At 33.5% G+C, this 71,928-nt stretch overlaps 8 protein-coding genes, 1 long non-coding RNA gene and 2 pseudogenes across 10 annotated transcripts; 4 read left to right on the top strand and 7 right to left on the bottom strand.

Annotated features, from left to right (window-relative positions):
• Positions 1–12,449: 12,449 nt before the first annotated feature.
• LOC142531922 (fatty acid elongase 3-like) lies at positions 12,450–13,807 on the top strand. Its single transcript, XM_075638191.1, has one exon. The coding sequence runs from the start codon at positions 12,718–12,720 to the stop codon at positions 13,609–13,611; it is 894 nt and encodes a 297-aa protein (XP_075494306.1). The 5' UTR covers positions 12,450–12,717; the 3' UTR covers positions 13,612–13,807.
• Positions 13,808–19,050: 5,243 nt separating this feature from the next.
• On the bottom strand, positions 19,051–21,064 carry LOC142531883 (calcium uniporter protein 3, mitochondrial-like; annotated as a pseudogene).
• A 7,441-nt stretch (positions 21,065–28,505) lies between these two features.
• LOC142531387 (small polypeptide DEVIL 6-like) lies at positions 28,506–29,075 on the top strand. Its single transcript, XM_075637492.1, has one exon. The coding sequence runs from the start codon at positions 28,688–28,690 to the stop codon at positions 28,826–28,828; it is 141 nt and encodes a 46-aa protein (XP_075493607.1). The 5' UTR covers positions 28,506–28,687; the 3' UTR covers positions 28,829–29,075.
• Positions 29,076–37,062: 7,987 nt separating this feature from the next.
• On the bottom strand, positions 37,063–39,403 carry LOC142531654 (transmembrane ascorbate ferrireductase 2-like). Its single transcript, XM_075637873.1, has 4 exons — positions 39,011–39,403; positions 38,834–38,882; positions 37,642–37,841; positions 37,063–37,520 (listed from the first exon to the last, which is right to left on the bottom strand). Exons 1-4 carry the CDS (start codon positions 39,152–39,154, stop codon positions 37,215–37,217), a joined length of 699 nt encoding a protein of 232 aa, XP_075493988.1. The 5' UTR covers positions 39,155–39,403; the 3' UTR covers positions 37,063–37,214.
• Positions 37,894–38,827, bottom strand: LOC142531655 (uncharacterized). The gene is made up of 2 exons (XR_012816354.1): positions 38,302–38,827; positions 37,894–38,255 (listed from the first exon to the last, which is right to left on the bottom strand). It is a non-coding gene; the product is annotated as an uncharacterized LOC142531655 (long non-coding RNA).
• Positions 39,404–40,269: 866 nt separating the features above from the next.
• Positions 40,270–41,024, bottom strand: LOC142530660 (glutathione S-transferase T3-like). The gene is made up of 2 exons (XM_075636479.1): positions 40,681–41,024; positions 40,270–40,630 (listed from the first exon to the last, which is right to left on the bottom strand). The coding sequence occupies exons 1-2, from the start codon at positions 41,022–41,024 to the stop codon at positions 40,270–40,272; spliced, it is 705 nt and encodes a 234-aa protein (XP_075492594.1).
• A 1,003-nt stretch (positions 41,025–42,027) lies between these two features.
• On the bottom strand, positions 42,028–44,931 carry LOC142531371 (protein GAMETE EXPRESSED 3-like). Its single transcript, XM_075637475.1, is given in 10 exon segments — positions 42,028–42,375; positions 42,377–42,570; positions 42,684–42,826; positions 42,904–42,963; positions 43,051–43,083; positions 43,167–43,538; positions 43,611–43,857; positions 43,946–44,260; positions 44,356–44,543; positions 44,763–44,931. Coding segments are annotated over 10 exon segments (1,926 nt in total). The 5' UTR covers positions 44,869–44,931; the 3' UTR covers positions 42,028–42,107.
• Positions 44,932–45,901: 970 nt separating this feature from the next.
• On the bottom strand, positions 45,902–49,849 carry LOC142531537 (isoprenylcysteine alpha-carbonyl methylesterase ICME-like). The gene is made up of 11 exons (XM_075637706.1): positions 49,356–49,849; positions 49,084–49,160; positions 48,605–48,674; positions 48,440–48,520; positions 47,786–47,860; positions 47,556–47,657; positions 47,023–47,160; positions 46,865–46,930; positions 46,638–46,781; positions 46,428–46,518; positions 45,902–46,350 (listed from the first exon to the last, which is right to left on the bottom strand). Exons 1-11 carry the CDS (start codon positions 49,607–49,609, stop codon positions 46,189–46,191), a joined length of 1,260 nt encoding a protein of 419 aa, XP_075493821.1. The 5' UTR covers positions 49,610–49,849; the 3' UTR covers positions 45,902–46,188.
• Positions 49,850–50,913: 1,064 nt separating this feature from the next.
• LOC142531539 (uncharacterized) lies at positions 50,914–55,396 on the bottom strand (annotated as a pseudogene).
• A 4,461-nt stretch (positions 55,397–59,857) lies between these two features.
• Positions 59,858–63,724, top strand: LOC142531815 (uncharacterized). The gene is made up of 5 exons (XM_075638087.1): positions 59,858–60,011; positions 60,842–61,093; positions 61,286–61,468; positions 61,544–61,625; positions 62,758–63,724. Exons 1-5 carry the CDS (start codon positions 59,979–59,981, stop codon positions 62,928–62,930), a joined length of 723 nt encoding a protein of 240 aa, XP_075494202.1. The 5' UTR covers positions 59,858–59,978; the 3' UTR covers positions 62,931–63,724.
• Positions 63,725–68,378: 4,654 nt separating this feature from the next.
• Positions 68,379–70,266, top strand: LOC142531816 (uncharacterized). 2 transcript variants are annotated; one of them, XR_012816375.1, is made up of 5 exons: positions 68,379–68,609; positions 68,768–68,953; positions 69,245–69,506; positions 70,008–70,160; positions 70,238–70,266. XR_012816375.1 is itself a non-coding variant. In XM_075638088.1 (3 exons), the coding sequence occupies exons 1-3, from the start codon at positions 68,379–68,381 to the stop codon at positions 69,341–69,343; spliced, it is 516 nt and encodes a 171-aa protein (XP_075494203.1). In that variant the 3' UTR covers positions 69,344–69,569. The 2 variants fall into 2 exon arrangements, 1 of the variants encoding a protein (XP_075494203.1); XM_075638088.1 differs by lacking the exons at positions 70,008–70,160; positions 70,238–70,266 and having other exon boundaries at positions 69,245–69,569.
• The last annotated feature ends 1,662 nt before the right edge of the window (positions 70,267–71,928 follow it).

Raw genomic sequence — 71,928 nt, 5'->3', positions numbered from 1 at the left:
TAAGATATATGTTTCAAAAAATACGGCCCGTGAGACTATCTCACAAAAGTTTTTGCCTAAATCTATACTATTTATATTATTATATTATTAAGTGTGAGACCCTTAAAATAACTATTTTAGATGACATCAAAATATTTAATTTCATAATTACCCTTCTTACCCTACTAAAAACATCCTCAAGTCATTACATATTTTACATAGAAAAAAATTTAAACAAAATTTCTCTTTTAAATCGAAAAACTCTTCTAAATTGAAAATAATTTCGTGTTAATTGTTTAGTATTATTTGATCAAATTAAAAATAATAATAAAACATGTAACGTGTGTGCATCTTTTACTAGTATATATAATAATTATAATGGGCGAGAGAATTTTGCCTTTAACGTGTCACCACCATTGCTCTTGTTATTTGGATTTTTTGGTTGATTGGTTCATGAATTATTTTTCAAACAGTGTACATTTAGCGAAAACTATGCAATTAATCATTTCATTCCTTTTACCACTAATTCACTTTATGTTGTTTTGATCCTCGATGGGGAGAGAGTGGCCATGGGTTAGGAAGGTGGATAAATTGCATTATATATCATCGTTTGAAGATTTCCGAGTATTATATAATTGGGTTAACGAGCGAGTTCTGATTTTGGTGTGTAGCCCAATTGTTGCACTATCTCCCGTGCCAACGTGGGTGTAACACCGTCATGTATCGGAACACAAAAGTATCGTGTTTTTACTAAACAATAGTGAAGAATGGTTCAAAGAATTTGAAATCGAGGAAATACATATGTGGATGAATGACAATGCAATATTAATCATGCATGCCAATTTGGTTTTGACTTTTGAGGGTTACATTTCGCCAGTGGAGTCATTATGATTGTCGTATTGAAATAAAATCTAAAGTGGTAAAATTTTGTTTATATTAATAATTTTTCCATCCTCGCCGTATAAAAAATATATATCAAATCGCTAATAAACTATTGTTTTCTTGTTTTTTTTTAAGAGACGTCCCGAAGGAAATGCAACATACCGGTTTGTCATGAATTCCAAGTTGAGCCCAAGTGATGATAAATTCTTTGATAATTGGTAAGTGGTAATACTTTCTTTAAACGACGATCATATTATATAATATGTAAATTAAACGACGCCATTTGCTTTATTGATAATTGGTAAGTGGTAATACTTTCTTTAAAATATAAGTCAAAAACTTGTGTGAAACGGTCTCACGGGTAGTATTGATGAGACGTATCTCTTATTTGGATCATCCATAAAAAAAGTATTATTTTTTATGCTAAAGTATTCATATTTATAATTTTTGACTAATGTTTATCTTTTCAGTGCATATTGAATATTGATGAAATCACAGTGTCAAAATAAACGTTTTCAATGTGAAATATATAGTTATGTTTTCTGAGCTAAACATAATATAAAGTTAATTATATTTTATACGCTCGATGGACAAGAATCTTCAACTTGGAGCACGAAATCATTAAAGATCTTCGACCTGCTTAATTTAAAATTTGACAAAAACTTGCGTGAGAAGGTATTACGAATAGTATTTTGTGATATGGATATCTTATTTGGGTCATCCATGAAAAAATATTACTTTTTATACTAAGAATATTAATTTTTATTGTCAATATCGATAGGATTGACATGTCTCACAGATGATAAAGATTCGTGAGTACTATTAAAATTTTGTTTTTGGTGGGTGAACTTTTTATAATAAGAACATTTATATTTAATAAAATAATGAATTTTTTTAATATTTAAACTCGAATTCTAAACAATAAAATCACACCTTCAAATTGCTATTTATTGTTTTTTTAAGTGTATTTAAAACAGAGAGAAACCCACTTTTTTTAGCAAAATAATCATATACACGTGATAAAAATATTTGCGATAGACTGTGACGTCGATATCGGCCGACAAAATTCAATAATTATTTTGGAATGCAGCCAAAAAACGAATGAATGACGACATAAAAGAGAAATTCATATAATTGGAAATTAAAAAATAAACAAATGAAAGTCGTACGCCCAATCATAAGCCTCCACGTATGAAATTTTTCCAACTCCTTATCAATCACTATCAACCACGCCTCCAAATGTATATACAAAATTATGATCAAGAAAATCAATATCCCTATATATTTTTATAGAGAGTATTTCATCTATTTTATTTGAAATGCATTGTATTTCAAATAAAAAATTTTCTTCAAGATATGAAATAGCCATGTCATCAAACCAAGAGACTTTTGACTCATATACATGGTTCGTAATCGCAATCGCAGATATCGTCGCGGAAGTCACCGTTCCAGTTATCATGACATTTCACGGAACGGTCATGGCGCTGATATTTTTTAAAAATTAATATAAATTTAAAATTTTAAAAAATATGTAAATCAAAATATAAATATCATTTAAATAGATTATTTGATGAAAACAAGATAGTAAATATATTTTTAAAATTTTATTCACACCTTATTTAATCCCAAATCATATTTTTGTTATATATCGAAATTTTCACAACCTTCTCAAAATTGAAATATACTATTAAGAAAGTTTTGGGTTATAATCAATTAAACTTTTGAAAAAAAATTAATTGGAAGAAACAAGATATTGTACCTTATAAAATTCCGTCCCTTTCAATGCAAATATTAACTTTATAATCTCCAGAATTCTAGAAAATACCACGCAAGGATTTAGAATACTTATATTGACTTATACAAAATTAAAAAATTCAAACAAAACACCAAAAGCCCAAATATTTATCAAATTTCAAGAACTTCGAAATTAAAAATACAAAAATAATTCTGAGTACGGCATAATTTCTGCTACAAAATTGAGTATGGATATGTGTGTGATATATAAATCAAGAAAATCATAAATTTAAGCATTACACGGTGCTTTCAAATCATCAATACAATGTACATTATTTGAAAAGATATCTATGTAGGTTCACTAGGAGACGTTATTTGAAAAAATATTTTGTATCTAGATCAAGCAACTCGACCTAGAAGAGTGGGTCGAGCTCTTCCAGTTGTCAACGAGCTCTTCACAAGAGCTCTTGGGAAACAAAAAAAAAAAGAAAAAAAAAGAAAGAAAGCTCTTGGGTCGAGCTCTTCACAACTTTTGTGAGCTTGGGTCGAGCTCTTCACTTAAGTGAAGAGCTCGACCCACTCGACCCCGAGGATGGGTCGAGCTCGGGGTCGAGACTCGACTATCGTTCTTTTTTTTCTTTTTAAGGTTACGTTCCGTGTCGTTTCATCGAATCATGCCAGTTCCACCGAAAACACGACGTTTTCTATCTACGTAACGACGATCCAAAGCATCAATGTTCACACCCCGAAACTTCGTCAATGTATGCTTCGTTCCCGTTTCGGTCGTTCCGATACCGTTTCTACAAACCATGCTCATATATTGAGAGCCTAAAAACAAGACCAAAGAGGTGTGAAAATATCTGGAATATTCCCAGCAAATAACTCTGATTTTTCGAGTTAGGGATTACTAAAAGATACGAGTGAGAGGCAAAAAAAAAAAGAAAGTTAAATTTGTGTAATTCATCCATATGAGTACAAACAGTCAAGCTACTCGTGACCAAGCTCGAACCGAGTTCGAGAATGTGATGAATGTGGTTATTTGCCTGTAGAATTTGTTGGATTTAGATTTTGGGTAAATTCACATTCAGTACCCAAACCAAACATGAATTGTTTCCAACTCCCTGGTCAGAGAAAGTATCTTGAATAATGACACAAATACCCTTATTCTCTATTTGATTTTAATTGATCCCCGTGCTTTCTCAAAATAGTATCAGAGCCTAAGGTTAATTTATTTCAAACACATAATTTATTATTATGAAGAAACGAAATATTTGAGGAGGAGAATTTCGAAAAAATTATGAATCCAAGCTTAGGTTCGAGAAAAATAATTTACAAGGATTATTCCAATATTTTGGAATATACACAATATCATCTAACTATTGTTAGATATCAGAAGCAGAAAGGGAAACCTCAGCACCCTCAGGTAAACTTATGATTCAAGCAAACAAGTTTATGGAGATAGTACCAGATTCTTCTAAGCTCTCTTTAGATCTTAGGAAGATCCAGAAAATAGTACAAAACTATGGCAATAAGCTATACTTTGTACCCCAACAAGTTGAAAAAATCCTTGAAAACCAAGAAGAAATTCTTGGAATATTAAAGGATATTCAAACAAGAATTCAGAAACTAGAACAACAACCAAGTTCTAGTAACAGAACTTCAGGAGGATGGTTACTACCAACACTTGGTACTGAACCCTTGTTACATCAACAAGGGAAGGCCAAAGTGGTGTCAAAACCTTTGACTGAAAAAGAAAAGATGATTCAATCTACTTAAATCGGTCTCAGAGAAGAAACTAATCTGTTGACAACTTTAGAAAGGATTGGTCTGGAGGATCTACAAGAACTTGCAGAATCTTTCGCAAATCTCAAAGTTGTAGATCTGAAGATGTACACAGCAGGAGGTGAACCACCTGCTATAACTTGGTCATCTTCGCAAGAACCACCAAGGGAAAATGTGGGATCTCAGAATATAAACATGAGAGAATCTCAATCTGATTTTCATACTAGTGGAGAATCACACCCAGCAGGGACAAAGACAAGGAGAAGTCAAATTCCCTTGCACCAAACACCCTACGGAAAGACTGTTTTAGATCATATACATCATTATGGGGTTATGCTTAACCTTGTTGTATTAGATTTCAAAAACAGAGAAGATCTCATAGATGACTGGACATCTGCTATGAGAATCGCAGCAGGAACACTTGATCTCAACAAAGAAGGATTCATTAAACTTTTAGAAATGAGTCTTATGGGATCAGTAAAAATTTCTTGGGACATAACTTCAATAGAAATGAAAGAGTCAGTCCTAGCCGGAGAATCTCTGAGCGAGATAGCTGGAAAAATGGCTATCCTATTTAAAGCACAATTTAAAGGGGTAGATTATTTTAACAGTCAAGATACAGAGAAGAGGAAAAAATATACTCAAGCTCTGTATAGTCTTGAATTACATGACATATGTTTGGTAGATGAATACATTATGTTATTCACTAAATATAGATAGAATTCAGGGGTCGAAGAAGATATAGCGATGTAGCTATTCTTCGCAAAAATGCCAAGTCCCTGGAGAGAAATGCTCATAAGAGAATACGTAGCTGGAAACCCAGATACGTTGGCACGAAGAGCCTCTTTTCTTAAAGGAAAAATTGGCAGAATGGTGTCATATGACAGCATTACAAAAGAATTACAAAAGCTTAAGGGGTATCAACAAAAGAACTCATTTGTGTTGTAAGGAAAATGATCTTCCAACAATTATTGGAAATAAACAACAAAAACATAAGAGGAAAAGTTTTATGACTCATCCTTATGCTCGAAGTGGAAGAAGTTCTTGGAAACCAAGAACTGTTTGGTCTAAACAGAAAGCCAGATCTTACAAATCTGGACAAAGAAGTGGACCATCAAGAAGTAGGATATCATCCCAAGCATCGAGTACATCTCGAAGCATAGGAAGAACACCTACGAATAAAACTTTCAGAAGAGCTCATACTCGAGCCAATGAAAGTTTCAAAGATTGTAATTGCTAGACATGTGGAGCAAGAGGTCATATCTCGACCAACTGTCCAGAAAATGAAAAAAGAGGTATTAAACGCTTCGATCCTACCCTGGATATTGAAGAAGCAGTTTATTACCAAGATCTTATTCAGGTATACAGATTTGAGGACATTGCCTCATATGAAAGTATATATGAAGAAGAAGAAGTTTTAAGTTAACGAGAATCTGATGGAACAGAATCGGAATCTGACTGAGGACGAGGTGTTTCGACACGAAACCCATGAAGATTTGTCTAGGTTTTTCAGTCAGACAACAATATCTCATAATATGGTCCAAAGGATCATGAGAGAAAATCCTAGTCTACAGAGATATCAAGGATTCTCTGCAGGACATGAAGAAAAGTTCTTAGGAAGTCTTAGCCTAAGAAACAGAAAGCATTATTAATCTATAAAGTTTCTAGAAGGAAATGGCAATCCCAATGGAACTTACGAGAAATAGAATTGAGATGCAGTTAATTCCTTCCTAAAAAATTAAGGAGGAATTACAAAAACTCAAGATAGAAGTAGCACGGACTATGTCCTGGATTCATATTGGAGCAATCCAGATTATGATAAAAGCTACTTTCAAAGAAGGAATAGATTCACCCATCGATATTGCTATATACGATAAAAGAATGGGGAACCTTCAAGATTCAGTTCTGGGAACCATTTCAGGAAATCTCTGCGCAGGAAAAATTGTAGGGGTAATCTATCCAAGGATAGCATATAACCTGACAGATCGAGATTTTAGCCGAGCCTTGACATTGCACCAAAATTTCAAGGAGAAAAGGCTAATGAAAGAAGGTGATAGACCATATTCTATGATTTATCACATTTCGTATGCTCTATCTAATACACATCATTCCGAGTTGTTTATTAGAAATGAGTTCATTGAAATACCCTGAGATATTCGAAAAAGTTGCTCAGGCAATTTATCCAGAACGAATTGAATTTCCTCTAATACATGAAACAGATATCCAAATACAAGACAAGCCGATTCTACAAAGGAATCAAAGTCTTAGATTGGAATCAATAAGACTATCTTTTCAAGGAGATAGAATTATAAGTTACATGTAGGGGAAAATACATGTTCAAGAAACCCAACAGGAGCTAAAAAGTTTTTCTACAATAGAAAAACTTAGATGGCCAGAAGGGTGGAAGAAGTAAAAATAGTATTTGATATTACGAATCAAATGAATCAATTTTCTTATAATACAATATACTATTTGGAACAACCTATGATATGAACTTACCAAGGACTGATTAATATCGGAGAATTGGAAGTTCATATTCAAAGAAGTTCCAGGGAAAGAATCAGGTCGACTGATTCTTGGACTAGAGTTTCTCGAGGAACACAAACATTGGAAACGTCTAGAATATGGAATAAAGTTTATGGCAGATGACAAAATGTGGAAAATCCAATGGCCACAAGCTCATTCTCGATATACATTCCAGTAGGAATGCTATATGAACAATATAAGGCAGAATATTTTGCTGCTTATATTGATTTGTGTGATGAAATATGTACAGCAAAACGAGGAGTTTTTCCAAATAATTTGGAAGAAGAACTACCAAAGATTGCTGGAAGAGATTTTTCCAGAAGAATCTTAATCTTATGTAAAGGGATTAAGATGACTGAAATCATGATTGGCGGTGCGGGACAAATACCTTGGTACAAGGTAAAAACACCACCAATTTTTTTTCATGATACAGGAGCTGATATATTGTTAGGAAATAATTTCCTACAAATGTTCAAGTCCTATACTCAAGAAAATGAGACTAGACGATTAGTGTTCACAACACCCTGTGATCACAAAATCATAGTCCAGAGACTAAGAGAGGCATTTTACAGGAAATTGCCGATCCAGTTTCGCAGCAAGCGTGGTGATGAAGGAAAATTTCTAAACCCAAAAATGAAGGGTTCTAGACGGTTTGGAGAAACAATGCTCCAGTTAAGAGCAGCTAAAAAACTCCAACAAGAAGAAATAGAATACCTTAAGATACCTCTACATAAGAATGAAGTAGAGTTTGAATCTAAGGTATCATTGAAGATGTCAAGAAGAGGATCAAAGAAAATTACAATGAAGATATCTTGGTATGGTGGGACAGAAATCAACTCAAAGTTTGCCTTAAAATTAAGGAAGACAAAGAGTATGAATTTGTCCGTTGCAGGCCTATCCCAATGAATATCATTGATCAAAGGGATATGCAGATTATAATCAAGGAACATTTGGACCTTGGACTAATCAAAGCAGGAATGTCACCATATAAAAGTCCAGGCTTTCTGGTAAGAAATCATAGGTGAGATAAAACGAGAAAAACACATATTGGTTATTAATTATCAAGAAATTAATAAAATTCTGGAGTTTGATGGGCATTTTATACCTAGTAGAGAACACTTGATTAGTTGCATACGCAACGCCAAGAAATTATCTAAGTTTGATTGTAAGTCCGGATTTTATCAAATTCGGATGCATGAAGAAAACAAGAAATTCACAGCTTTCTCCACACCTAAGGACATTATTTGGGAGGTATTACCAATGAGATTGGCTAATTCACCTCAGATATTTCAAAGGAAAATGGATAATCTTTTTAAAGATTATTTTAAATTTATGTTTGTTTATATTGACGATGTTTTAATAGCATCTAAAAATATGGATGAACATGTTAAACACTTGGAGATTTTCTCTAATGTTTGCAAAAAAGAAGGACTGGTTTTATATGAAAAGAAAGCAAGTCTTTGTCACAAGAAAGATCGAATTTCTGGGAATATAAATCGATGAGTCTGGAATAATTTTGCAAGATCATATTGTAGAAAAAGTGCAAAATTTTCCAAACGAGTTAAAAGAAAAGAAACAACTTCAAAGTTTTTTAGGAGTTGTTAATTTTGCTGGGATGTTAATTAAAAACCTAGCAAAACATAGAAAGGTATTTAGTCCATTATTGAAAAAAGATTCCAGATTTATATGGATAAAAAAACACACAGAAGAACTTGTCCAGTTGAAGGAGATTTGTAAAAATCTTCCGAAAATGGCTATTCCTCAAGAAGAAGATGATCTGGTATTAGATACAGATGCCAGTGATCATTGATGGGCAACAGTTCTTACCAAGCTCGCAACCGACGGAAAACAACCATACCGATACTGTAGTGGTTTATTCTCAGATGCAGAAGCCATTAGATGACATATTAACGAGAAGGAATTTTATGCAGTAAAAAGGGCTTTTGAAAAATGACCATTATTTTTACATTGCAAAGAAATTCACTTTGAAAGTTGATAATACACAGGTAAAAGCTTTCTTAAGGAATAGAATTGAGTCTAAACCTTATAAGGCCAGATTATTTAGATGGCAAGCTCTATGTCAGAATTACATTTTTGACATTGTGATAATTAAATCTCATGAAAACATTCTTGCAGATTTTTTAACAAGAGATAGACAACATTGACATTGATGCAATTATCAAGATGCAGAAGCATTTAAGGGAGCACCTTGAAATGCTTCAAACCTAATTTAACAAGTTAGCATTGAACGCAGAAATTGCGGGAAGGCTTCAACAATCGGATAAGAGAATTGTCTCTGACCGGATTACAGGATGTTTACATGCATATACTCAGTTATGGTCTGTGACACAAAGGACCTATCCTCCAAGGTATCGAGAAGCCATTGATTTTCCGAATGTAGAGTTTTCGAGTACAAGACTCTATACCTGGAGCAGGGGATTCAAGTACCCCTAGCACAAGTGTTAAGACGGGATCATCTTCTGATGAGTCGTCCAAAACAAAAATTGAAACTCCAGATTTTAATCTCGAGTCTTCAAGTCAACCCTTCACCTCGGGGATTGAAGAGGGAGAGATCAACCTTAGACCCAATACTGACAGGGGCAAAGCTAAGGTTGGATACTAATGAAACTGCAATTTCTCCATTTAAGGTTTACCAACAGACTTGGGAGAAATTAAACAAAAGAATTGGCATCAACCCAGCTATGATTCGAGTTGATATTGCAGGAAAATATCATAGGGTATGGATGAAACAAAATTCATATCCCAAGGAAGTTAAAGCCTGGTATGAATTTGGGGGTCTTGCCTCAGTTTATACTACCTTACCTAGCTTTTCGGAGATTTCAGCCTTACCAAAGTGAATACAAGAAGCGGTACATGAAACTGGGACAAACAATGATCATTTGTCCAGAGGAGATATTTTGGAGCTGTATTTTTTCAGTGCAGCACCAGAATCAGCAGGGAAAGGCTCACACGAAGCATTTCATTTTATCAAGCTAAGGAGGTCAGACCTGAATGTTCAGAAGTTCATCAAGAATCCTCCTACAAATGAAACACCCATAGTCTCTTCATTCAATGAAGATGACATATCTACCTGGAGAGCATGGGGAGTTTGGGTATGTCTAACAGAGATGGACAAAGTCAAGTATCCATTTAAATTCTATCAGAATTCTGTAAATTGATCTTTCCTGTTAAATACGATGACATGAAAACAACAAGCTTTGCAGAAGACCTGTTCGAAAAGAAAAGAAATCTTTTGTGAAACAGCAAGCTGCCGGCAAGTAAAGAAACTCCCCGAAAATTCTTTAATATGGCACATGTAGGAAGATGGTTGGAGAACATCTGTCCAGAATGCCAGAACCAGAAGGAATCGGAGTTTGGTAAAGGGTTCAAAACGAGATCTGATCGGAAACACTTTACCGAAACAAGTACAAGTGGGGAAGGACCACAATCACGTTTTCCTCAGGGACACAGAAAGCCAAAGATTCCCCGAAAAAGCTAAAAGTGGACATGTGACCAACCCACTATAAAAAGAAGGACCACCATGTGAGTGGAATGCAAGGACCACCAATAATCGGTGGAAAAAGGACAAAGGACCATTGGATTCCCTATCTTTAAAAATAAAAAAAATTCAATAATAAACAAGAAAACTGGACCCAATCATATCTATAAATAAAATCAAATGGGAACCAGTAAATCACACCAGAACAAAACTCAAAGATGTATTTTACATATTTGAAAGTTTTGAAAAGAAGAATCAAGAAAAACAGAGATCAGCTGGAAGTTCTTAGATGGTTAATTCAACATTTTAAAGAAAAAGAAAACGAGATTTCAGCAGATATCTTACAAGCTCATCTCTACTGGATATGCGGAGAGATAAAAGAAGAAGAGAAGTTGATTTCTAGATTAATAATCTAGAAAAAGACATTTCAAGAAAGTGGAGGGACCATCTCAAAGGACCACTCAACCACTAAAAGGTCCCGAGGCAAGCTGTAAAAGCTTATCAAGATTTGGAATCCGAGTTTCAAATCCGAAGAAGCCTTCTATAAATAAGGAAGGAAGAATGAAGATGGGATCATCGATCATTTCCTCATCTTCTTCTACAAATAAATTGTAATATTTTCTTTCAAGTTTATGTGTTTTTCAAGTTCGGCTACTATAAGTAGCTAAACAAGTTTCTCCTCCTCTACAGGAGGTTTCAATGTAATAATAAATGTGTGTGTTTGAATAAAGAAAATCATTGCTCTAGCCCCTCTCATATATTATTTTCAAAATTTTATCTTTTATTGTACACCCTAAGGTAGGGAACGAATTAGGGTTTGTGCCAAGTGCTGGTGAAGGAATCTGCGTCAGTAACCATCGGTTGCGATCGCGTGGTTGGACTTTGAGGAGCAGTCTGCAAAATACGGTGGATATAACCCGGTGGTACTTCGGTCAAAGAGGTAAAAGATTTAATTTACTTTACGGAAGCATGATGAGCCTTTTATTACAAAAGAAAATCAATTATTAAATTATAAGGTTGAGGGGTATTTTGGGTAATTAGGGAGTGGAAAGAAAGTTATAGAGATTCGAGTACTGAATCGAAAGTCTCCCTTAGATTTTTCATTTCTGTATACTTGGCTGACTATGTTTATAAATGTGTCAAGGATAAGTTGTATGTCTGAAAACTTTGTGGAGTGTGGACTGTCTCGAGGCTAACATGTATCAAGATAGTTTGAGTATGTAGGTAGACTAATTTCTTTTGACTGTAATTTGTACGGATCCTTATTTTTTTACAGGAACTTTTTGTATTTAATTCAGGTTTCTGTTTAAATTATAATAATCTGAGTTTTTCGAATTCGAGCTCGAGCATCTCGATGCATTCACGAGTTGAGATAGAGCTTGAAATTGATTTCTCGATCAAGTTCGAGAGAAAAAAAATTAAGCACACCATAGACCTTTATATTGGATTTTGATTTGATTAGTTGCGAGTTATGGTATATTTTACTTATTCATTTGGACTCTATGACAGTTGGTATATCCTATAAAAGTTTTAGAAGATTTGTAGTCGTTTGCTTGGAGGTTTCTAAAAGGTAATTGTGGAGGCGTATGGGGGTGTCTCGAGCTAATCTTGACATCATGTAATAATCCACTCTACTTAGCCAAGGAGTTTAAATATTTTAATATATAAAATTTTTGGAGGATATATAACAAAAAAGGAATGCGAATAACATATATAATTTTAAATTAAGATGATTTTATTAATTTATTTCAGAATCAAAATTTGATAATTACGTGTAACCATGTAATATATCTATACATGTAATACAAAACATAAGTGAGACCATATCACAATTTTATCAGAAAAAAATATCAATTTTTAATTTAAAATTATTATTTTTCACGAAGTCTACATATTTAAAAAATATAAATATGTGCGAACGTCTCGATTTATAAAAAAAACATATAAAATCGTGTACTTCTACTACTATACATGTGAATTTAACCCGTGCATCTTTGGTTGTGCCCAAATAAATGAATTCATGTGTCGATATATGCACACACAAACGTCTGTTTCAAATATCTATAATTGTAAAATAGTGCTCTCGTCAGCATAGTGAAATATTTCGTAAAAAAAAATTAAGAAAAATTGCTTCTGTTTCCTGAGGCTATTGTTGCTTTCACCTTCTTCTCCGCCCATTGAATATAGAACTATCGGAATCAACCACGCACGTAATTGCAGAGAATTGTGGGAGCTCCGGTGGGGTTTCACTGCCTACCTCGTCCGAACAACGACGAGACATCTTTTCGGCCAACGCCACCACTTCGACTCCGCCGATGATGTTGTTGCAAAGCCTGAGGTATTACCTTTCCGAGCACCCATCAATCGTCGGATTCCGCTGGAGCCACACCCAATCCTGGGGTTCCACCTGGTCGTTTTTGTTCTCCTCCATCGCCGCTTACGTTGCCGCCTCCGCGTTCATCCACCACCTCCTCCTCTTCCTTTTCCGCCACCGCCGCCCTCTCCCCCTGGGGCCCATCCCAGCTGCGCACTCTCTCTGCATGGCCCTCATCTCCGCCACCATTTTCTCCGGGTCATTCCTATCCTCTGCTGCAGAAATCCGAGATACGCGGTGGTCGTGGAGGCGGTCCCGCACCACCCCTTTCCAGTGGCTCCTCTGTTTCCCCCTGGGGACGCGGCCCTCTGGGCGCGTGTTCTTCTGGTCGTATATCTTCTACCTCTCCAGATTCCTCCACGCGCTGCGGACGTTCATCACCATAATCCGCAGCAGGAAGCTTTCCTTCTTCAAACTTTTCAACAATTCGATTCTGATTTTCATGTCCTTCCTCTGGCTAGAATTCTCGCAATCGTTTCAAGTACTCGCCATCCTCCTCACCACGCTGGTTTACTCTGTCGTGTACGGATACAGATTCTGGATTGAAATCGGGCTGCGAAGCGCGTGTTTCCCGTTCGTGGTGAATTGCCAGATGGTGTTGCTGAGCTGCAATGTGGTCTGCCATTTTGGGGTGCTCCTGCTGCACATAATCAAAGGTGAATGCAACGGAATTGGGGCCTGGATCTTCAATTCTGTCCTAAACGGAGCGATTCTGTTTCTTTTCTTGAATTTCTACGTTAAAATGCATTTTCGAGGAAGTAATGTCGGTGGCGACCGCCAAAGCGCCGCCGTGAACAAGGCTGAAAAGTTGGAGCTCATTAAAGGCCGTACGTAATATTTGAGGTCTTGAGATATTTTATTTTCCTTTTTTATCCCTTAAGTAGGGATGTAGGTACAATGTCATTAGAATAAAAACTATCGATAATGCCATGTAAATTTAATTGATATCGGGGCCAAAGTCGTAAAAGTGACTTTTTATCGGGTGATATACAACGAAGAAGATGTATTAAAAGTTTAAATATAATTTAATTAACTTCGGAAGCAAGAACGATTAATAGTTGTATATATATTTTATTTATAATTTATAATTTATAATCGGTTAAAGTCAAAATTGTCTGCCGATCCAATAAAACATTTCGAATCTTGACAAAAACTTGTGTGAGACGGTCTTACGAGTCGTATTTGTGAGACGGATATCTTATTTGGGTCATCCATGAAAAAATATTACTTTTTATGCTAAGAGTATTACTTTTTATTGTGAATATCGGTAGAGTTGACCAATCTCACAGATTATGGATCCGTGAGACGATCTCACATGAGACTCACTCCCGAATCTTTGGACCTAATGAAATTACAAGTTCTAGGAAATTTTTTTTAGAAAAAAATAAGTCATGTTGGTGGAATTTTTCATTCCGCTTTGAAATGTACCTCCAATATAGAGACCTAGTTGAGGCCAAAATTGATAAAAATAAATTTTGCATGAGACGATCTAAAATATTTATTTTTGTAAGATTTGTTAACTCTATATATATTTAAATTTATTAATATAAAAATTAATATTTTTTAATAAATCAGATTTAATTAAATATTTATTTTATAAAATTGACGTGTTAATTAATTAATTTTTTTATTTTATTTTTTTTTTTGTGAAACGAATGAGTCCGCTTTGAAATGTAAGACCACATGAAAAATAAGGTTCCGAGAGAGAAGTAGTCACTTTCCGAGATAAACTTATTTAAAATTTAATGTGGTTCAATCTTGACTTGAGTGTCCACCGTTATTGGAATTTGAAATCATCAATTGAACGATTTATTGTACGACTCTCATATTAGGTGTCCACAAAAGGCCCTTCATATTCCTTATAAATATTTATTTTTATCAAAATTTTAATTTTTTCAAAAAATAAAATAGTGGGTTAATTAATGTGGTTGTTTTTATTTTTTTATTTTTAATAAAAAACTATTTCTGATCTTAAAAATCAGAACTAACCCGTAAGAAGTCATCGGTTTTGTTCTAAGTTTTGGAACCAAAACCGAAAAATGGTTTCGATCTTGCATTTTTTTTAGACGGTTTAGATTTCGATTTATAATTTCAAAATAAACTATGGCAAAAATTTGTGTGAGACGGTCTTACACGTCGTATTTTGTGAAGCATGTCTCTTATTTGGGTCATCCATGAAAAAATATTACTTTTTATTGTGAATATCGATAAGGTTGACTCGTCTCACAAATAAAAATTTGTGAGATCTTCTCAGAAGAGACCTACTCAAGAACTGTTATATACATCTATATTTTGAGATAACTAAAGTTGGTCTATATATATCTATACCTAAAGCTAGCATAATTTTAGTTATTTTTTTCAATTTAGTTTGAGAGTGGTAGTTGATGTTTTCAATTTAAAATGGAAAATTTATTTGGAATAAAGTTAAAAACATCTATTTCCATAGTGTGCTCTATTTTGTCGCATTTTCCAACTTACAATATATTAATATTAAAATAAAAAAGAATAAGTTGAGCCAATGCTTGACGAATATCCTTTAAAAGATCCTTGATTTGTCCACAATTCTGGCTTCTTGTGGTTAATCCAAATAAAAGTGTTCTTCCGTTAACGTCAAATCATAAACCTTAATCTTCTTTTGAAGAGTGTGTGAGCAAATAATCCCGAGGGATAACGACTTTGTCCCCCTAATAAATCTGGCTCTCGTTTGATTAAAACTAACTGGTCCCTCTGTGTTGTCCGTTGACATTCGAACTCGTGACCTTCGTGTTATTTTTATTCGATCGGGTTAATCTTTTTTTATAATATTTGTTTGTTTGTTTGTTTGTTTTATTTTGTTTTGTTTACTCAATTAAATCTTTCATTGTAAGAAACAATCACACATGCGATGTGTGTGCATGATTGTCGATTTTTCTAATGATATTCGTTGGAATAAACTTAAGTAAAATTAACGAAAATGTCATTCGAACGCTTGCAATAACTTGATTTGAAAAGGTAAGATAAATTACATAGAACGATAGCAACATTTGGTTAGACGTATTGGAGTCTTTAATTTAATAATTAGCGTGACTAGGAATTTAGGAGAACCTTACTCCAAGACCATGAAATGTTTATGGGGAAGAAGCATATGCCAATGCTGGTGCATGACTTGAATTTTGAGATGTGTGCAATCTGACAACAAAATAAAATTGTAATCAAATCGAGAGAGCAAAAATTTGTGTGAGACGGTCTCACGGGTCGTATTTTGTGAGACGAATATCTTATTTGGACCATCCATAAAAAAATATTACTTTTTATGCTAAAAATATTATTTTTTATTGTAAATATCGGTAGGGTTGACCCGTCTCACAGATAAAACTTCGTGAGACCGTGTCATAATAGACCTACTCAATGGAGAATTTCTTGTAGAGATATGTTGAAAAAATATTTTATAATTTTCATTTATGAAAGAGTGGATTCTGATAGATGAATTATGAATACAAATTTCATTCCGTGAATGTTGAAATTTTTTTTTTGTTTAAAAAAATTCAACATAAATACATGTGTATACGGTTTTACGAATCAATTTTATGAGACATATATTTTATATTGATCATACATGAAAAAATATTAATTTTTACTGCAAATATGGACAATGTTTACTTATCTTACGAATAAAAATTTGTGAGACCGTCTCATAAAAAACTCACTCAAAGATAAAATGTAATTGATGAATCATATTGAGTGTTTCTTTTTGTAACACCTCGGTGATAGCGACATTCGTATGCAAATGTACTGTTTTATTTTTGTAAAAAAAAAAATTGAGAACCCAAATTTAAAATTCCAAGGTAATTTCAAAACCCAAATTATATATAAAAATTCCATTTCAGAATCCAAATCACAAATGGTGAAATTAATCATACCACAAAAATAAAATCTATATTGTATTATATTTTGTTTTTGTTTTAAAAAATCCATAGGGGTATAATCATGCATTAATTGAAGGCTTCACCAATCAATTTGGGAAGCATTTTTAAAAGCCACTATATTATACTTAAATAGTAAGGACAATAAAGATATATATGACTGAAATTATGTAATATACATATTTTGACTAACATTTTGGTATATGATCTGTCGATTTTTGGACATTGTCCTACACTTAGAACTATATATTTATGTGTCATATTTAATATCTAAGCATTATTCTACATAGAAGTGTATGTTTATTTTTAAAAAGTTGGGAGATAATAAATCATAAAACAATTATAAATTAAGAAAATTTTATTATATTTCTACCTTACCCTTGCACATATAATTATATAAATTAAACTCAAATTAAAAAAGGTAATTCAATCTATTAATTTTTTTTATTTTTTTTTAAAAAACTACTCAATTGGGACATAGTCCAGCCCAAACTCAATACTAGCCAACCCACTTTCAAACCAAACTTAAATTTTTAAATATTAAAAACGTACTTAAAATTTGATAACGTCATAATAATCTCAATTGTATTTGGATATAAATATTTCGATTTACGGGATAATTTCAATCAATGAATTTCAAATTAATATGTTAGAGAGTTAATTTGAAATTGTAGCAAAAATACATATATATTTGAAGTTGAATGCACTCAAATCTTTAAATCCAAATGCAACATTAGATTATAATATTTCTTTTTATTGATAACGACCTATTAACTTTTTCAAGAGGAGTATATAGATTTTTTTTTTACAAATGTTGAATATAGAATTTAGAGCTAAATAAATTTGTAGTTTCTATATATTATTTTAGGAAATGAACATTTGGTGGGTATATATATTATACCACTTAAGAATGTGTGTCATTTTGTAATTACCTTTAATTTGGTCACCAAACGTAGATTTCATAAAGATAAAGATTTGTGTGAGACGATCTCACGGGTCATATTTTGTGAGACATATATTTTATTTTGGTCATTCATGAAAGATTATTATTTTTTATGCTAGAAGTATTATTTTTTATTCTGAATATCAATAGGGTTAACTCGTCTCATAGATAAAGATTCGTGAGAACGTTTCACAAGAGACCTACTCTTTAATAAAATACCTCCCTTTTTCCAAATATGGCATCTTCTTATTTTCCTAAATATATAAATAATTTATTTCCAGTCTTTTCTAAATTAGCATCTAAAAGTTGAATTTTAAAATTAAATCATTTAAAAATATTTATGATTTTATTTTTCACTTTAATGCATCAACCATGTATATTATTTTTTAAGTTTTTTTTTTTAAATTCTTTCATGTTGTAAAATTAATCATATCAACTTCTTGCAAATTGAAACAATTGACCAAAATATAAATTTATCAATTATTAATTTTAAATATTCTCCTCTAGTAGATTTCAAAATATCAATACTGAAATTATGCCATATTTTGTGTGTACATGAATTTCATTTTGTGCGGAGGTAACAAGGTCCATATATAATAGCATGAAATGTGGGTTCACTTTTAAGGAAGACTGACATTTCATGCTAGAAAAAAGGAAAAAAGCCTTGGATGTTTTAGTTTTACGGTAACAAAATTTGTAACAAGACAGTCTCATGAGTTAATTTTATGAAATGAGTCTTCTATTTGAATCACTTATAATTTTTTTTAATTATAAATATGAACATGATTGACCGTATCACAAATAAAAACTATTTAAAAGCGTCTCACAAATAACATACTCTTTTTGCTAAACATGCGCTGCCATAGTATCCGTTAGAATTTTGTTATCATCTAGCTGGAAATCTTGCTTAATACACTCTAAACGTGAAAATGTTTAAACAAGACAAAAAAAGTAGTTTGTAGAATTTTGAAACTGCAATAAATTTTGTTGATGTTGGAATAAATATTATAAAATCGAAAACAGCTATAAGTATTATTGAAAAAATCAAGTGGTTTCTTGATACTGTTGTGACACAATAAAACTCTCTTGTACCATGTAATGATTTTTTTGAATGTCATAGTTGTTTTAGCTGGATGGAATGATCGAAACATGATGTTTGAGTTGTTGTACGATTTAAAATATTTGAGTTGTATTATTACCACCAGCTATAATTTTTGGTAAAACGGCAAATGTTCAGTCCGACAATTGATAAAAGAAACAATATCACGGTTTCGATTCTCATTGATAGGAATGAGTGTAATGACTGAGAAAGATATTGATGGGGTTAAATAATTGTTTATGTTGGGTAGGATAATCAAGACGTTGTGTTTGAGTTGTATGATTTAAAAAATTTAAATTACACCGTTACTACTGACTATAACTTTCGATAAAACAGAGATGATCGATCATATAATCTCATGTTTCATGTGTGTGCGCGCATGCTTACATCTTCAAAAGGATAGCATCTTATCTACAACTTCATCGGAGAACAATACAGCAAATGCCAAAAGGCCTCAAAAAAATTGTGTTACAAAGTGAGCCGCCAAGAGTTGAAGTCCATGCCCATCAGGCAACATATAAAATGTTATGTTCTCTGAGAATGATCAAGAACTGAAGAACCAAACGACACATCCCTTTCTCGGGGTGCAGGCGAATAGGAATAACAAGCTCTCTTCAACTCATTATACCTCTCCAAATCAAAATTCTGCAACTTCATCAAACGCCTCTGCTTCGTGTTAAACCGGCTGTTCAAGAACCCTTCGAAAGAAGGTTCCTTCGTTGTTCTTAAGAAGAAGGCGTAACCGCACATGAAATACGTCGATGTAACGTAGAAACATATAGGTTCCATCACATCCCATGTCAGTTCCCAGAACGTTAACCTCATGAAAGCTGTTGTTTGGACAACTAAAAAGCCCAAACCACACCAGAGCTCACGTTTCGCGATGGACTCAGCTTTCTTATCGATGGCTTCTTTTCGTTGCTCCATTTCTTGAAATTCTTCAAGTATTTTTGGATCACTGGGGGCACTTGTGGGATGAGGGCAGAGGGATTAGGCCTTGGATGGCTTTCATAATCTGTAATCAAATAAAAATTGGGCACAACATTTTACGGGTTTGACCATTTTCAACCATTTGCAAGTATTGAATCTGGATCTGATTATATGTTTAGACTCAAGATAATACACAAAACAAACGAAACTTCCCAATGTTGTTTCACTCCCACAAGATTTAATCCATCCCATCAAGCCGCTACCAGCTCTGACCCAAGTTCACAAAAGTTCAAACTTTATTTATAATTTTGTTAAAAAAAAAAATGAACATTTCCCTCAAATATACTAAAAGAAACGCTCGTCCTTATTATATCTGTATGGATCAACTCACCCTACACTCGGTAAAGGAAAAAAATAAGATCTTCAGTTTTCAAAACTTTCCTATTCTATTGGGAAAATTTCTACATATAAATTGGTGTATTTCTATCAAGTTTGTCTTTTTTTGGAAGGGACTATGGATTTGTGGTAAAGCCAAAGCATAAGGTGCGGATGCACCATTTCTGTTTCGTTTCCCTGTGGAACAAACACATCACACACAATAAAAAGAAATGCTTATCAGTACTTTATAAAATCAAAACATTTTAAAAAATCTAAAAATCAAGAACTCGAAATTTTTAATCCAACCCATTACTCTGAACCCATACCGAATCATGGAACATCAAGAAAATTCAACATTAAACAGAGATTTTTGCATAAAAAATAAGGAGAAACCAACCTGTTGAGGCCTGAGGAACACCGTGTTTCCAAGAACAATAACAGCCCCAGATTTATCCAACAATTTAGAAAACTCAATCCCCTGTTCCTCATTCGATGCTTCCTTAACACAAATCTGCAAGAATTCCGAATAAGAGAGACAGCTCTTTTCAATCTGCCGCAGCCTCGACTTCACCATCTCAAGCTGCGACAGCAACAGAATCTTCCTCGCATCCGCCACTGTCACCTCCCCCGGCTCTTCCTCCTCCATCGGCGGCCGCAGGTCATCAAGCCTGATCCTTTCTCTCGCATTATCCATCCCCCGAAGCTTCTCCAGGAGCTTCTCTCCAGTGGGGAAGAACCGTATTTCGGGCGGCGACGTAGCCGCAGTGTGGGAGTAAAAGTACCGCCGGTAAACTCCGTTGTCTCCCGGATCATGGACCAGGTTGTTCGGGGTTTCTTGGAGATTGAGCGCGGCGGCTCTCGCGGAAGCCTGTGGAGAAGAAATCCAGCCATTTCCCGAGGCCGGTCTGGTGATCCTTGATACATTGAAAAGGCGTCGGATTAATGATTTATTGAACGCCATTGATGATAGTAGAAGGTGTTTGCTGCTGCGTTTGAATAGCTTCAATAATGGCTTGCTGTTACCTGGAATCGATTATGAGTACACATATATAGCCACCCCTACAACTCAGTCAATGAAAATAACAAATAATTTAATCGAATTGTTTTTATCAAGAAAAATAACAATTAGTAATGATTGTGAGGAGTAATCGTAGTTTTATTACTTTTTATAGGGAAATTAATTTAAAAAATTAATGGTTTTGAAATAAAATTAGAAACACAGCAACAACTCGATTATTTTAGGCTGAGTTTTGCGTGAAAAATCTTTTGCTAGATCAAATTTATAAAAAATATTATTCTTTTTATCTAAAATATATTATTATTCATGATTCTAAATATAGATCGAGTCAACTTATCTTATAATTATAAATCTATCGAGTAGATCTCTTGTGAGACGGTCTCACGAATCTTTATATGTGAGACGGGTTAACCTTATCGATATTCACAATAGAAAGTAATATTCTTAGCATAAAAAATAATATTTTTTCATGGATGACCCAAATAAGATATTTATCTCGAGACCGTCTCACATAAATTTTTGTCAAATATCATATAATCTCACAAAAACCTAGAAATTAGTTGGTAAATGCCAAGCCCTAAATGTTGCCGAATATTCCCATAACATGGTATAACATGGTAATATTCATTAATTGCACATTATTTACTCTTGTCCAAATCTTCACTATAAAATATCATCACGTTATGTATCTTTATACCAAAATAATGCCTATTTTTTTTTTTTTTAAATGATCTCTCTCGTGGAATCTTAAACAATCTAGCTCACCAAAGTTTTTGTTCTAACGTTTTCTGCTATACAAACAAGAATATATAAAATATAAAATTTTAGGAGAGTTGATATTTACATTCTATTTTGTGTTATCTGCACTTTATATATAAAATTATTGTCAAATTTATTCACAAATAGAATGTAAATTACAAAAAATAAAATATAAAATATTAACTCCCTGATTTTAGTTATATAAATTTTCACTTCCTAAACAACAATTCATTCTATTTATTATATATATTTGGACAAAAAATTTAGGTAGTTCAAATTTTATATGTTATCTTTATATATGACAAAAACTTGTGTGAGACCGTCTCACCGGTCGTATTTTGTGAGATGAATCGCTTAATTGGATTATTCATGAAAAAGTATTACTTTTTATGCTAAAAGTATAACTTTTTATTGTGAATATCGGTAGGATTGACTCGTCCTACAGATAAAGATTAAAGAGATTGTCTCACAAGATACATATACTATATATATAATATGATAAAAAAATTCTTAACTCTAATTCAAAATAAAATTAAATATACATCCTCCCATTCTCTCTTTATTGAATCCATCTTATATATTTTCAGATTAATTAATTAATTGTAAGTCAAATTTTAAGTAATCAAATTTATTAACACAATGACAGCTAAAACAACACCTTCCACGTTGTTGGCTCAAAATTGAAAGCATCCATGACCGTAGATTACGAGAGAACGACGATCCTGGCCGCCGAATTAAGAACGCTTTACACGTGTTAATCGTGAGAAGCAATTATAGGACGGCGCCAATGTGGTAAAATCGGACGGCGCATAGAAGATCACCCATCCCTCGGGATGACGTGTCCGAATTATTTTAATATTTTGTTCGTATTTTATTAACAACCCGGAAAGCGTGGAGATGCTTTGACTCGACAGTTGTCTCATTAATGGGTAAACGTAGCCGTGTCGCCACATCACATTTGGGGCTAAACATATCCGAAACCCGAACCAAATCCGTTCTATTTAATGGGCTTTATTGTTATTTTATTACTATTATTTTTCTGTTGCAACAAGTGCGGGGCGTAGAAATGGGGCTTTGACCCGAAAATTAAACGACCATTCTTCCATTTTTAATGCAAAAATCTAGGGGTGTCAAAATCAGACACGATCCACCAACCCGTCACAGTTCAATCCGAAAAAAATCGGGTTTGGGTTTGGGATTTTTGGGTTCGGGACAGATCGGGTTGGACCCGATAGCTGACCCGAAAAAAATGATCGAGTTAGGTTGGGTTCGGATTGACCCGAAAATTTTAATTTTTTTTAAAAAAATATAATTAATAAATATGACTTATATTTTTATATATTGTATGTCTGAAAAATATTTATTATATATTTATATCATAAATTTTCATAATTTATTATTTATTTTGATTATTTTTTATTTTTTAAATAATTGTTTATTTTATCTAGTAAATATACTTTAATTTTCTACAATTAGATTTTCAAATTTAAATAATATATATGAGAGGGATTTTATTATTATGTGTTTAAATTAAAATAGTAATATTATTTTTTAAAAAATTTTATTTAATTTTCTTTTTAAAAAATTCATAAAAAATTCAAAATCAGGTTATACGGGTTTATCAGTTAATTCGGGTTGGGTTCGGGTTGAGCGATTTTTGAATAGTACTGTTGCTCAACCTGACCCAACCCATACAACCCACCTGAATTGACACCCCTACAAAAATCTACAAATCTTCCGCCAGAGTATAATATCAAGATGGATCTAGTTCAATCTGGAAACAATTTATGAAACCAAATTCAGCATCAAACGAACCGAGTTAGTTCGAAATGGTTTTTTTACCATTTTAATCTGGTCAAGTTGAATCCAAATTAGATCCAATTCCATGCAATTTGGATCCGAAAATTAAATTCAAACTCGAGATCAATGGCGGCGGTAGATTCAAATTTATATGTTAGATATAATTGTCTACATGAAAATAATGTTGGATTTAATTTGTTCCAAATATTATATTGTTCGTGCTCAAAAGACAAAATTGGATACATAATTCTTAATGTTGTATATTTTATTATAAATATTAAAGTCCAATCAATCGAATGTATTCCATACAAATAATTAACTCAAGTTTTTCTCTGGTCTCCCGCGCTCTCGCTCTTACACGATATCTTTATCCTGTATGCATTACTTTAGATTAAATTCTAAAATAAGCAGTATATATATATATATATATTTGATAAGTGAGTAATTTGGAACTCTGACTAAATCAGAACTACAGTAAGTTTGAAATTTTCAATTATTTGAACCATAAATGGTCGTTGGCGTCCCCAGTTCAAACGTAGCTCTAAATTTTATCGACATCTCATCGTCATAAAATTCTTGAAGGTACATATTGATACGAAAGATTTCAACGTTCATATATATCCCAACGTTTTGTGAAAGTGATTTCACTTTCTTCTTATTCCTTTGCCCTTTCTTGCTCTTAGCGAATCTTATTAAACTCTCCTCAGAAGCTTGAGAAAAACCATTCTTGTGTTTAGATCCCTACTAAGCAGAATTCGTAAACTATGCAAACAAAGGCTATTTGTATACTTTTGACCAGGAAAGAGCCAAGGACCGGGTGAGGATGGAACTCTTAGGGCCCCATAGATATGCAGGAGATGCCAGCCAGATCGACAATAAGATATCTTGCTATTCTGCAGTCAACCGCTGGAAGAATCTAAGTTTACATCGGCAGTGGGATGGGGCAACTGTGAGGATTGCCCATTAACTTCCTTACCTGCAATGGTAGTTTAGTAAGGACTTCTTAGCTTGTTCTATTCTAGCCTCATTTTATCCGACGCCGCGCGCTGCGCGCATTGCGTTGCCGTCGCGTCCCTGCGTACACGACTGCCCAGAACAATTCCGGGCAGATTAAATTTTTTTTTTGTTTTCTGGAAAAAATAAATTTTAATGGTGCTACAATTTTCTGAAAAATTTTCTTGTGTGGTTAGAAATAAATTATTCAATATCAAAACCATACGATTTAGAAAAACCTTGGCTCTGATACCACTGTTGGATCTCGGTTTTCTACACGCCCAAACGCAGCGGAAGTTTAAAAATTTTATTTTATTTTGACAATCAAAATATGTTTGGACGTTCGTATGATTTTAACTTAAACATACATAGGGCGTTTAAAAGTTATACCTTTTTGTGAATAAATCACATGGCACCAACTGATCCGGTATGACGGATCTAGCTCTTGATGAATCCCTACGAACTTTCTTCAAGAGACACCTTTCTTTAATCTTCGAATCAGGTCCACGACCAGATAACTTGTTCCTCTTCTAAATTGCACTAGAAATTTAGAAGAACTTTTGCGTAGAGATTGAAAACGAGAGACGGCTCAAACCTTTTTTTTTTCAAAAAATGGCCAAAAATATTTTGGAGGAATTTTTGATATTGCCATTCACGTGAATCACCAATTGGGAGACTTGGAGGCTAGGTCAATTTTTCCTTTTTTTTTTTCCTAAAAACAATAGCCTTGACCTAAATTCCATAATTAACATTAATGGGCTTGATTAATTAATTGAGCTATCCAACTAGTTTAATCAATTAATCAAAGTCCATTAATAACTTTAATTATTTAATATGTTGGACTTGTACTCCTACAAGCCCATTAAACATATTCCCATTATATTTAATTTAATATTTAATAAACTCAACTTTTAAGTTTAATAAATTAAATTAATTATAAATTCAACATTTGAATTTAATATTTAAATTATAAATTCAACTCCTTGAATTTATCACATCCAAAATTTAATATTTAATAAACCCAACTTTTGAGTTTAATAAATTAAATTATCAAATTTTATAAATTCAACTCCTTGAATTTATTTTCTCCAAATTTCATAAATTCAACTTCTTGAATTTACTATATCATAAATTCAACTCCTTGAATTTACTATATTATAATATAAATTCAACTCCTTGAATTTATTCTCTTAATATTTTATATAAATTCAACTCCTTGAATTTATTATCTCATAATATAAATTCAACTCCTTGAATTTATTCTCTCAACGAGAACAAACGATCCAGTGCTTGTGTGACCCTCAATGGTTCAGGGATACAGCTAGCCGTGGGTTCACAACTCCTTGTGATTCAGGACATAATCCTTTATTCGGGCTTACCCTTAATTTGCCCCATTCTATGTATCAACAATTGATCATGAGAATGTCAGAACTCATTTCTGATTGCACCAATCGGATCATGCTAAGAGCGTCTAGTAGTATCGCCCCATGACCCCCTAGGTATCACTGATAGTGCCTGCAAGAACCAGTAAATTATGATTAACGTACAGTACGGTCCCTTCATCTCATATATCCCGATCGAATCTGCAACCATTAGTTCATCGAGGGTTGCATAATAATTCGATAACTATGTGACAACTATAATAGTGGCATCGCGTGTACTATTGGAGAACTCCTTCTCCAACGTACATTTCCTACTCTGGCCAGAGATTCCATGCACTATTATTACATCAGATCACATAGGATATCCACACCCGTAGGTGAGCGGTGAATCCCCGACTACAATGCACTGGCTCCTATATGTGTCGCAACTGTACCCAACCTCGCCACCTGATGACTCTCCTGGAGCCGGTAAACGAGTCAAAGCACAGCCCTAGCATATAGAGTCTCAGTGTTGTCCCGGGTCGTAAGGACTAATGGTGTACAATCATAACCACGGACTTATCCTCTCGATGAATGATAACCACTTGGAAAGTTCGAGGGAGGGTTGTTCGGTATAATCATCATATGACTACCCATCTGCATGTTTGGACATCTCCATGCCCTTACCAAGAAACGCAGTACACAACATCACAGATGCTAGTCTCGAGCTCAAGCGACCTTTATCCCTGTTTTAGGCGGCTGAATCGACTAGGAACGAATTTAGAATATGCAGTGTTTACAAATGAGTTTCAACATCGAATTACGATTCATTTGTATTAAAGCATAATCAAGGACTTTATCTATGCTGTTTGCATGGGTATACAGATAAAGTATAACAAGATCATAAAAAGTTAAATTAAAATAAAGATTGTTTATTACACTTGAGTCAATAAATTCCCTAGCCAACCGTTGGCTTTGCAGGGCATCTACTCTAACACTGACGATGATCCTATCCTATCCTATCCGAAAGTGAAAACTGAACCAGGAGACACCGAAATACGACATTGTGGGAGCCATCATTAATAACTCAAATGTTGAAGTTTCAGTCATTAGTTTGCAATGAACTGGCTTTGTCAGTATTTAGAAATATCTCAAGACGAGTGATATTTTTCCTGTAACACAATTTAATGAATGAATAGGGAGGGGGACGATCGACCAAATGCAACACCGCCCTTTCAAGCACGAGGGAATATATATTAATTGAAAAAAATAGAATTTTTTTTAATTTTTTTTTTAAAAAGCCCTGACTAAGATATTGATAATTTCCTACTTCTCAAGTTAATGAAAGAATATTTTTTGGGAAGATGTGCGAGTGATGAATAATAATGATATTATGTGTGTGCATGGCGAAGAACAATGTGGTGATCCCCTTACGATCTGGAGGAGGAGTCATTTTAATATTATTCAATTTCACTTTTTAAATCGGTATCAGGGTTAGTCTCTGACACAAGAGTAAAATCCTTCTGTCATACGTGAAATAAGCCTAAGATCTATCAATCTTCTATTTTTATGTAAAATTAAAAATAATACTTTTAATATAAAAAATAATATTTTTTTATGGATGACCTAAATAAGATATCTGTCTCAAAAAATATGAAATGTGAGACCGTCTCATACAATTTTTTGTCATATGTATGTGTGTTTGTTGTTAGTTGTTGTGTATTTATTAGGAAATTCTGGTTGAGTCCACTATTTTTAATTTGTATGTTCTCTTATTTTAAGTAACAGTTAATTTTAAATATCTTAATAAAATGAAATTGAAAAGGTTGAAATTATTATTTTTCTTCAAATGTCATTTAATATCAGAAAACAATGCTGATATTATTTAGTAATTAAGGAATCAAATTCATTGCAAACGATATACATGTGAAAAAAAAAATTGGAAAGAAAAAGAAAAAGACAACTCGAGACTTTAGAACATCTTCTTCCCGTATAATCATTAACTTGGCCGAGGAGTTTATAATATTAGAATCTAATGTCTGCATTAATGGCCCTAATTAAACGCTGCACACGCAACATTACAATATTTCATCAAACATAAATATTCGAACAAACTTGCGCGTGTAAGATTTAGGTATTTGTTATTCCATCTTCAGCTTGTTAAGATTGAAATTTGGACGTAACTCAACCTCAAAGCTAGCTCAAGAAAGAAATATTATACAAGTTTATATACGGAACTCTCAGGGATTTTATCTAACTGATGTGGAACAACTAACATACCCTCCTCACGCTCAGGAATAAACATCTGGAGCATAAAGTTTACAAATGACTGTGGAACTACTGATCCAACTATAGGCAGTCCAACATATAAAGGTGGAACTCGAGCTCTGATATCATGGTAAAATTGAGATTTGGATTTAACTCAATCCCAAAAATCAGCTCAAAAGACGATGATTGACAAAGAGTAAATAAATTAAAAAATGTATATATCCATACAGCTGGATGCATCCGTATGTACGAATAGTCACAGCATTCACAAGTACTCTATAGCTATAAATCAACCTGCATAAGACCAATCCCTTTGAAAGTTTTACAGTGTACTAATCCTTCTCCATTCTCTTCAAAATCCACAGATTTTTCCACATTTCCGCGATCCCCCCCACCAATTAATTCTGTTCTTCATTCATCCCCATTTCTAGAGCAATTTAAAGGGTCAGTAATCTTGAAAATGGAGATGAAATTTACAGCAGAAGGATCAATGAGAAGAGTCAATTCAAGCAGAAAACTGGGGAAATTCCTGAAAGAACAAAGAGGGAGGCTTTACATAATGAGGAGATGTGTAGAGATGCTTCTTTGCTGGCGAGACTAGGCAAGCTAAAATATTCATGATGATATTAACTAATTAATTAATTACCTTCGAGGGTTTTTACTTATATATCGTCCCAAATATATTTTAAACGAAGCATTTCATATTTATCCATTTGAAATGGAAAATATGATCAGTTTTAAGACCAGGGCTCGGCTTCTTTTTTTTTGGTTCTTGTTTCAGTTATATGTATGATATGTACTAAAATCGTGTCATATAATGAATTAATGATAAGATTAATGTACGTGATGATTGGATTGTAAGAAAAACGTGACACATAGCGTGTACAAATTGAAATTGGCGACGACCAAGAAAATTAAGTTACGTACACGAATCTTCTTTTGAAATTCATGCTCCCAAATTTTCTCGTTGATGGTATGAGATGCCTATAAATAGCAACGATTGAGGTCCCTAAGCACATACATCTCAAAAAAAAATACACACCTCAAAAATAAATATACATCATCTATCGAGAGGGAGGAGTGCTTTGAAGACTTCAACCGAGAAGAAAAACAAAGAAATCAAAAATTCTCAATGGCCGGAGGTAACACTCGATTTAAGCTTCCGCATATTATATCATGTTTATATATACGTGAAAACATGATTTTGAGAAAAATCTCTAACATTTGGTATCAGAGCAACGATACCTCTGCCTTGAAATTTTTTATTTTTTTTATTTTCTGAAATTTGCGTAAGGATCTTGAAGTTTGGATATGAACTTTAAGAAAATTTACGTAGCTGAAAATTTCTTCGAAAAATTTCTTCACGTTGCACTTCGGAGTTCTCGGATGAGATCTTGAATATGGAGATCAACAATATCTAGTGATTATGTTGTGTATTTACAAGAATCAGATTTTAACATTGGAGCCGAAAATGATCCTGAAACGTTTTCACAAGCCATGAGTTGTAATGAGTCAAAACTATGGTTTAATGCTATGAAAGAAGAGATGAATTCTATGGCAATTAATGGAGTCTGGGATCTTGTTCAGTTGCCTGATGGTGTAAAAGCCATTGGATGTAAATGGGTCTTCAAAACAAAGAAAGACTCATTAGGCAACATTGAAAGGTATAAAGCAAGACTCGTTGCTAAAAGATTCACTCAACAGGAAGGAATCGACTACAAGGAGACTTTTTCTCCTGTATCTAAGAAAGATTCTCTTCGTATCATTCTAGCATTAGTTGCACATTTTGACTTAGATTTACAACAAATGGATGTGAAAACGGCTTTTCTCAATGGAGAACTAGAGGAAGAGGTTTATATGAAACAACCTGAATGATTCTTCTCTAGTAATGGTGAGCAATTGGTTTGTAAGCTTAAGAAATCTATATATGGATTGAAACAAGCTTCCCGTCAATGGTATTTAAAATTTCATGATGTTATCTCTTCATTCGGATTCGTTGAGAACCCCATGGATCAATGTATATACCAGAAGGTCAGTGGGAGCAAGATTTGTTTCCTTATTCTATATGTGGATGATATATTACTTGCAACCAATGATAAGGGTCTTTTATATGAGGTGAAACAATTCCTCTCTAAAAACTTTGATATGAAGGATATGGGTGATGCATCTTATGTCATTGGCATTAAGATACATAGAGACAGAATTCGAGGTATTCTAGGTCTGTCTCAAGAAACCTATATAAACAAAGTGTTAGAGAGATATCGGATGAAAGATTGCTCACCAAGTATAGCTCATGTTGTGAAAGGTGATAAATTCAATTTGAGCCAATGCCCAAAGAATGATCTAGAGCGGGAACAAATGAAAAACATTCCTTATGCTTCTGCTGTTGGAAGCTTGATGTATGCTCAGGTTTGCACTAGACCTGACATTGCATTTATTGTTGGGATTTTGGGAAGATATCAGAGTAATCCAGGTTTAGATAACTGGAAAGCTGCAAAGAAAGTCATGAGGTACCTTCAATGAACCAAAGATTATATGCTTATGTTCAGACGAGCTGAGAATTTGAAAGTAATTGGCTACTCTGATTCAGACTACGCTGGCTGCATCGATTCAAGAAAATCCACTTCAGGATATATTTTCATGCTAGCTGGTGGAGCTGTATCTTGGAGAAGTGCAAAGCAGACATTGACTGCTACTTCCACTATGGAAGCTGAGTTCGTAGCTTGTTTTGAGGCAACCTCACATGGTGTATGGTTGAAGAGTTTCATTTCAGGGCTTAGAATTATGGATTCTATATCTAGGCCATTAAGAATATATTGTGACAATTCAGCTGCTGTTTTTATGGCTAAAAATAACAAAAGTGGTAGTCGAAGCAAGCACATCGACATTAAGTATTTAGTCATACGAGAACGTGTTAAAGATAAGAAGTTACTTATCGAACACATTAGCACTGAATTGATGATCGCAGATCCTTTGACTAACGGCATGCCACCATTGAAATTTAAGGATCATACAGAAAGAATGAGACTTGGTTCCTTTATGTAATTTTGTTGTAAGAACAAATTTAATGAAACTATGATGTGATATTTTCTCATATTTGTTGTGCACACATTTAGTTATTCGAGAAATATCGATAAAGTTGGACCTCGAATAAACATATGGTTTATTCATTAAGTTATTTGAGAGATATAATACATTGTGATACATGGAAGATAATAACCGCTTTTAGATGACCTATCGCCATGATTCATGTATTTTATTTTCTCTTATGGTAAATGAGATATATGTGTCAAGTGGGAGAATGTAAGAAAAACGTGACACATAGCGTGTACAAATTGAAATTGGCGACGGCCAAGAAAATTAAGTTACGTACACGAATCTTCTTTTGAAATTCATGCTCCCAAATTTTCTCGTTGATGGTATGAGATGCCTATAAATAGCAACGATTGAGGTCCCTAAGCACACACACCTCAAAAAGAAATACACATCTCAAAAAGAAATATACACCATCTATCGAGAGGGTGGAGTGCTTAGAAGACTTCAACCGAGAAGAAAAACAAAGAAATCAAAAATTCTCAATGGCCGGAGGTAACACTCGATTTAAGCTTCCGCATATTATATCATGTTTATATATACGTGAAAACATGATTTTGAGAAAATCTCTAACATGGATTTGTTTTATAACTTGTTTATTAATTTGTTCTTTTCAAGCTGAGTCTTTTGCATTAGCATTATGCATGTGGTATTAAAAATGGCAGAGAAAGTTCATTGAGGAAAAATTGGAGTTGTGTTAATTGAGGATTATGGATTTGGGATTATCTATAATGAATTTAAATTCATATATTTTGGCTTAATATACTTTAGGTAAATTTAGAGAGTATTTGATTCAATTCATTAATTAAGAATGTTACAATGAATTATACAAAGAATGTTACAAAAGATATTTTTCCCTACTTTATGCGCCATGTAACACTATTCCAAAAAATATTCGATAATTAATTCAAATCATGAAATCAAATCTTACGTGAGCCCTAACTTGTAATATCATTATCACTTTTAACTTACAGTAGCATAATACAATGTTTGACTTTACAAAAAATAACCAAAATAATATCAGTACGATCTCAAATCTTATTAAGTCAATATTTCAATTTTCATAATTCTCTTTCTGTTCGGAATCCTGAAATCTTATATCTAGAATTTACAATAAATAGAAAGAAAATAAAGATTAGGTTTTTGAAGACTTAATGATAGAATAAACCGAACTTATATATTTATAACAAGTTTGGTATTTTATCAGAGCAATAATTAAATAGGATCAAGATTATATATATCAATAGTAACATATTGTTACGAAAATATCTTTTAAGTGAAATGTAGTGAGTGTTCAGGATTCTGAAGTGAATATGGGCTAATGAGATGGCTCCAACCTACATTCGGTCTAACAATTTTTCCTATGTACTTAAGTAAGATATGTACAATCGATCATTTACGGGCCAATATTAACTCAAATTTTCAGATCGAAGTCACGTTGTTCAGATGAATTATGAACCCAGTTTAAACTTGTTCACTAGTCTCAATTTTCGAACCAAAGCCACGTTCCAATGGACTAGCTATCAGGTATATTGACTGTTGTCCAGGGCTCTTGTCATTCATTCAATCATTCGTTCATTTAGTAGCTATCATTAACCAGTTAGAAACCAATAACATTCTAGAAAATCAAATTTGATGAATAATATGATCAACAAAATATGAAATGCACAATATGATGCTATATATAATGAAAGTTTACTGTAAATTCCAAGCCAAAATGACCATGTATAATTAAAGAAAAATCGACAATGAACATCACAGTAAAAACCTCACCTTGTTAGCTTACATTTTCATCTCAGTTGTTAATCTCCAAGTCAAGGTACTTTCTTATTGAAAGAATTGTTGCGCATAAACGTACAGAGAGTAAATATATTAAAACTAGTTTATCAGAATTCTGTGTTGTGTCCGGTGTTGTCAACACTGTACACAACACGGCAGCGGAAATTTATTACTTAACACAGATATAACTTTTCTAAATAAACACTTGGATTAAATTTTGCACAAGTACAAAGACTTGTGCGACGCCTCGTGGCAAAAATTTCACTAGAAAAATAATGTAAATTGTTTACACCCAAAACAATAATACTAGTGAGAAAAACACAACTAAATTCCTTGACACTCCAAAGAATTAAAATGCATCAAACACTCAGGATAAATACTAGATGCATGAAACAAAACACGTGTTGCATAAAACCAAACGAAGTCCACTCTTCAATCAACACTCTGCGTCAGTGTTGTTCTTGAGTGTTGGCAACACCGATCAACAACACAGTCACAAGGTAGACGGACCACCCTTGCTCCTTGTGCCAATCTTCAAGAACTGAAAAAAAACTTCAGCAATGCTCTGCAGACGTCCGAGTACTTTCCTGCAACTCTATCCCCTTATTTGATAATTGACCCACTTTTATATAGTCCTTATTTAACCTAGATCTTCATAGACTCTTCCCACCTATAAATAAGGAAACTAGAGTTTAATAGGAATCAAACTCTAATTCCAAGTAAATCCCTTATATCTTATAGATAAGTTTCCAACTTAATTAAATCATTTCTACTAATAGGATTCAGTATATCTTGGAAAACAAATCTATTAAATTTGTCTAGAAGTGCAAAATAGAAATAATATCTCAAATGAATTCGGAATACAATATTCCTTTCACTTATAAATACAATTTGAGTGATTTTACAGTGGTTAAGAGCGGTAGTAAGTGTTGAAACCTTTTGAAATTCATTTTTGTACAAAATTCGCAAGAGATAATTTTGAATAAGCCTTTAAAAATTCATAGTAAATAGAGTACATGTCCAAAAATTACCAAAATTTTCAAGAATGCGTTGTTCAACCATCACAAGAATATGTAAAACATCCGTGAGTGTACCACACGAGCCACCTTGCAGGCGTGTGGCTGAGCTTGGGCAGTCACCCACGATCAGAAATTTTACACTGAACTCGTCTGGTCTTGCTCTACAACTTTTGTGTATAAAACATTTTGAATTTTGATTGGAATTTGCCAAGATTTTGAAAAAAAAATTATTATTTGGCTTGTTTCGAACGTCCAAAAATAGTTTTTTCAATGACTTGTAAAGATGATCGGCTGACACATTTATAAACTATGAAATATTTTGTACAATTTTTATATTATGACAAAAACAAAATATGTTCAATAAAAATGAGGAAAGCAAGCTGGATGTATCTACTTTAAAACTAGTTTTCTGGAAAAAAAATTTCCATAAACTGTTATTCACAAACTTGAATTTTCTGGAAAAATTCGGATCCTGATCTTGTTACATCTCTAGCACACGATGATTTTCGGATAAGAAATTTTTTTGTTAAAATTTGAAGATTTTTGGACAAGATTTGATATTTCTCTATTTTCTTCCTATTTTCTCTTATTTTTGCTTCTTCTCCAACCCACTATTTCTCTATCTAAAACCCATGAAAATTTGATCAATTTTTCTAATGAAATACTTAGAATTTTCAGGGACTGAAGTGAGTGAGTCATCGTCTCTTAAGACATCGTGTCAAACTTATTTCTTTACGCCTGCTTAAATCACCAACTCTTGACACATCATGTCAAACTTATTTTTTTGAAAAATAAGGTTACAATTTAAATTTAAATTAATTATTCAATATTTTATTTTACTAGATCTTTATTTATTATTATTATTATTATAAAGAATCTGCCACATAAATGACATCATTTTTTGTTTTCCCTTACACAACATTTTTCTCAGAATTGACATCGCAATTTATTTTCAATATTACTCCTCTCAAATTGCATTATGACATCTCACTAATTTCTATCAGTTATTATTAAATATAAAATAAAACTAAGCATTTAATAAAATTTAAAAACTCACACCAATAATTTTTCTCAAAAATGTCACTGTAACATTTTTGTTGAAACCATTGCAATTTATTTTCAAAATTACCCATATGAAATCGCACTTAACAACTCACTAGATATGAATGATTTCTATAATCAGCTGGTAGGATGAAAGGAACTGTCCAATAATGAATAACTAGCTATTTTGCGCACGCATCGTTTTTTTATAATTATCTATGGATTAAAGTGAAATTTGATAAATTATCGAGAGATTAAAGTGTTATTTGAATCGTTGTAATTTTTTAAAAAAATTCAAAAATGTTTTTTGAAATTTAAAAAAAAAACAAAAATATAATTTTGATATAAAACGAGGAGAAAATTGAAAAAAGAAAAAACAGACAATTTTTTGTCCATATCAGATAGATTCGTGATAATAATAACAGATGCTGTTGCTTTGAACGAGTAGCGTAGCAACGTTGGAGTGGGTATTAATCCGACACGTATTAAAAGCAACTTTGATTGGTCAAAATGGCAGCTTTTACTGCACACACGTGCACCAGCTGGGCCAGATCTGTTTGTAATTTCCGGTCCCTATTCAAATTTGTAGGGCCACGCGGCCCAAAAGGCCCACCCATCTGTTGCCCATTATTACCGGCACATGTATGTATGCTCACCGTCTTGCCAGTTTCACCCCAAAACTCTGTTCCCTACATCCGGAGAAACACTTTCCCGCAGGACACGTGTATTTGAAATTCATAAATTTCGATTATTTTTATTATAAAAATATATATTAAATTTTAAATTTATATTTTATTTATTTATACGTCAGTAATACAAAGAATAATATATTTCAAATGATATCGTTATTAAATAAACTTGAAATTTATCTTTATTAACATGAAATATTATATAAATATCCAAACGTTGAATTTGAAGTTTATGATCTTGTTTTTCTAAAAAAACAAAAATAAATTTAAATACAATTGAAATTTATACATTTGGATCTCTCCTATGCCAAAAATTTAGAGAGATAAAAATTAGAGTAAAATTTTGGTCTCAAAGTGGTCAATTTTATAAATACTCAGTATGCCTCAATTAAATTATTATTCTATCTAATGATGATGCAGAAAATAATGACTAGGTCTCTTATGAGATGGTCTCATGAATCTTTATCTGTGAGACGAGTCAACCCTACTGATATTAACAATAAAAAGTAATACTCTTAGCATAAAAAAATAATATTTTTTCATGTATGACCCAAATAAGATTTTAGTCTCACAAAATACGATCCGTGAGATCGTCTCACATAAGTTTTTGCCGAAAACAATTATATATTAAAATAATTGAAACATTAAATTCTAGAATACCCAGAATATTTAACTATAGTGGATATTCTAAAATATATATATATATATATAGTGGATATTCTGACTTATTATAATCCACAAAATAATTATATACTAAACTAATCTAAATAACGGTTCGATCGACCCTACCCCTGTGGGCAGTGCGGAGTGATCCGGGCCGTTCATTGCCCGTGCAGGCGGTTGCATTTTGTTGAACTGAACTAAAACTAGGACTGTGTTACACCGATTTGAAAAGTAAAAAGACTCTGATTTTGCTACAATATGATTGATTTTGTTGATTTAGAAGGTTAAATTGTGCAGCAGCATGTTTGTTTTCTTGACCAAAAGTCTCTAGTTCCAATACCATATCGAATATGACAGAAAGAATCGCAACTTAAACTCGGGTAAAAGCTTGCAGTATCAAATATCCAATGTCAGCAATTATCGTGCTAGTAAATATGACTCGTTTAGTCATTATCATCCTTACCAAATTTTTGCTCCACAAAATTTGAAATTGTCACTTAAAAGTTGAATGATTGAAGTAAAACATGAATCAAAATCTAGAGAAACATTCGGACCGCAGAATGATGTTTACTAAGTGAAAAGGACTTCTGAAAGTCGGGCGCAGACAACAAAGGTTAACTAACCCCTTTACCTCTTTTTCTCACAGAAACAACCCGCGGAAGCCCTACTGTCAAAGAGTCAAAGATGAACTTATACAACGTGCCTATACTTTTAGAACCTCACGTTTCTCAAAGTTTTCTTTTGAAGGAGAGACAACGGCAAGAATCACCAAACCAGCCAAAACAACGGTCATGATACCCAAAGAATTAATCAGCAACGCTTCAGTTGAGTAGCGTGATATTATCTTGTGCATTTGAAGAAATGTCGCCTTCTCAAGAAAACCAGTGGTGCATGTAGCCACTGCTAAGGCATAAATATAAATGCCAAAAAATGCATGCCATTGCAGCAGACCAGCACGACTGTTTCTTGAACCGCCTGGATACCAAAAGGTCACAAATCCAGCAGCCCACTGCAGAAGAATTTGTCAATTGATGTAAGCTGGAGAATTGATGCTTTTAGAAATAAGAATGTTTGGTATTGTAAGAAATAATTAAAAGTAGGGGCGAGCGTCGAGAATCTAAAATTACTACCTGAATTCCAAAGAAGAAAAGGCAGGCTAGGCCAAGCCAAGAGTGGAGACTATAGAAGTTGTCAACGCCTTTTTCATTGTGAAACTTCCAAGCAGCCCATACTCCAATTACACCAAAACATAGAGCAAAAAATTGTAGAAAAAGATGAACTATTTTTTTGAAGTCTTTGGTTCCTGAGAGAGCTTTATATGCTATCATGGCTACAGAATCGAATGAAGGAAATTCAAAACCCTATTAAGAGTTTTCCGTGTAAAAAAAAAACTAATTGGTGTGTCTAAAAGTCAAGGAAAAAAATAAATTAGTTGTACCTATGCGGTATGCAAAAAAGAGAACCCATTCATGGCATGTGAAGAGGGAAGAATGGGCGCATTAAAACAACAGTGCTTGCTTGTTAATATCATTGCGAGAAATATACAGCTGACGATATTCATTTTTTTTCCACATTACTTCTTATCCGTACATCCGCAAGATATAACAGACACTTCAACAAAATTAAAGACCACAACAAATTGAACTAGTTTTTATCAACATGTCCATAAAACTGAAATTCGGACAGAATCGAGAACATAAGTTTCCTCTGACCAAACTGATGATTCCAATGGAGCGAAACTGCTCTGAAACGATAATAGTGTGCAAAATTCCCTGTCTCACAGAGACAACCACAGCATCCATCTAAGTTCTTTTCAACTTCTAAACTATTTAAAGGAACCTCAGAATTTGTTATAGATGAGCTTTAATAATTTGTAACAAGAAACTAAACGGGGAAGTTCTAAATTAATCACCAAACACAAAGCTAGTAAATTATCTACAAAATAATGGAACCAATTTCTCAATAATCCATATGAACATGAAAAAAAATTCTGTCAGCAAGCCGCATATACAAACCAGAGGTCCCCATTTACAAGTATTGAATCCCAAACTATCGATGAAGATCAACTTAACATATTCTATCAGATGGTTCATACTTAATACTTGAAGTTGTAAGTTTTTTTTTTTGTGCATTTTGAGCGACTGATACAATTCTCCCTGTCTGATCTCACCAGCAACATGATATTTTCTTTACGAATTTATCGTACAAGAAGGTAAGAAAACTTGAGTCATTCTAGTTCGATCTAACAGCAAACAATGCTTCGATGCGACATCACTGGGATTCGAGCTAAACTGTATTCTCTCCTACATATTTTTTTTTTACCTTCACCATTCAGGAGCAGAAAGCCAATGAGCATTAAAACAGGGTGAACCTGAAAATCATGTAAGAAAAACCATCCAATCAATCAAGCATTTCGATTTAGGTTAAAAAAAACATTACCCACTTCCCGAATTCATCCACCAACTCAAAATCAATAGTAAGAATGAACAGAAAAATTACGTTGAAAATGAGAGCTTTATCCTCGGATACGAGAGCCATTCCTCCTCTGAAACGCTGGGTCCATATAATTGTAAGCGCGGCTAATGTAATTCCGATTAACCTCAGGAGAGGGAATATCGGGAACCGAACAACCGGCACCGCCATTCGAAGATGCAATTCAACCGATGAAAGCTGAAAAGAACAGACTACGCCAGCCCTAAGAGCTCATCGAGGCAGAGGGGTTGACATTTGACTTTCTACGGTGTTTTTTTATTATCCCTTTTTTTTTAATTCATTGTTATTTGGGTCAAATAAACTCAGGCTTGGATTCGAACTCGGAGAAGATCATGCTTCCACCATTGAAAGCTGATTAATTAGATACAAGGTCGGTATAAAATTCTCTCGAATTAGTGACTGATTTGTGCAATTTGGGAAGATTCTTTAGATTTTCGTATACAGGAGGACAGCTACAGTTTTAACAAAATTCGTAAAGTCTCGTGAAGTTTGAATCTTGACTACATTTGTATTTCTTGATTTGGATTAAGAAGCAAATTTGGTAATCGAAATGTTTGGACTGGATTGGCTGTAGGGTGGATCCATCCATAGTCTAACTTAATACATGAATTAAGCAGTTTTAAGAAAGATATGAAGATAAACATAACATAATTTTCTTGGCAAAAACTTGTGTGAGACGGTTTCACAGATCGTATTTTGTGAGACGAATCTTTTAGAGCACCCGCATTGGTGGGTGTTACCTCATTAAAAAGTATGAGGTCCACATGCCACACACACATTACATTAACACCTTCATTCTCTCGCACTCATTTTAACATTAATACTCCTTATTTATGGGTCCCGCTATCCACTCATTTATCATTATTCTTTTTTACATTAAATAAATATAATTTCAATTTGTTTACACAATTTAAATGATTATTATTTAAAATAAATAATATTATTAATTTTAAATATATTTATTGAGTAAAATAATTTTATCTTATATTACGAACGTCATTTATTTAAAATTAATCGAATAATCGAAAATTATAATAATTGAAAAGTACAATAATCGAAAATTACAATAAATAAAAATTACATATTTCATCTCCCCCTAATCTGTTCACATAGATGTTCGTGGATGATAAGTTGCTCCTCTGTCATTTGTGAAGTGTCTTTCGAAAGGATTGCGTATTCCTTTAGTTGAACTTTGGCTAAGGCAGCTTTCGCTTTCATCTCCACAACTTCGAGTTGTTTTTGTTTCATTTCAACTTCAACCTTTTTTACGCTTGTAACTCAGTAAATTTTGCAAACATATTGTCCAAATTTATTGTCATACCTTCAATGTCAGATTTCATTTTCCCTTTTCCCTTTCTCTTTGCTGCCTTATGACCCATTGGACGAGTTTCTTCTTCATTTAAGTCTACATGTAGACTTGCATCTTGGTTAGATGAGGTGTTGCTTGCCCCTGACTCCGAGGTCCTCGCCTTCTTTGTGCTAACAAGGTGATCGACGAACTGTGGAGTAAACATTGGACGGTCTTTTACGATTCTCCACACATGCTCGAGATTAAATGCAATGCCGTTATTTTCCTCACGATATTTTTCATACGCAAACCACAATATATCCTCATCAATGTGGCCGCTACGATACGCACTATATACACTATTGTAATTTGCATTGAAGCGATATACCTTTTTTGTATGGTATTGTGCCAGTGCGATCGTATGACACTTGCAATTCTGCTGGGTGTACCTGGAGTACGATTTTCATTGTAGTAGCTTGCAACATGTCCCCAAAAAGCATCCGCCTTCTGATCGTTGCCGACAATTGGATCATCGCTGATAGTGACAAATGATCTCGCTAAAACCTCGTCTTCAACTTTACTCCATGTTGACCGCTTTCTCCTACCAGCAGCGTCAGAATCCGCCTTATCCAAATTTGGAAGTTCGATTGGGGATTCACGGTCAGAAAGTTGAGTCTCCGGAACAAAAGTTGGAGTAAACGGTTCATTTTCTATCGGAGATGTAAAAGGCATACTGGTTGCACGTGGATTAGATGAATAATTTGGTGGATATTGATTATATGGATAATTTGGTGGATATGGACCATATGGATAATTTGGTGGGTATGAAAAATATGAATAATTTGGTGGAATTTGTGAATTTTGGGAAGGAGTATTTTCCTCCGGCATTTTTTGGGAATTCACGAAATTTCTAAAAAATCCTCGGTTATTTTCATCCATTTCGGAGGAAAATAGGATAATAGAAATAAATTTTCAAAATAAAATTGAGATGATGAAAATAGTAGAGAGAATTTTTTTAGAGTGATTTGGATGTTTGAATGATTGAAATAAGTTGTGTAAATTGATGAGTATTTATAGATGAAATTTTGCTTTTTTTATTTAAGTAGCCGTTAACTAGCCATCTATATTCCAACGGCTACTTTGCAACGGCTATATTACAACGGCTACTTTAAATCAATAAATTAAATAACATTAAATAAGAAAACAACGTTTAACGATGGTTTGTGAAAATCTGTCGCACATAGCGACGGTTTTTTAAGAACCGTCGCTAAATGTCCAATTTTTTTTAAAAAATAACCGGACATAGGGGCTTTCATAAATATAAAATATAATTAAAATAATTCAAAACACGGTCAGCAAATCAGCGACGGTTTCTAAAAAGCTGTCGCTAATTGTCCAAATTTTTTTAAAAAATAAACTGACACATGGGCGTTCAATACCCTCTCTCCTGTGAGTGGGCGTTATAACGCCCACTCACAATGGAGAGGACACCCATTTAACACCCCATTGTGGGTGCCCTTATTTGGATTATCCATGAAAAAAATTATTTTTTATACTAATAGTATTACTTTTTATTGTGAATATCGGTAGGATTGATCCGTCTTACATATAAAAATTCGTGAGATCGAAGACCTACTCAATTTCTTTAGTCAGATAATTGAATAAGATGTCATTACAATAACATAAATGGATCGATCAAATATATTAATTAAACAAATCTTAAGTTTCGAGGATAAAGATTGTCTTTTACGATAATCTAATTACGAATATGGCACTTACATTAGATCTATGCCACCCTGTTCTAAACGGGAACATTCATTGAAATGACATCGTTCTCCTCCTCAAACTTTGACTCATTCCAGCCATATTTCGCTTTTCCATTTCATCACCTTTCATTCCCACTACCTCAATTTCACCACAAGAATGCTCCGACAACGATGGATTTACAAATCCTCGAATTTCATCGAGACTGCTGTCTCCTGAAGAAACACTGTCAGTAGGTGTATGAAATATTGTAACACTTTCTTCCTTCGAAGCCTGAAACGAATGGCTCCTGGATGTCCCATCATACAACGGGAGGAACGGTTTTCAACCCTGATTTTTCCCCGTCCCGTCCCAAACTATATGTCGTTGAGAGCTTTCTCTTGATGCCTTCTCTTTCTTTAACTAAGTCGTTCAGTGTTTCAAGCACTCCATTCGTAACTGCTTCCTCTGAAGCTTTTTGTTCAAGCTTCGTTATTGCCCTGTCAAATTCTTTCTGTTGCACACGTAGCGAACGCTGGTTAAACAAAAGAGTACTGAACTTAGCTGCGATAAACCCAATTTAGTTTAACGAAACTGCAAACATCATGAAACGGTATAGTCATATATAATGCAAGAAATTTAGCTTACTCTTTTTTCAAGAAATGTTCCAAGATTCAAAATTTGAAGCCTTTTCTTCCTCCAGAAGATGCAGCAGTACTTGACAGATGCTGCCAGTAAAACCAGCAGTACAGATTCTGATAATAGAAACAATACAATCGTGCTTGGGTTACCTGTGTAACATGTTAAAATCAGACCTAAGCTTTGTGTCGTTTCAACAAATATGATCCATAACTTGAAACCAAATTACCTGTGTAGATACCGATATTCTTGGGCTTAATCAGTGAGCAGCTAGATGCAAGCTTCTGACCTGGAGCAACAGCAGCAAAATATAAGACGTTTATGTATGTATTTATTACTTGGTATAAGTATATGTCAGCCGACAGAAGAATATTACGAGTAGAACGACAAGGAAAGGGATTGCCATTTCCTGCAAGATGAAATGATTTGAATAATGAGCTCCTAATCATTAAGAAAGTATAACGAGTCAGGATTAAGGTTTTGAAAACTTACTTGAAACAGCAAAAAATGACAGAAGTGTTCTTTCATCCGTCAAGAAATGCTTCATATCGCTTTGTGACAGATTGAACAATAAGTTACTATGATCGCTCTCAGACCAGTACGAGGACCCCAAAACTGGAACCAACAATGTAAATACAGCATTCCTAGGTTTCATTGCTGCAACATAAGTGTTCTCTCCTATAATATTGGCTTCTCTTTCCTGCATTTCTGTCTGAGAAACATAAACTGCATAACCGGAACAGTCAAGTACCGGATTAACCTGAATAACCGAACTCACACGCGTTGATTGTGGGAACTTTTTGAGAGATCCAGTTGGTGAAAACGAGTACAAGAATCCATCCAATGATCCAATGGATATCCACCCTGCTTTATGTGATCAGCTTTGGTTTCAAAGCATCATAATAAACTTAAATTACTCGTACTTTGTAATCTTACCGTTAGCATCAACAACTGGCTCGTAATCTTCTGAACTTAAAGGTCCTATACTTCCTTCCCAGACAATGCTTCCCATGGAAACTTCCAAGGCTAGAATTTGGGCCTTATCGGGTATAATGACGTACAATAGACCGTTGTTCCCAGAAGTGATGGTAAATTTGTTTCCATACAAACTAAAATCTTGGATCCATTTGAAATGAGGACCACGAATCGATAACGAGTAGAGTTCTCCGACAGTGTTTGAGACCTTGCAAGCAGACAAGAAAACATAATACTTACCAAACCTTAAAACTAAAAAAAAGGATAAAAAATATATATTGATGATCGAGGCTTACATATATACTAGCTTCACAATGATCAATGACAGGGACAGAAGTAAAATAACAATCCGTGGTACATTTCCTGCAACCTTGGCGATAGCCATGCCGATAAAGTACCGGACCAGCGCTCCAGAGAAGCTTTCCATGTAATCTAAGTGCAAAGAGGCCTCTGTTCTTCACATTTATCACAACACATGAGCTAGATATACTTACTGCAATTCCAACAATATCTGTTTCAACCGGACCAAAGAACACTTCAACCGAAGAGTCAGTAGTCCCATTTTTAAAAGGATGGATTTTAAGTACCCTGTTCTCAGCAACCAAATATATCTGCCGTTGGGCTTGAAAATATCAGTGATCACTAATAAATACGTCACAAAAATTTAAATTTAATGTCACAAAAACGATCATCGGGCGGGCCTTGCCTTTCTTGAACCCCCATGAACTGGAGCTATATCAGCACTGCATGTATAATTTAAATGTACTGTCCAAGCAATGGATCCATTCTTTTCAAAGGCGAAAAAGCTCTTGTCTGAACATGCGAAAACCCGCCCGTCATCACCAACGAAGTTTTTGAAAAGTTGGCCACCGGCTTTCTTGGAAGGCTTCTCTGCTGAAACAAGAAAATTCTCCAGACTACTTACACGCCCTCAATCGCCAAATCTTAGAAGTTTATTATCTAATTTTCTGAGAATCTTAGGTTCGCTCCTGAATTCATTAAAGCGCATTTTTGTCTCAATTTTCCGGTAGGAAACAATTCCAACTCGAACATACAAAAACCGAAAAGCGAGCAAAATACAAAATACCCGAACTGGAGAAGATAGAAGGGTACCTGCAAATAATGCCAGTCTCTTGAAATGTTGGGAATTGTAGGTTACAGCGAACGGCAATTGGACAACAACGGCCAAGATTATTACAGAAGGATGAAGAATAAACATCTCTCCTCTTAAACTTCGGAAAGCACTAAATCTGAAAATTACCCACAAAGAAATCCTTATCCGGTAACGGTTAATATAACCGTTTCTTCATGGCGGGAAACAGATTCAGCATTAATAAATTGTGTACATTATTTACATGATTTTAAAAAATTATAAAATTAACCAGAAAATTTTATTTTCTTTGAAGTCCTACAAAAGGCAGATTACCTTTAAAGTTGTATCTAAATTACAGCCATCAGCTTTGAATTTGTTGTCGGATCTTGTCTCTGTGTTAATCAAATTTTGATTAGAAAACTATTTTTCTGCTTCATTTTCGTAACAATATTGCAAGAAATTGAACTTCGAATGGCTTGGTGATGGTGTGAAGTAGTCAGTTAATGAGATACTATAGTGAGGATATTGCTCTCACAGGTAAATTCAACTACTATCATTGATCTAAATACATGAGATATATGTTTAACTCTACATAATTTTTTTGAATGCAATAATGATACCATTAGATATAAAAAACTTGTGTGAGACCGTCTCACGGATCGTATTTTGTGAGACAAGATATCTTATTTGGATCATCAATAAAAAATTATTACTTTATGCTAAGAGTATTACTTTTTATTGTGAATATCGGTAAGGTTGACCCGTCTCACAGATAAAGATTCATGAGACTGTGTCACAAGAGACCTACTCCCATTAGATTTATCGTGAAAATAATGTTATCAAATACACTAAACTAAACTTTGTTGAGATTCTTGTTTGGTCTTTCTCTGCAAAATCGATTCAGAACAAAATCTATAAAAGCTTCAGATTTCGAAGTTCAGTGCTGTTAATGTGAAAGCAAGAACGAGAAAGTAAAGGCAGCGAGATCGGGAAATTGTAAATTTGACTACAAAGTTCAGCAATGTTGAATGGGACGGCAATAATGAAAAGAACATGGAACACTTAATGGGAAACTGTAAATGAGAGGGAAATTGTGGGTAGTAGCTGCTTTCGTAGTTGTTTATTTAACTTCCCACTCCACTGTCTCGATCCACGTTCGTATTTTCCATCTACTAAGCATATTTTTATATTAATCTTTAAAACACTGGGGCTATTTTGGTGGATATTATGTGATAGTATCAAGATGGAAATTTTCAATTATACAATTTATATGAAATAGGTATATAATACATCGAACAGAGAATTCTCAACAGTTGCAAGGTGATCGCTCATAACGCTTTTTGAACGGATCATATCGGAGAACATCTGCGAGTTGAAGAATCTTGAACTCGTGGGGCTCAAAATCGGCTGGTTGCCGTCCGAAGAGAGCTGTTTATTGCTTTTATCTCAGAAGGGGCTAAGATGATGAGCCAATCTCAACAAAATTTCTGGGACAAAGCGTCTTCTTGGAGAAGCCAAAGCATCACTAGCAAGAGCTTCCTTGTCGTCGGCATGTATGAAGGCTACTACATAGTCGAAAAGCTCATCTTTTCCGCCTCTAAGAGGATCCTGAATTTGGGAACTTACTTCAGAATCCAGAGACCAAGAATTACATAAAACAAAGCAGAAATAGAATCATTAGTTACTTGGAGGAATAGATCTGTATGGGTTTTCCCATGATATAAGATAAGTTCAGCTCGAGCCCCCGCTATCCTGAGCGTTTCCGCAAATGCTTGACTGTAATCACAACCAAGTTTAGACAGCAAAACAGAGAACGTCTTGATTATACAAGAGATGGCGTGAAATTGAATTGTTTTTAATGTAAAATTATTATCATCTTTCTTAAAAAATCGAACCTTTCATCCGATGGTATGGAATAATCAGAGGTACCGTGGAAAAGGATAAAATGAGGCAGCAGAGAAACTGCATTATGTAAACTTGGACTTTGTGCAATAAATTCAGGAGAGAACTGCTTCAATGATTTCTCCCCTTCCATTATACTGTGAAAAAAAAATCATGACGACGAAGAAATAAACATACAAAATTTGCTATAGGCCAAATGTTGAGATAAAAAACCAAGCACCTTAAAAAGATGGAGCGATACAAGCCTCGGCCATGGAAATGATCCACCAGTTTGAGTAAATTGTACCTGTTGTTGGATCAATTAGGAGCTATGATGCCAACCAAATAGCACGGTGCCTATCATTGTGTAATTTTCTATCATTATCTCATTTAACTCACCCCCCAGATAAACCAAAATAAGCTCTTATCTGGGACACACTCCAAGAAATGTCATCTCCTTTGGACTCTTTGACTGCTTGTTGTAGAAGAGCACACGCAGAAATGTGGGCACCGGCTGATTGACCCATTAAATAGATCCTAAGAAATCAAAAGGGTAAACTTTGTATTAGAAGATCGATGGTCGTACTGATCCATCATGATGTTGTGTTTCGGCCTAGCACTTGTCACCAATACTGGCCTTTACACAAAGAAATAGAGCAGAAATAGTTTATCATTTATCGTTGTTTTTCGTCATATTACAAGACAAAGAGTAATGTCATACTGCTTCCAGCATCACGACTATTGAGGTCAGAATGTGTTGGCTGTTAAATTATGAAATCGATTCCTGTTATTCAATGTAGGGCTTCAATGATGATACACCGAGCTATCGCCTATCAAGTGTAGTAGTATTTGCCATTTGAGCCCTTTCATCCTTACCGAACTCTCCAATTAAGAAGCAACTAAATCTAAATGTAAAAGAATAAATGACTCACTTGTTCGGGTCGCCTCCAAATTCAACAACATCGTTACAGACATAAGAGATTGCCTGAGAAATATCGTCAACCATATCACTAATTGTCCCCTGTGGAAAATTTCTGAATCGCAGATGTATATATTAGAAAGTATCGTCTAAACTCAAAGATGGTATATTTATTCCAAAAAAAATAAAATATGCATTATCATGGATAATAGGATTAACTATAACTCAAACCATGCCAGATACCTGTAATCTATGCTAGCAACTATGATGTCTCTTTCTGCTAATTGTAATCCTAGAAGAGACCCCCATGCCTTATACCTGCAAATATAAATCATGTTTATAGTTTTGGATAGAGTTGTTTTACTTAGTTCAGCATGAAAGCCTGCATGTTTTTTATGATGGTAGTGCCAGTTACACTCTATATAAAGTTGATCACTCTCCATTTAGCTTTTTACTTTATACATTGAAGAATACATCCCTTGAACTTAACATATAATTTGATTAAGTGGAAAGAATATTTAACAGACGCTTTCTTCGGCGACTTAGTTTTAAACTTAGTTCAAGTACATAATTTAGATAACTGACTCTTTATATATGCTTTTATGCATGGGATAACAAAAACATTTGAAGTAGGCAAGATTTTCCTTACAAGCATTAAATAGTTGAGAAGTAACTACTGGCGTAAAAATGTATATTTTGAATTGTGCAATTAATACAAAAGTGAAATTAGCAATATGTGGAGTACAAATAACACCTCTTTACTTTTAAAACAATCTTAACAATTGTACCAAAAGAACAAGCATGTTGAAACTCTAAAGTGATCTCTCCAATGACAAGCTAATATTCAAACTCAGAACCCGAATATAAATGAGAGGAAATGACCTCTAGCTTACTCACCCGATGATCCAAGCTCCACCAGTTACAAATATCACAATAGGCTTTAGGCCATCACTATTTTTTGGTAAATACAAATCCAATCTGCAAGATTATTTCATGTTCACGCCTCACGGAACCATGAAAGCAAATAAAGTAAGAAGGAGAATTATTTTGGCAAAAACATACCTATTTCTTGGTCGATCTCCGTAAACAATACTTCGATGGACTTGGCTTGAAAAGAAGTAACAAAATCCAACTACAAATAGGCAAATTTATAAATATGAATAGAACTATGCATTCTCAAACAGAGGGAGGCATGTCGAAAGTGTCATTATCTCTAAGATATCTGACTACCAAAAACAGATGCAGTCAAGGTACTTGCAGAAAACCGCACCCTATTTTCATCTAAAGAGAAGAAAATATATGAATCGTAGAAGTATCAATTGCAGTTTCCACCGAGGAGATTCGTTAAAACATTCAAAAAAAAAAAAAACAAATGGAAACATTTGCTTATTACTTGCTAGTACTCTACCTAGTTATGCATTATCAAAATGCTTTCCAAGATTTCTGATTCATTAGCATTCCTTAGTAAAAAGGATTCTCTACACGCCCAATTTACAGAATAACTTGAAGAATCGAATAAATGTTCGACAATTGATGCTCACCTTGGAGAAATCCAGGCAAAAGAAACATGGCATAAAGAGCAAGAGAAAGGAATCTCGTGATCCATCGGTAGCCTACCCTGAAAACAGATATTATTAGTGAACATTCATAATAAAAATCGGTCCTTGCAATAATCCAACTTTTATTATTATTTTTTCCTGAATATACAAGAACTCTTTATTCGAACTACGTTGCATCTAAAACCCAATAAGCTCAGAACATGCACAGAATCATTGTCCAGAAATAAAACAGTGATTTTGGGAATAGCATATACCCAAGATAGCGAAGGAGCTTGAAGCTGAGCCTGGTAATCAAATAAGTCTCCGCCGCAGCGTGGCCAACCTCACGGCCAAACGACCTCTGGCGAGCAAGCAACGACGACGTTCTCCTCCCACCTCTCCTCCTCCACTGCTGGTCCGGTGAACCACTCGGAACACTAGAGACCCTGAACAGAGGATCCGATGCCGGGTCTTGCTCTACCAATTTTTTTGAAGAAACATAAGGCGGCAGAGACGCCGTCGCCTCCATACCCGCCGATCCGACAGATTCTAATTACTCCGATGGAGACGATTTTGTACGCTTCGGAAAAATGGGTTCTTTCGGGGATTTGCGAAAGAATCCTATCTTTCGGAAAGCTTACACCAACTGTGGGATCTAGCATTGGGTAGCGAGATTCAAAATCTTTATAGAAGATGGACACAACAGTAAAGAAAGGGAGGTTTTTTACAAAGTAATTCAAAGTGTCGTCGTCTCAGAATTTTCGATTTAATATATGTTCCCACCTTTCCATCATCGGACCTAAAACATTAACCAGTCATCGTAGATAGACCAAAAATTGAATTAAATATACATTTATGCCCTTGAAGTGACTTTTTTTCCCAAAAATATATATTTACTTCTTTTTTATATAATATAATATTATAAATATGAGTTTGGCTTATGATTAATGGAATCTTTCTTGTCATAAAAAATTAATAAAGTTTCATATGGTCATTTTTTTAAAAAAAAAAATTGAAAAGTGGTACCTGTTACTTTAATTTGTTCATTAAGTCGTATTTACAAATTTTATGAAAAAATGGGAGGGTGAAAAAGTATATTCACGCCAATAATAGGAATAAAAAAAAGCATAAAATAAATATTAAAATAAGCATCACGTGTCACTTTGTGCACACATTTCTCAAAATATTGGAAGACTCAAACGTACGGTTAAGTAAATCCCTCGGTATTGTAAATTTGTAAAGTCTGTTCATTTTGTCAACTCTCATCGAATTCTCGAGAAGAATATTAAAAGTTAAGTTTCTATTATTATATTTGAGTCAACTTCCCGACTTATTTTATTGCTCACTGAATTTTTGAATTTTCCTATTTACAAGTGACATTTTTGGGTTCTTAACGAATTTTTAATATCTTCTAAACTGTCAAAAATAATTTATTTTGATATATATAATTTTTTTTGAATCCAAACGTGTTTTTTTAAATTCCATTTTCTTAAACAAGACCCGTTTAGGATTATGTCGAAATAGAGTCAAGGGATGATGTGCGAATAAAACATAGTATTGTTTTAGATGAGTTTTGGACACGATGATTCGATGTACGTTGAGTACTTTAACAAAATTATCAATCAACAAAAAATGTCACAAAATAATTAACAAACGTAATTTGACATCGTATTTTCTTTATGTTTGACCTAAAGGCGATTTCCCGCAGTTGGATCTCGAACTTGTAACTTCTATTATCAGATCGGTTATTAGTCATCGATATCGACAACCGTATTGTGAGGTTACAGTTATATTTGAATCCATCAACCGTATCATATTCACATACTGAGCATTAACTCAAAAATCCAATTTTGTTTTTATAGAGAAGGAACTGCTCTATACCATTTCAAAAAGCAAATACCATAAACACGATCACCAATTTTTGAATTCACATCCCTCTAAGACTGCAGACTCTTCTGGATTTAAATTAATTAAGAGTCAAGCAGAATTGAATTCATTACGAGAAAACACTCCTGCAGCCTATCCCTATTCAGAACACTCAAATCCGAGACAAATTGTTAGAAGGGAATCAAACAACTTGCTGCTCTAAATACTCTAAACAACCGACGTACACCACGGTCATCTTTATCATAGAGACAACAACGCAACCCAATTTCATACAGTGCAATCAGTTAATTGTGTTTAAAATATGACTCTGAGAAACCTTAGACAATTCTTTTTCTAGAATCAAGATTACGCCTCTAGTGGCCTAAAAGAGTAAGTATGCAAGTGATCAATCTTCTCTTGTTTTTATCTCCTTTTCTTCCTCAGACCCAACTTTTTACCGAAACCACCATCTCTGAATGGCAGATATTGGAGTGTTCAAGAATGGAGCGTACTGCTGCATTAATGGATTCACAGAACGCCCCATCATGGCCCATGTATTTTGATGGTAGCCAGCAGTAACAGGAGAAAGATACATAAGCTTCAAAAGCTGCCACGAAGACGGTTCAAGAATTGAATCAACTTCAATAAGTTGGTGATCTTTTGTCCATCAAATGTTTGACAAAGTAATATACATAAATATCATAGAATTCAATGTATACACAGTATAGGTAGGATTTTGGACACGGGATTCTCTGAGACAAGTACCGAGTCAAGGCCAAGTGACGGCAATAATAAAGAGGACCAATTGACGGTAATTTTGAAATAATTGCACAAGTTTATACGACAGGATAGTGGACAACAATAATGGTATGTTTAACAGAAACTCACCAATATTTAACAAGAATTGGATACACGGAAACAACAATTTCAAGTTTCAATTCAAAAGCAACAAATACCTGCCAGTGCATGAATGCCTGTATGATATTCCGCTGCCACCTGTTTATTAATTCAAGGCACAAAACATCAATTTGGTGAATAATTCAAACACGGTTATAAAATAATGAGTTGAATCAGATATTGTTAATAAAGGAAATGTGGAGGATACTGACGAGAAGAGAGAAATTATCAGAAGGAACCCAATTCCTATCTCAGCTTGTGATGACAAAACCCCAAGTGTGGTCGTGTTTGATTCAACCCAAACACAAGCCTTTTCCAAGTACCTCCTGTGGAGGATCATCAAGAATGTCTCAAATAGGAGGAACAAAATTAAACACAAATTAGGCTTTCATTTATGACAGTTTAATGATTATTAAAGGAAATTTAATACAAATCTAGAAGAAAAAAAACTGAGCCTTTAAACACACGCTCTGAAGCTAGAGCCTCATCAATGATAAAACCTGATATTCGGTAAACATATAGTGCATATGATTATTTCAATCTAATAATCACCTAAGATTCCCTTTTCTCGATAAATATCGTTCAACAATCTATAGGTTAAACAACTTTTGCTGTACGATCCTACTATATATCAAAGCAGGCATCAATGAATACATAAAATTCCAAAAACTCAATAAATAACCCATATTCCCAGGAAATTAGCCAATTTTTTGGCATATAAATTTCTGAGTGTCCCAAGAAAGATGCTAACTATAATACTATATCCTAGACATTTGAAGGACTGTAGCTTAGACATATTCCACTTGATGTCATCCTCAATCAAGGGTTGTGCCAATAAGCAATACCACAGGACAATGAGTGCAATATAAGAATTTTGAAATATTCTGTGCAGCCAAAAACCGGCTTTCTCACCTGTACAAGGTGGAATGGCTAAAGTTATGCCTCAAGAACTTCGTAACATGCTCAAGCGCCCGGCACAGAATGGGAATTAAAGCAACTGCCAACATTGAACTTGGTACTTTCAGAATATCGCGCATTCAGTAAACATGACTGATAAATTAATAACTGCACAAGTGATACATACATTTGAGGCAAACATGTGAGGAAACAAAGTTAATACAGTAAATGGCATAGAGAAAATCTTTGGTAGCCACCACGGACTGAAACCACACCTGCAAAGCCTACAAGTTCCATGCTCTTGGTTTCTGCAAGAGATAATCAGTTACCATAGGCAGTAAACCAATAAATAGAACAGAATTCATGCACCGAGACAAAGAAAGAACTAAGTGGCATTACCCCATACGATGAATATAGAGAACACAGAGAAGAACAAGCAGTTCCCAAGAACGAATGCCGATACGCCGGATTTGATAGATTATTTGGCGCAAATGGAAACACTGAAAGAACTCCCACGAGAAATGACTGCAGATAAAGGGGAAAAAATTGAAGTATCCAAAAATAGAATATTTATTGAAAATAAAAAACACAAGCCTGAGACAATTATCAATACAACATTATTAAAGGTTGAGCCGTGGAGAGGTTTCCAGAAACTAACTTTTGTGTCATGATGTAATTTTTAAAATGCCAAAAATACCCCTCTAAAATTACAATACCCCGTTATATTTAATAAAAAATATCAGAAAAATGTAATTTAGTGAATTTCATTTATAACTATCATATCTCATCAACTTTCCAAAAAAAATATAAAAATTACTTAAATATTTATTTATTTATCTTTATCCAGACTCTTAAATTTTTAAATTCAATCATCATATAACTCCTAACGTAAAAAATTATTATAAAAGGCATGAATTTAAAAGTAACAAAAAATTATTTAACACTAAAAATTTGTATTATGTATGTATGCACCCATAAAATGCCAAGAGGTGCTAGTGTAAAATAATTTTACAGATCTAGGTAAACTTGATTTTGCAAATCTTGATCAAAATCTACACAAAAGATTACAGATAACATGGACCCATCCTTCCAAGATGAAGGCCAAAATGTTTAGAAGTTATACTAGACAAGAAATTGCAGAATATAATAAAAGCCGTGAACACATTAAGAACATTTAAAGCAGACAGTGAATCAAATTATAGACCAATAAAGCAAGACATGATGCCAGCTCCAATCTGGCCACAAATCTTGTCATTCTTGCACCTACCGAAAAGCAGTTAAACAATAAAATGATTTCAAATGAATTCAACATACCCAAGCATTGACAGAAAATTGGATAGTCTGACTATCCCAACGCAATGATGTAGTGTTAGGAGGTGGAGTTGCAGGTGTCCCTGATGTTCTACTCGCAGCCCCTACATGGCAAGTTCAAGTAAAAAAACACCTAACATCGGAGTAAAGAATGAATAAGATATGTTGGCCAAATCATCACCACGTCTCATTAATAACACTAATTCAGACCTGAACTTCGTTGACGTGGATTACTTCCAGAAGCAGACGATGGTGTTGATTGTGGCGAGGCTGCTGAAGATTTTGCAGGTGCGGTGCTAGTAGTCATGGGCTCCACAAGTAGATCTGGATCCTGAAATGTATATACATCAACTTAGCTCCAAAAAATAAGTATCAAGAACCAGCATGCATAAACATTCTCTTAATGCCATATTCAGAATAAACATTCCAACTAATATTCACACTGAAAACTCAATCTCTCATTTATGTAAGACCAACTATGATAACGAGGAAAATCCAGGTTCATACACTCCTAAATTTATAACGGCGAACTGACCAGATCCCATGAAAAAGAATTCCAATAAACAAAAGTCCCAGATTTTCATGTTCATGCTCGCGTCAAGCACATAAAATTTCTTCACCAGCTGCGCATCTAGACCACAAAAATGATCGGGGCCAGATAAAATTCGTTTGTTTCGTTTGACAAACACCCAACTAAGCAACTCAAATCATCATTTTTCTATACATGGGAAAAAAGGAAAATAATTAAACTGTATAGATGTAGCCAATATAAATCTTCAACGTCGAAGAGGAAGAAAAAGAAATTAAACCCCGATGCGATTCTTCTACAAATCAAGACCTAATTTTGACAACCAAAAACCTTCACCAAGAAACAAATTAACGAAAAGCAAGAGAATATCCATATCAAAATCAATTAAATAAATAAATAAAATAAAGAAAGAAGAGCATACAATGTACCGCTGGTAGAACTTGCGCTTGAAGTGATCAACGACATCAGATCTGGAAGACATGTGAGGAGGAAGAAGAACGTTTGACCAGTAATCCGCCCACCGCGTATCGTTCTCATAATCGTAAGCGGCGGCCCCAATCCGCTTCAACTTCTGCGGATCTTCTCCTTCTCCGCCACCCATGATTTTCTCTCCGCCCAAGAAATTTCTTCGTGCCTATTATAGAAGAGAGAAACCCTCAATCTGAAATTTGGAATTTAAGCCTCACTCTTTCACTAAAACGTGGTCACATTTGTACTAGATTCATCGGCGTTCCTTGGTACCAGTTCCAGAATTGCTATCCTGTTTTGCTCTAACAATCTCCGGTTTGACGTAAAATCGCTGGTGTGTTACGACTTTAGTGTCATAGATCAATTTGCTTTTGAATGCTTAAAATTTAAATTTTACAAACCAAAAATTTCGGGTTTTTTAATAAAATATTACAAATTTTAAATATTTAACAAACCCATAATCATGAATTGGATACAAAAACTCTTATAAAGACGGTCTCACGGATCGATTTCGTGGGTCGAATCTCTTATTTGAGTCATTCATGAAAAAATATTAATTTTTATGCTAAGAGTATTAGTTTTTATTGTGAATATCGGTAAGGTTGACCCGTCTCACATATAAAGATTCGTGAAATCGTCTCACAATAGATATATTCTAATTGGATATCTCAAATTTTGGGTTCCCCTTCTTTGTTGACCGGATTAATACAAAAAGATTTTTTTTAATAAAAATTAAACTCGTATCAAATTTTTTTAAAAAATAAATGAATTGATACGAGAAAAATAAATTGTATCACAATAATTTTTAAATATATAAATATATATAATATATATATATATATATGATCCAAACAATTTGATATCGTGTAGTTTGGCTCATAGTGGTGCACGACATTCAACTCCAACGTAGAGCTATTTAAATAAGAGCATCAAATCTCAGAATTCATCAATAACATCTCTATTTTTTTAAGGGTTTAGGCGAATTGATCCTCACATCCATGAAGTCTTTTAAAAAGTCTATTGTCTCGTGAACGTCTATATATTGGTTTCTCATTTCTATTGATATTCATAAATGTAGATGTTTCGTGAAGATTACTTCTTACCAATTCTTGAATCTCTCACAAGAAAATATACCTTAGAAAATGCATGAATGTGATGATGATCAATTCAGAGAATAATGATCTAAATCCTTAAAAAAAATTTATGTGATTGATATATTCAAAGCTTATCACCATAGACACATCTATGTTGAAGCATACACTAAAAAAAAAATATTAGCGATGGTTTTTCAAAAAAACCGTCGCAAACGGTTTTCTCAAAAACTATCGCAAATTACCTACAAATTGATCAAACCCTAGCCCAAGCCATCCTCATATCCTTCAAACATAGACCCTAACCGAGTGGACCAGACCCTGACCAACCCTCCTAGGACCATAACCGTGACCCTAGCCAGCCACTAGACCGAACCTAAAGGAACTAGAAGCCCCAGCCACTCAACTCGATCGCATGGCATGCGCATGGCTCCCTCACGCCAAACGATCGCCTTTGCCCTTCGAGCCACCCTCGTGCAGCCATCTTAGGACTATTATGCAGCCTCTTGGGTCTCCTAGTCATGCTCTAACAGTAGCTAGAAATCGTGACAACCAAGGACTCCTAGCCGATGCCCTTAGCTGCTAGGATTCTATGTTCTTTTCCCACGCATGCCTTCGCCCCATGCGGTTGCAGCCCTCTCCTAGCCTTACAGCCCTTTCACAGTCCATCTAGGACCATGTCTAGACTCCCTTAGGACCCTTGAACACATTCCGCATAGCAGCAACAGTCGTGCCCACAAAGAACCAAAGTTTCGAAACCCTAGGTCTCTTTTCGTTCAGCCTTGTTACCCGACTATCTTGCCCTTTAACATGCCTCTATGGACCCTTAAACATGTGAAAAAACATCCATTTCAATAGCCCTATGATGGCAGCCTTTTATGCATCATTAACACAAGTTTGGATCATAAAAACACAAGTTTTGTCCATGACATGTCATAAAAATGAAAATATAAAAAGTGTATCATGTTTTTCATGCAATCATATATCAAACAAATATTATGGTGTGATGGATGATAAAAAGGAGATTAAGGCGTGATTTTGCGTATAATACGCTCGAAAACAATTTGGCGATGCGAGGAACGTCAGTGGGGAGACGAGGGATGCAACCTTGCTGATTTTTCCTTCAAATTTCATGACTTTCCTTCAAGAATTTCGTGTGGTATGTGCTGCTGATTGAGAAGAAGAGTCCTACCACAATTCCATAGGGTGGGGCGTGAGTTTTGTGGAGGTTGGGGTAGGGTTTAGGGCCTTTTATTTTAATTCAAACACAAGTGCAAGCTTAGACCCATTAATCATAGTATAATAGGGCCATTAAGCATCTTAGTGAATATTTAAAATATTTTGTTTAGGAAAGTTTGTGAAAATAATAGTCGAGTTATCAAAAAGTTCATATTTTCGTCGAAAATCGAATATCATTTAAAAATACGATTCGGCATATATAAACACCTCAAAACGCTTCATTTTCGAAAATACCATATAGCATATACCATATATTGAATAATTAAAAATAATCATTTAATAAAAATATTTTTCCTTATTTGGTCTCCGGTCTCCGTTCCTCGATCGCGACTCGAATAACCTTTAAAACACCGTTTTATGCATCCTAGTAGAAAATCATATTTTAAAGATGTAAACATGCCTACCATATTTACTAAATGCAATAAAAATAAATAAATTAAAATACATAAGAAATTTGATAACTTCCATGCATGTGGTTCACATTGATTTTTAATTTTTCGGGACGTTACAAGAATGCTTCGTTGAAGGATAGGATGACGATTCTGGAGGACCAGGTCCGTCGACTCGTCGCTCGATTACCGCAGCCATATCCACATACATCCCGATGATATCTTTATGGTCGAAGCTCATCTAGCAGAGGACAAGCTTTAGTAGAGTCATCACATTTTGATGACCCATACGCAGCTAGATCATCACATCATCGACGTTCGGGCAAGGTCCTGAGGTACTCGCCTGAGTATATTCCACCATCACAAGACTTCGGTCACGACGACGGTGATGGCGATAGCGACAATGCATACAACGATGATGAAACTCAGTCTCCTTAGTTTTTTATTATATCTACGCTTGTATTTATTGATACTTGTGAACGCTTTGTTTTTTTAGCTTTATGACATTATTTAATTTTGTTGTTCGCTTATTTTATCGCAATGTTTAATCGTTTCATAGATTATTTACAAATTCGAAAATATTAATTTAGATGAGTTGAGGAGATTATTTAAAAATATGTACAAATAATTATAAAACTAAATGTATTTTTATTAAATTATAAAGCTAATTTTTTTTTTACAAATAATATAATTAACGACAGATTATATCAAAAACAGTCGCTAATTAGCAACGATTTATCTGCTCAAAATCGTCGCAAATTAGCGACGAGTTTTGAAAAACCGTCGCAATAGGAAGACGACGGTGATTTTTCGGACATTTTAAGTTCCGTTGCTAATTTGATTAGCGAGGAAAAAAACCGTCGCTAATACAAATTTTTTTTGTAGTGATAAGTGGGCTGTTGCTCACTAAAAATTTCCAAATCCAACTTAGTATATTTGTGTATTTAAATCAAATTAAATATATAAATTAATTTATATATAATGAATTAAAAAAGTTATTGGAAGAGATCCGACACAAATAAAATAATGCTACCATATAACATTAGTGAATGCGATTGTCCCTCAGTTTCAGCTTTTACCAATGCCCCAAATATTCAGCTTCTAATTTTTCCTCCAACCGTAAAATGCTCCCATGGAAAAAAAAGTTCAAAAATAAATGATTCCAAATACAATGAAAGATCGGAAATTACCTGTCGATGTATTAGATGGGACATACAAAGACAAAAAATATGACATTAGCAAATCACATAATGCATATAAATGGGAATAAAAGAATATATTAAAATACTGAGCGCATACGAAATGGGAGATTTGGGGATATGTTTTCGGTTTCGGAGATTTGAAAATACCCGAAGAAAATTGGAGAAGGGTATGAGTATGTTATCTACATTCCCGAACCTGTCCCCGATAATAATAATAATGACGATAATAAAAATAAAAATAAAAAATAATATAATCATTTTTTCTAACAATTAAAAAAAACTCAAATATATAAACCCTACACCTCGTTCACAATTCAATTCGTCATCATATGATAATGATGTGGCTTCATCATTTTTGTTTGTTAAAACATGAATTACTAATGTTTGTATTGTTTAGGTAATATTAATATTTATAAATATAATTTGATTATTATATCAATATTTTTTACGTAAATTTGAAAACTATTTTGCCCAACTCTGATATTTGAAACGACAATGTAAATAGATATTTTCCGGTCGGGTTGAGAATGGCGGAGATAAGGATGACAAATCGTCCTGCCTAATTATCATTCATATGTTTTTTGAAGTGAAGATAGAAGTGAGATGAAGATTTCCGCTAGAACAGGTTATGGGGTGGGACGGGGACCTAGTCCCACGCCATCCATCCCTACTTTTTGGGGAATCAATGACAAGTTGAACAAATTATGAAAAATCATCTAAAAAATTATACTTTACAAGTCTAAAAATACCCACAAAAAGAGGATCGGTGGTATATATACACACACAAAGAAGAAGCCCAGCCCCAAAGTGTCTCAAACTCAAGGCCATTTCGGGATCACTTCCTCGGAATTTACTTTAAATCTTTCTAACTCGTGTGGATTTTCAAATTAACATTGCCGTTATATTGATCTTATGGTTCCATTCAGTTTGTGAATTTCTCTTCAAATAGTTTCCTTACAAACGTTGTTTGTTTTTCTCTTTGTGTTCACCTTTTTGTCTGTAAAATTTCATGTTCAATCATAGAAGTCATTCGAAAGGATTGGTAAGTATATTGGATGATTCTTTTTGGTAATGATATCGGGTTTGATATGTTGCTTTTCCTTGAACCTCAGCACAAATCGAAAGTACTATTTCCCGTGTTGCAAAATTGTGGCTGAGTTATATGAAATGGGGTTCAATTTTTGTTCTTAAAAAATAATAATGTAGTGAATTTTCACTTTTTGTTCAATTTCTTTATATACTGTTTGAACGGCTTGTCTTGATCCAGTGTCGAAAAACGTGATTTATAAACAAAAAGTGGTTGGATCCTTGAACAGTCACCGAAACTTAGTGTAATAAAAATATTATAACATTTTATGATGAGTAGGTCTCTTGTGAGACTGTGTCACGAATCTTTATCTGTGACACGGTCAACCCTACTGTTATTCACAATAAAAAGTAATACTCTTAACATAAAAATTAATACTTTTTCATGGATGACTCAAATAAGAGATTTGTCTCACAAAATACAACCCGTGAGACCGTTTCACACAAGTTTTTGTCATATAAAATATATCAACTAATAGTATAACCTTTTAAATTAAATTTATTTTATTTTTAAAGTCAACGTTTGAAATTTGCGTCTTTTTAAAATGATAATTTTTTAAGAGAAAAGTTAATAATATAGCTCCTGCACTTAAATAGCTCAACTGTTGCATATTAACCATGCATGAAGGGTCTCCCCAGTAAGAAAAAACCTAAAATTTGTTTTACGATTTGACCTAGTATTTGTTTCTGGTTAGCTCCCTTCCTGCGATTGAAATTAATCTACATTTATCTCTATGCTTGTTCCAAAACCTCGTAAATTTTGTTGGCTCTATGTTTCCTCTGCAGATGAAGGCTGTATATTTTAAAAGACCAGGTAGTCCAGATGTTTTAAGAGTAAAAGAGGTCCGAAAGCCCATCATTGAAAGATATGAAGTAATGGTAAAAGTTGTCGCAACTGGAGTTAATATTCACGATGTTTTGTATCGACGGAATGCGATTTTTCCTCGGTTTGCTCTCAATGCATATCTTGGTGATGAATGTTCGGGGATAATTGTTGCTGTCGGCTCAAGGGTATCTAACTTTAAAGAGGGCGACGAGGTGAGTATCAGTTTGTTACTGATTGAGTAGTGTTAGAAGTCTCATAGCCAATATTAAGTTAACGATTGTTGTATATATAGACTCGGACAATCATTTGTTTGGAGTGGAGTGAAAACTCTAGTTGGTGTTAATCTTATCAACTAGTTTATGGGTCACATTTAAATAATTATGTTTGTGATGTCTGTTTTCCAGGTTTGTGCGATTCTTGCAAATGGGGGCGGGTATGCAGAGTTTGTGGCGATTCCCGCATCTCAAGTTGTGAAAATTCCTTCGGGAGTTTCCCTTATGGTCGCAGCTACGTTGCCACTAGCGACATGCTTATCTTTCTATGGTCTTTCAATATTGACCAAAGTCACCCCGGGCAAAATAGTATTGGTATTTCACAATTTTTAAACTAATTTTGATAGTTCATAAATTATTGAAACTTTGAAAATGGTAATTTGTTTTTAGATACATGGCGTTGCAGATGGAATTGGCATAATCGCACTTCAATATGCCAAGAATCTTGGTTGCAAAGTGTTTGCGGTAGCAGGTAGTGTTGCTTAATATTTTAAGTTGTTTGATTTAGTTTATCCTATGCAATAGTAGTTACATGTTAACTTAGTTATTCATACACTCGTGCATTTGATTCTTACAAGTGCACACAAGCGGAGAAGTTTGATGTATTCGAGCTATCTTTGTTTGGGAAAATTAAATAATATGTTGAATCTGTTAGAATTTCTCTCAAAAATTCATGTTTCAACACATTTATAAACACGGTAAACAATATGCAAAAGCTAACCGAGTGTTACATCCGACCATTGAATAATTTGAAAGTTTTCTGTTTTCCTCCGATGGAAGTCTTATAAGCACTCTACAATCTCCCTTCAGCGTAGCATGTAGAATACTTTCATTAAGCTTTTATTTCTAAAGGTATCTCCTGCCATGGTTCAAGAAGATTAACCGAGTTAATTAATTTAGCCAAATGATTATGTCCGTGTATTATCGTAACATCAAATTAAATGAGTCAGTGAATTATTTTGGCACTACATTTGTAATATTATTGTGTGTAGTATCACGTCAAAAGCTTCACCTTATTCATTGTGTTGTCACTGATTATTTCTTTCTATATAACTATATTCTAGAAACTGCAACAACCACAATTATCCTTCGAATTTCTTGATTAAGAGGATTACATTGGAAAGATCCCTGTTGGATTTGGTGAAAATAGCGTAAGATTGATGCTAGCTGAACTGTCATGTTTTCTTGGTATGTTGATAATAACAAACCAAATTGATATGCCCATTCATGTTGTGCTTTGGCAACATGAAATAAGCCAATTCAGTTGTTTTAAACATTAAGGTTGACCAAATGGAGGATATTATAATTACATGATCATGTGTATTTGAGATGTAAGGAGACTTTCAATAATAGAGTTTACATTGCTAAGTTTTCGAAGGAAATGTTTGATTAGCGAATTGGTTGTGGCACCGTGGAACTTGGGTGAGAACTAATTGAGGCAGGATATATGTAGGAGAATGATCTCATGAATATGGTAATTAATGTGACAAAAAGACATTGTTATGGAAAAGTGAAATTTTTAAACAAAGTGTTGGTGACTGTCTCAGTGTCATGCCCGTGAAATAGTAGTCCAGTAACATGTAACTAAACGGACCTTTTTTCAGAAACGGAAGAAAATCTGCGACTTTACGAAACGCTGGGATCAGAAGTCTGCATCAACTACGAAAAAGAGGATTGTTGCAAACGCGTGAAGGCTGAAACCAAAGAAAAAGGCATGATTTTTTTACTTTTTAAATTTGTGTATTGTTGGATGAGAATTATTTTAGGTAAAATTTAATTACAGAAGCATTGTCACTTTTTATGAATATTACAGATTCTATCACTTTTATGTAGCATCTGAGTTTAGCCAAACACATTCTGAATGTTTTTACTTGATTTAATTGTGTCACTGCCACTCCCCTTTCCTCACTGCTGTTATGGGAATAACGTTTTGCTTCATTTTCCTCAACCTATAAAAAAGTCACAGTTTCTCATGTTTTCTTTTGTCTGCTCGTAGATTTAGCAGCAGTTTAACTGTATAATACGATGGAGAAAAAGAATTTGGATAGATTTATTGGATTGAGAAGAACTTGAATTGTCTAGCTATAGGTGGGTCTCTTGTCATTTTAGGACGCAAGAGTGATAGAATTGATGTGAATATCGACATTTCGCTCCTCGGGATGAAAGATATTAAAGTCATAGGCACTTCCTTATCCTTTTAGATGTCTTTTTTTCTGCTTACATGTTTTCATTTTCTATTGATATTGCTCCACTCTTATCAATGATTTTTCTAGGAGTGGATTTTTTAGATCTTTGTCCTGCATTTTTGAGAGGGCTCCTGTCTGATGCTGTGGGAATATTTTGGCCACTAATAGAATCTGGACAAATTAGGCCAATTATTGGTAAAGTTTTTAGCTTCTTTGAAGCTGCAGAAGCACATAGAGCGTTTGAGGAGTGCAGTGTTGCAGGCAAACTATTATTAGTTCCAACGGAGCCACAGACACAGACACAGACACAGACGCAGACGCAGACGCAGAGTGATGATCATAGTAGTTCATCGATACTGTTTTTGATTACGAAATACATCTGGTCTTATTAGATTTAATGTTTATGGGTCACATTTAAATAATTAGGTTTAGTCTAGTTTACATTTAATGTTTATTTTATAGATATAAAATATTATTACTAAAATTTTATATCTTCTTAATTTTATAAAATATCATAACAAGAATAAAAATTTATGTACATATATACAACAATTAATATCCATGTATTACTTTATATAAAAAAACGTATACTTTCGACTGTTAGTTAATAATAAAGTGAATAATAAAACAATATACTCATTCATTTTGTGGATTAGGTCCACTTAGAGCATCTCCAAGGCTTTAATTCCTCCAATGGCGAAATAGCGCAGCCCCTTCCTCTGCGCCAAATTTGGCGCAGGGGTCTTCTTTTTTTTTTTTATTTAATTTTTTTAATTTTTTTATTTGTATTTACTATAAATATTTGTATTAAAAATTATAAATATTATTTAAATAATAGTATAATATTTATTTTATTATTTTAATAATTAGATATTTAATCATAGAATTTTAAAAAAATAATTGTTGATTTTTAAAATATTTATTTATTTATGTTAATTATTAATATTTACAAACTAATTTGATTTAATGATTTTTAATTAATATAATTTAATACAAATACAAACAATTAATATAACAATACAATTCATAACTAATTTGAAAAAGATAATTGAAATACAAATGCAACTTGAAACACATAATTCAAATACGTAATACAAATATACAATACAAGATTATGATATGGGATATTATTTAGTTGATGGTATTTATCCGAAATTGTCAACTATTGTGCAAAGTATTCATGATCCAAGAGGTCCGAAAAAGAAATATTTTGCAATGAAACAAGAATCCTGTAGAAAAGATATGGAACGCGCATTTGGCGTTCTTCAATCACGATTTGCAATTGTGGCATCCCCAACACGTGGTTGGAAGAAACGTCATTTACATGACATAATGAAATCATGTATCATAATGCACAATATGATTATCGAAGATGAACGTGATCTCTGTGCACCCATTCAAGATGCGAGAGAAGCACCAACTCCAGACGTAGAAATGACTGTTGATGAGTATATCAAATTTCAAGAATTTCTCGGTTGATATAAAAGAATAAAAGACAAAGATGTTCACTTCGCACTACGAAATGCTTTAATTGATCATTTGTGGGATGAATATAGTCATTCAAATGTTTAAAGTTGTATTCTTATTATATTTGAAGTTGTATCTGTATTGTGTTTGAATTTGAATTCATATTTTTCAATTTAAATAATTTTCGTATATTAATTCATATTATATATAAATTAATTTATATTATATAATTAAATTATAAACTTAAATATTATTATTTAAATTTATTAATAATAAAACATTAGTCATAATTTAAATATATTAAATAAAATATAATAATTAATACATGTAAAATAAAAGGAATATTTCAAGAATATTGTTTTTGATGTAAGATTTGAAGTAAATGGGTTGGAGATGAAAGTATTTGGTGCAGAAATCGCACTATTTTAGTGTAAAATTTGCACCAAAATAGATTTTGTGTTTGGAGATAATCTTAATGCGGTCCGTAGGTCAACCCTGGTTTCCACCAGCTTTTTTCTTTATTTTCGCCAAATAGCTGTGTTTTACTTATGATCCTCGTTTAAATAAACGTTTTTAATCTTTTTTATCATATTAATATTGCTGTTAGATTAGAATACCAAATGAGTGACAAATCATTTATTTTTATTTTTTTTACTACATATGAACATGCAGTCAATACTTTGATGCACACTGGATAAAATTCGAACTAACACAAAAACATGCAAACCACATTAATCAGGTAAATCAAACTCGAGAAACTCAATGTGACAAAGATTCGACTGTTAGAGAGGATACAATTACTCTTGTAGATATGAAAATTTTCCTCACGGGTTCGAGACGTCGCAGAAAACCCGAAACGGAACAGGTTTGGGGATATGTTTTGGGTTCGGAGATTTGGAAATACCCGAAGCAAATTGGAGGAGAGTACGATGATGTTATCTACATTCTTGAACCCGCCCCTGATGCCCCCGATAATAATAATAATAAAATCATTTTTTCTAACAATTAAAAATAAACTCAAATCTGTAAGCCTCAAACCTCGTTCACGATTTAATTCGTCATCAAATGATAATGATGTGGTTTCATCGTTTTTGTTGATTAAAATATGAATTACTAATGTTTATATTGTTTAAATAATATTAATATTTATAAATATAATTTCATTATTATATCATTATATTTAAAGAAACTTCGAAAACTTTTTCTCAACTCACCTAATATTTGAAACAATAATGTGAATATAGATATTCCCTAGTCGGGTTGAGAATGCGAAGATGATGGTGACAAATTCGTCCTATCTAACTATCATCCATGTATTATTTGAATCGAATATTAGAACTGAGATTGAGATTTAATCACCATGGGTGCAGATGGAGATTTCCGCTAGAACAGGTTATGGGGGACCTAGTCCCACACCATCCATCCCTACTTTTGGGGTGATCAATATTGACAAGTTGAACAAATTATGAAAAATCATCTAAAAAATTACATCTAAACTAAAATAATTACAAGTGTAATGATACCAACAAAAAAAGGATCGGTTTTATACATACATACACGCAAAGAAGCACAGCCCCAAAGTGTCTCAAACTCAGGCCATTTCGGGATCACTTCTCTTCGGAATTTACTGTAAATCTTTCTAACTCGTGTGGATTTTCTAATCAAGATTGCCATTTTATAATTGATCTTATGGTTCCATTCAGTTTGTGAATTTGTCTTCAAATAATTTGCTTCCAAACATTATTTGTTTTTCTCGTTATGTTCACCCTTTTTTGTGTGTAAAATTCCACGTTCAATCATAGAAGTCATTCGAAAGGATTGGTTAGTATATTGGATGATACTTTTGGGTGATGAAATTGGGTTTGATATGTTGCTTTTCCTTGAATCTGAGCACAAATCGAAAGTAAATCCTGCGTAGCAAAATTATGACTGAGTTATATGAAATGGGGTTTGATTTTTGTTCTTGAAAAATAATAACGTAGTGAATTTTGACTTTTTGTTGATTGTGGCGCTTTAGCAGTTTCACTGATCATTAACATTTTCAATGAGTTTATTAGATTGTTACCTGATAAATATTCTTGGATTCAATGTCAACCAGATTCATACCCTATTACAAGTTAAATTGATGCAGCAGAATTTCTCTTATAAAATATTTATAGAATGTACTACTTTGAGAAAATGAACTTATGATTTTCAGTCCACCTTTTTCTTAAGCAACAAATGGGCTGAAGTAAGTTCTAGATTATTGGTAGTTAGCGTCATCAATTGGGCTTGACCCACTTTCTGTCAGTAGTTCTAAAACTGATATGTTTTTTTGTGTCGGTACTAGAACAAAGAGCTTGATTGGGTGATACTGCGATGACAATGAATTCAAATATACTGATATAATGGGATTCAAAATGAGATTATGTGAACTTTTTTCACCTATCCACTTCCCTGGAACATACGAACCATCAGAGTGCCATCTTTTATTGAAGATTAGATGTTTGGAACAGAAATTTGATCCACTTATAGAGTGCCTACATACTGAACCTTGGGGCTCATCATTGTATTTCATTTGTTCCACTTAGTATCGATCAGTTCATTCCACTTAGTATCGATCAGTTCAATTGTGTATTTCATTACATTGATTCATAACGTGAAAGCATTTTGCAGTGTACTCAATTGATCGTAGATTTTTATGTGATAGTTGTGTAATGTTATGTTGAGAAAGCATTATGTGTCAAAACTCAAATGAGATTGCCTTAATTAATTGATTGCTATCATCCATTTGTCACTGAATAATATTAGATATATGGATCTAAATGATTGTTGGATATTGAATCAATATATTGATAGTGTCGTGAAGGTCTACGGATTGAACTTTTTTTATGCTTTTAGGGAAATGCTGCATGGGAATTTTCAACGTAAAACCTAGTGAATTGGCTATCACAATTAAAATATAAGTGTTGAAACTTACTATTTTCTCTTTGATAACTTTGAACATGATATAACGATATCGGTCGCTACATCTTACCAAATGTTGAACTTTGTATATAAGTGCTAGATTTGTCCTTCGTTATTTGATTTCACATCATGCAAATAAAGAATTAAAAGTTTACTTTCTACATCTTGGATGTTGTTTCTCGATCATGTAACTTTTCGTTCCTCAAATCCTATATGACAATTTCAACGTTGTAATCCTTCTTTGGCGTGTTTAAATGGATCTCCACATATGTTGACCTAAAAAAAAATTATGTTTAGAATAAAAAGCTTACTTTTGTGTGTCCTATATCTCAGTCCCATTATTTTTTTGTTTCTGAAATCATACTTCGATATTTCAGTATTGTTTCAACAACCACATATATTGAACATAAAATATTTTTTTATGCTTGCAGTGTAAAACTTTGACACCCAAGTTCCATTCTAGGACTTTCACTGCAGTGCGTCACTTCCTTTCTCTTTTCTCATCTGGCCTCCGATCACTGACCGGACTTGCCTTGGCCTAGATAATACACTCGGGCCTCTAGATACTATTTCTGTGTCATTGGTTTCGTTTTGCCTTTTCTAGAAATCAACCTCTTATTTTGACAATGAAGTCGATGGTTTCTAAAAACTCCAGGTTATTAAGTATCTTAGAGCTGCAAGAAGTTAAAATGCCTGAAATTAAGGACAACGAAGTATTGATCAAGGTATTCGCTGTTGGTGTCAATAGAGCTGACACGGTTGATGTGGCTACTAATGGTGTCTGCCCAGGCCTTGAATGCTCTGGAATAATCAAAGCAGTTGGAAGTGATGTCCGTTGTTGGAAAGTTGGACAAAGGGTAATCTTCATCTCCCCAAGAGATGCGCTATAGAATGATAAATTGTGTTTTTCTCTGGCTTTATCTTTTTATCCTAATGGCGACTTTTGGAGGAAGTATTCTTTTTTTACCTACGCATGACAATTTTGCAATGCATAGCATAAAATTGTGAATTTCAGGTTTGTGCCATTCTTAAGGGAGGAGGGTGTGCTGAACAAGTGGCTGTACGGGCAGACTTTCTTCTTCCGTTGCCTGATGATATTGATTTAGGTGATGCTGCAGGCTTACCTTATGCATCATGCTGCATATGGTTAGCTTTATTCAAAATGCATGATCCCGAGCAACTTAAAGATAAAAGGATATTGGTGAGAACCAAGATCTAAAGTCACTGAACCAAAGGAGTTTATTTTGAAAAATGAAAAAAAAAAGTTTTGAATCCATAATTTTGTTTGTGTACACTTGTTTATACCTAAATTCCAAAGTAAGATGACAACTTATGTGTATTATGTGTATAATGTTTTGGGTTTTTTGTCATTGAGGTAATGTGTTTTGTTTAGTGATAAATTCTCGTTTAGCAATTTGTAATATTTAGAGTTTTTCGCCAATATTTTCTTCTTTTTTGTTGCAAATAAATCAAACAGTGTTATAATGTTTAGATTCGTGAAGGCACTAGCGGGGTTGGTGCATTGGCAATACAATATGCAAAGTACATGGGCTTACATCAAGGCCTTTTTCGTTTTTGTGACAATTTATAATGTCTTAGTTGTCTATATTGTCCCATATGCTCATTCTTCTTGGTGGTTTCTTAAGGGAGTAGCGACAAGTTTTCAATTTGTCATGATTATGGCGCTGACTATTGTGTCGATCACACATCAACACCCTTTGATTTAGTTTTTATGGAGACATGTGGATGTAAAGGTAAGGTTTCAGTTTTCACCTATCTTTCTATTGGAAGGTTTGATGCTTGGCATTATTATTTTTTCGAAATTCTTCCTTGACAAAATTGTTTATCACCGTGATATTGTAAGCTGTAGCTGCTGTGTTAGTTATTAAACAAATCATTAGATCTCATGTTTTTTTTTTTTTGAATGAAATAGAAGATGTTCCATATCTTCATCGATAATCTATCGTTCGTAAGAATGGTTGATGCTTGTTGGCCTCTTTATCACCTTAATTAGTCATAAGAGACTCATAGCTTAAAGTCCTATTATTGGAGATTCAAACGGAGTTTAATTAACCATATGCTTCTATGCAGTGGTAATTATGCTTAAATTTTCTCATTAAAGTAGCATGTTAATTTAGACTTGATAGTATTTGTCGAATACCATGTTGAAATTTGTAGTAACCAATATGTTGTCAAGAGTAAACCTAAATTGTGGAGACATTTTTTCTTCACTTGGTTGCTAATAATCTTTTCAGCTGTGGATTTTGTTCTTGATTACGGAGGTTCCAATCTCAAGAAGAACATTAATTGCTGTAATCCTCATGCTACGGTTGCCATTGTGGATTTGCATGGAACGAAATGTAGTTTAAATCTCTATGCGCTACAACAAGCAAATGTTGAAATTAATGGTAAAACTTACCAACTTCTGTTTAATAGTACTGCTTTTTGTTGGCTTAGAAATTATTGTTGTTATTATTGTTTGCAGTTGTCAATCTACGATTTAGAGATTGGAGTTGTATAGCTTCCACAATTGCTGAACTGAAAACTCATTTGTGGCCTGCCATTTTTCAACGGAAAGTTGTTCCTGTGATCGACTATCGTTTTCCAGCCATTAAAGCTCAAAAAGCTTTGGACCTTGTAAAGAAAAATGATAGTATTGGGAAGATTATTGTGTATATGGATTTTGACAGTCCAGCTGCCACCTTAAATGAACTAAATATTTATACCTTATATCATAGTGCGAGTAAATTTATACTTGTGTTTAATTAGATATGAAATTCTGCACCCCTCTTGTATATATACTAGTAAAAAAGCACGTGAATCCGCACGTGAACCCATATTCTGAATAACTAAAAAATAAATTAATATTAAAAATATTTTTAATCTTTGCATAACGTGATCAAATCCATGAAACAACATTTCGTTAGAAAAAAGATAGATCAAAACAAATTATAAGAATTTGGAATAATGATTTATCAGATTAAGTACTAAATTGAACTAAAATAACAATACAAATACAATGATGTGAAAGGATTTGAATTGATTAAGCAATATAAGAGTGTAAACAGAATTATATGAATATATTTTAATTAATTAAGCAATATAAGAATGGAAGAAAATATTTTAGTATATGATGTTGATATTTATCTACTCATTACATCAATTAATTGATAAATATTTTCCTAAAATGTAAAAATTACATCTTGAAAATCTAAAATAGTACTTACTTATAATTTGGAATAATTAAGAACATATGACAACAATTTTTCATTTTAAGTTTTATTCTAAGAGTATTAATTTTTATTGTGAATATCGGTAGGGTTGACTTGTCTCACATATATAAATCGTGAGGCATTCTCACAAGAGACTTACTCTACACCAACATAACTTCCAATTTAGTTATGTTAACGTTATACTAATAATTATTTGTAGGAACATCTTGCTCTTACTCTTTTTGACTCATTTGTGTCATTTTTTAAAATAATTTTATAATAATTTTACCTATGTACCATTTGACTCTACTTTTTTTTCTACATATAATAGATACCGTCATTGATTTTTTTTTTAAGAAAAATAAGCTGAAAAAGTATCAATTGTGATAACATTTGTGAATAAGCTCAAATTTTTATTTTTATTTTTTCAAATTAAGTGTTTATTGATTTTTTTTATTTAATGTGTGCTTACGTTTTTGTCAATATAATTGTCATTATATGCTTGTATGTAAATAATTCTACAAATACAAATAAAATGTCATGACATTATTGTTATGATTGAGTACTATTTGAATATGTAATTCATTAAAAGAGATTTAATGAGTAAAAAGACACTAAGTTATTTTATACTGTAAAACAATATATGATATAATCCTTATAATAAATATAATTATAATGATCATTTATTAACATTTGTCAAAGTATCAGAATTTTTATATATGATATAATTTAATATATTTATTTAATTATTTTTAAATCAAACTAATTAATTCAATAGATACAAAAATAACATTTTTTTATGAAAGTTTATTTCTTTTGTTATATTTCAAATTTTAATGGTGAAAATCATACCAGTAGTTTAAAATCTATATTTAATAATTATTATATGAGTTTATTTGATATTTACCATATAATCTTATTTGAATGTGCATTTCTTTACATATGTTTATTTATTATTTTAAAA

This window comes from Primulina tabacum, chromosome 17 (assembly GCF_025594145.1).
Source record: "Primulina tabacum isolate GXHZ01 chromosome 17, ASM2559414v2, whole genome shotgun sequence".
In the NCBI taxonomy this organism is placed as follows: domain Eukaryota; kingdom Viridiplantae; phylum Streptophyta; class Magnoliopsida; order Lamiales; family Gesneriaceae; genus Primulina; species Primulina tabacum.
Note: the sequence above shows the minus strand (reverse complement) of the source record. Positions and strands in the feature narration are given on the sequence as shown.

Coding starts and splice junctions, on each gene's coding strand:
- LOC142530660 (XM_075636479.1), bottom strand. CDS start 41,024: ATGCCTTTTACATCTCCGATAGAAAATGAACCGTTTACTCCAACTTTT. Junction 40,631..40,680: donor CACAATACCATACAAAAAAG/GTATATCGCTTC, acceptor TGCGTATCGTAG/CGGCCACATTGATGAGGATA.
- LOC142531816 (XM_075638088.1), top strand. CDS start 68,379: ATGAAGTCGATGGTTTCTAAAAACTCCAGGTTATTAAGTATCTTAGAG. Junction 68,610..68,767: donor GTTGGAAAGTTGGACAAAGG/GTAATCTTCATC, acceptor TGTGAATTTCAG/GTTTGTGCCATTCTTAAGGG. Junction 68,954..69,244: donor TTAAAGATAAAAGGATATTG/GTGAGAACCAAG, acceptor TATAATGTTTAG/ATTCGTGAAGGCACTAGCGG.
- LOC142531922 (XM_075638191.1), top strand. CDS start 12,718: ATGATGTTGTTGCAAAGCCTGAGGTATTACCTTTCCGAGCACCCATCA.
- LOC142531537 (XM_075637706.1), bottom strand. CDS start 49,609: ATGGAGGCGACGGCGTCTCTGCCGCCTTATGTTTCTTCAAAAAAATTG. Junction 49,161..49,355: donor AAGCTCCTTCGCTATCTTGG/GTATATGCTATT, acceptor ATCTGTTTTCAG/GGTAGGCTACCGATGGATCA. Junction 46,931..47,022: donor TATTTTGGTTTATCTGGGGG/GTGAGTTAAATG, acceptor ATCCAACAACAG/GTACAATTTACTCAAACTGG.
- LOC142531387 (XM_075637492.1), top strand. CDS start 28,688: ATGGAGATGAAATTTACAGCAGAAGGATCAATGAGAAGAGTCAATTCA.
- LOC142531654 (XM_075637873.1), bottom strand. CDS start 39,154: ATGGCGGTGCCGGTTGTTCGGTTCCCGATATTCCCTCTCCTGAGGTTA. Junction 38,883..39,010: donor ATAAAGCTCTCATTTTCAAC/GTAATTTTTCTG, acceptor CATGATTTTCAG/GTTCACCCTGTTTTAATGCT. Junction 37,842..38,833: donor TCTGCTCCTGAATGGTGAAG/GTAAAAAAAAAA, acceptor TCGATTCTGTAG/CCATGATAGCATATAAAGCT.
- LOC142531815 (XM_075638087.1), top strand. CDS start 59,979: ATGTTCAATCATAGAAGTCATTCGAAAGGATTG. Junction 60,012..60,841: donor GAAGTCATTCGAAAGGATTG/GTAAGTATATTG, acceptor TTTCCTCTGCAG/ATGAAGGCTGTATATTTTAA. Junction 61,469..61,543: donor CCCCGGGCAAAATAGTATTG/GTATTTCACAAT, acceptor ATTTGTTTTTAG/ATACATGGCGTTGCAGATGG.